The sequence below is a fragment of the Carettochelys insculpta genome, chromosome 5 (genome assembly GCF_033958435.1).
Source record: "Carettochelys insculpta isolate YL-2023 chromosome 5, ASM3395843v1, whole genome shotgun sequence".
Taxonomy (NCBI): domain Eukaryota; kingdom Metazoa; phylum Chordata; order Testudines; family Carettochelyidae; genus Carettochelys; species Carettochelys insculpta.
Window position 1 is genome coordinate 46249225 of NC_134141.1, and position 72089 is coordinate 46321313.

The 72089-nt window shown below is 45.3% G+C and overlaps 1 long non-coding RNA gene across 1 annotated transcript; it reads left to right on the forward strand.

Annotated features, from left to right (window-relative positions):
- The first annotated feature begins 6858 nt into the window (after positions 1 to 6858).
- On the forward strand, positions 6859 to 57158 carry LOC142013081 (uncharacterized). The gene is made up of 5 exons (XR_012645538.1): positions 6859 to 6934; positions 8994 to 9036; positions 40160 to 40280; positions 41245 to 41280; positions 56723 to 57158. It is a non-coding gene; the product is annotated as an uncharacterized LOC142013081 (long non-coding RNA).
- The last annotated feature ends 14931 nt before the right edge of the window (positions 57159 to 72089 follow it).

A 72089-nucleotide genomic window follows, 5' to 3' on the forward strand; every position in this document is an offset into this window, starting at 1 on the left:
TTCCGTACACTTATACCGTCAGCTCTGTGGGGCAGGGACTGCCTCTTTGTTCTGTTACTTTAGCACCTAGCATAGTGAGTGAGGTCCTGTTGTGCACTACTTCAATATAAAAATAACCCTAAAACTCAGACTAACTGGCTTCAAAAACAAGGAAAAGCTCAAGGGGCCAGAAACTACTGAACTTCAACAGCTGGTGAGTGACTTTCCTTTAGGTCACTAAACGATTTTGCCCCTTTCCTTTTCATATTTAACAAACCTGTGATATAAATCTGTGACTGTCAATAATGTTCCTCACATCAGGGCAGGCTGTGTTTCTACAAGCACAGCATCGGTGTCAGCAGTGGCCTGATGGCAGGATGGTGACCCTGGGAGGGGTGGAGCTTAGGGAAGTCAGCCCTTACCATCACCATTCCTCCCCTCATCAGAGCTGTGTGGCGCTGTGGAGCAGCACTCTGGCCACTGAAATGCCAGGCCCTGGGGAGCTCCTCCCTTTGCCCCCTTCCTGTGGGCAGAGCTGGGTGTCAGGTATTCTCAGGTTCATCGCCTCTAATATTCTTGCTTAGGTTGCAGGCAGCTTCCATTCGGCCGCTCTATATTTGCTCTTCTGTAACTCAGCCTGAAAATTGCCACTTAGGACAAATGAATTTTTTAGACATGAGGGTCTGGCAGCAGAGCAGCTCTGCTGGCAGGGGCATGTACACACAGCCTCTTTACTGCTGGCACCCTCCTCTGCCAAGACCAAGCTCTCATGCAGCTGTGTTAATGAGCCATGGGACTATGCTAAATGAGCAGCCATTTGCAATTTCAAGGCTGCTCACTAGCATGGACTTGCCAGGAAAGCGGTGCCGTGTAGACCCAGCCTCTATATATTAATGCATTTGTCAAGTGTGTAATTTATGGATATTCTACATGAAAAGGTGCCTGTCCCATTGGTGCCTTTGCAAGTCTACCTCTTTAAATCCATTAGATATAATGGATAACTTGACAACCTCAAATTATCAGATTTCATTCTGCTGTACACATTAGGGAGTGCTAGAGCTCAGTTACAATTGCCTTCCTTTCAGCATTATTTTGGGTGTTAGCAACAGGCAATAATGGTGGTGATGTCTTCACGTTATCACTGCCAAAACATGCAGTGGTAAGTAATTAAAATAAACTTCAGGAGAAAATTTGGTGTAAGTTTAAATGCAATAGTGTGCCAGAAAGATTTTGCATCTGTCAAAGCCAGCTATGACTAACCCATTTTTCACCTTCTGTAAGAATGTGAGAAATGTGTTGAGTTGATATACAGGAAACTTCTCAGCTATGCCAAGTCAAATTAAAAGGATAAGACCTCTTTTCTTTTTCTTTCTTTTTCTGTTTATTTTAGAATAGAGCTCAACAGAGCTGTTCGGCAATCTCACATCAGTGGAAGAGGGAGTCAGGAGGCTTTATTTGATTCTGGAGTTGTCTACTCAAGTTTCGCTGAAATATAAAAAGATAAAGCAACTGGAACAAGTTTTAGACCAGAGTGAAATAAAGATACAGCAGCTGATAGAACAACTTAAGTCCTAATCTATTTTGGCTGCTAAAACCCCCTCAAAAGTATTTAACAGAAGTACCAAAATAAATGCTGCTGAAAAACTGGAGAGAGTCTGTGACAAAGAAAGTTCACTATATGTTGAAAACTGTGGCTGAGGGAGACAGGCAGACTCAGTTGAGAAGTGAAAGAACACTAGAGAAAAAGCTGCAAAATAAAGAGGAAAAAATTACAGGCTTGTAACTAAGCAGCTGCATTTGAAAGAAGACATGTCAGAGACTGTGGGAATTCTAATCAGGGCATGCTAGCAGGTTACGTCAAAAGTCTGCAGAGCTTTTGTTAATAAATAAGCATAGGCCCTTTCTTTTGACGTTCTTAAGTTTCATTCTGGCATGCATTTTATTAATATTTAGTAAATATTTACAGCAATAAAAAAGGCAAACAATCTAAACAAGCCACTGTGGGATAGTTGCAGTCATATAAGAAAAATTCCCAATGGATTTTAAGACTGGAACTCCATGGAAAGGTCTTTACTTTTTCACAGCTAGGGATAAGTCAAAAAGGAAATGGAAAAACCAATTAGTACTCCATCTTGGACAGACAAAATGAAAATAATTGGATGAGGAAAGAGGAGTTGTACAAAAAAAATGAGAAATCGTTACATGTTTGGGGCCACATGGTTACAAATGTGGGGTCATTTTGTGGTTGCTCTTCACTGAAATTCATGCATATTGTGAGAATGTTGACGGGGTGTGGAAAACTGTGCTTGGTATTGTCATAGTTATCGCCTAAGCAGTGTCCTGGAGCACAAGCACTGTTTCTTGGGTGTGCGTGCCATGACAAACAGAGCACAGCAATAGTCATGATACCATTCCCATCAACCCACAGAGCTAGCCAGCTACAGAAAAATGTATGCCACTCTGTTCAAGGAGCACTTGCCCTAATGCTGAGGAGCTCTGAGTGAAGTTGTTCCTCTCATATGGTACAATGCCACTAGAACAATCTTGTGCCTTAATAGAATGACCTAGAACATACTCAAATACAATGCCACGCTCATATAATGGGGTCTATGAAGGTAAGTCATTTCTTCACAGGGAAGAATCCATTTTTCCTAGTACTTGAAGCAAGACCCCTTGTTCACAAGGCCACCAGATCTATCATTTGAACCACAGGGTAATCTATATAAATGGCAGCAAAGGACACACAAATCCACCTCCAGCCACTGGCTGATGACCTGTAACATATTCCCTCATTTTTCAAAGTATGTGACTACAGCAATGTGAATGTCAGCACCATGGCTCTTGCCAAGGCCTCCATTTTAGTGTGCATGTCTTGAGGCTACATCAGTAAACAGAGGGAATCAGTCCCAGAGGGCCCTCCTTATTCCCTGGGCTCAATCCTGTAAAATGTTGAGTGCTGAGTGAAGTGAAGTGAAGTGCTGAGTGTCTGCAGCTTTCACTGTCTTCTACAGGGTTTGAGGCTGCTTGCTACCTTGCAGTGTCCCTGCCATTGGGCATAATCTATAAGATCTGGCTGATCATTAGAATTACTTTAAAGTCTTGTAAAACTACAAGTTGCTGTATTTTTGTGACTCGTAGATGATATGTCAGCTGTTCATGCAGAAAGCAAGGACAGGGCCAGCAAGTTTAATGCTTTCCCCCTCTTGCCCACCCCATCTAGCAAGGTGCAGCTGGAGCACCTTCAAAGCCAGTGTCAAAGATTTTATTAGATACTGTATCACTTATATGCAAAGTTACATGCATAGGCTCTTACTAATGAATGATTGAATTGTGCTGGCCTTATTCAGTCAGAACTTCCATCAGTTTTTCAGAGAGTTCTGACAGAGGAAGGCAGCAGGATGGGGATCATTGTGAACAAAAAACCTTTCAGTAAGTCAATCTTAATGGTCTAAAAACACACCAGTAGAAAAATAAACAGAGTCAGTGTTAGTGATCTTCAAAAGAGGTACTCCTGAAAAGGAGAGTTTCAGTACTACTAAGAAGCAGTAACACTTTACGGCAGAGGCAAGTCTATTATTATTATAATTTATTATTAATTTCAGAGTGCAGATTTCTTGGTCAAGATATAGTCAAGGTCCAGACTAGAGAGAAGAATTCAAAAATAACGATGAATAAAAAGCTTTCATAGTCTATTCAAAAGCACCCAGCAGTTGGTGTTGGCCCATACATACCTTGTCAAAGCAGTGCAGATATCGAGGCCTCAATCCTGCTCCAGTGCACTTCAGTAGGAGTAGAACCAGTCCTTTAACTTAATAATGTCCACAGTCCGCCTCTTAGGCACAGAAGAAGGCGGCAACTTCTCCTCTTCACCTTCCGTCCTGTTTTCTTTTTCTTTAAATAAGAAAACATTTCTTAGTTTTCTCAACTGATGTAAAAATCTTTCCTCCCAAATGCACATATGGGCTGGAAGGATGCTCCACATCAAGTCTGGTTCTCAGATCAGGCATCCCAGGGACTCCAAGTGCTTTGCAAAGATTGTGCAGTAGTTGTATTCCAATTTTGCAGGTGCTGTTAAGAAGGGCTTACCCAAGTTGCACAGCAAGTCAATCACAAGGCCAGAAATAGCCCGCAGGTCACCTAATTTGCATTCAAATCTCTCCTGAAAACCCACTTCTGCCACAACATCTCCAAGAAATCAGCCAACTAACAATGATAAGCTTGAGCTGTCATTGAGGAGATGTAGTTTGTGTACATTTGTAGAAAACCTAAGTCTGTCATCTCAAACTATAAAACATACTGAATTATCAAGATAAGGCTAGTCAGCACCGAGTAGCCCTACTGACTGCAATGGGCTTTGGATCAGAAGTTTTTGGCGTGTGTGTGCTCTAGATGGGATTCTTGACAGGAAACAGGACAAGAGCTGGCTAGATCATCTACTTACATACTACATAGTCCAGTAGTGCATAACAGAAAGTATCTTGTGAGCACAGTGTTAGCCAGTAACACAGAGAAGCATGTCATTTACCCAAAGAGTTCAGAGTACAGAACTAAAACAGTACTCATAGCACAGTATTCATCAGTCAGAATCTCCTCCAAATAGTGCAGTGCACTTCATGATTTGGTCCTGCAAGAGGCAAAACACCTCAAATATCGGTCTTCATTTGGAGCTAAAGGACGTGAACTCTCCTCAGATGTTCAGCACTTAAAAGAATAAGGCCGGATACAAATACCCTACTTTTGAAAAATCTTGTACTTTACTATGAAATTTCTCATCATCAACAACAACCATAGGCTCAGTGCCCATTGGAGTCTGATGCCTCCTTCTCTGTCTCTTTCCCTCTTTCCCTGTCCAGTGCGCAGTGGCTTAGTTTCTGTAGACTAGCTCTGTACCAATCTACTATATCATCTATCCATCTACCCATTCAAGCCCTATTATAAATTAAAATTACAAGATTTTTTTTATAAAAGAAGGAGACTAATGGCTATCGAGGTGGAAACTAGTGCCATATTTTAGGACTGAGAAAAGTTTAACAGGATAAGCAAAATACTTAATCAAACATACACTATTTTAAAATAACACACATACAGTGCTGTACAGATATAATAAAAATATGATTACAAGCCAGAGCTGATGTGTAGCATGTCTAGAGAAAAATATTTACAGAGAAAGTGTATCCCTTCCAGCTAAGCTCAGCATTTCTTCCAGTCAAAAATATAACACCTCTTACTTCATTTACATAAACAGTTGAATAAGTGCCCCATATGTGCCTCTGTCTATATAGTTACGATAAATAAATGTGCTGATTTAATACCAACCTTTATCACTTAGTTCCATTTTTATTTGTTGTTGCCTCAGAAACTTATATTGTGAGATAAAGTAGGTGCAGACTTGCTAATAATTAGGTTCAACACTGGAGAAAAGGAAATCGGAGGTGACAACACAAAGAGGCTGGTGCATTTGTTTTTTAATTAGACCAATGTAACTAGGAATAGATTTCGGGGTGGGAGAGAGTTCTTGCTTTCCTGCTGCGCTTGGCTCATTACCAGAATGTTTCTTCACTTCTGTTTTATTACACTTTGGTTACAACTGGATGAGAATGAAAATGATGTTGGTTATGTCTATTAGTGAGTCAAGAAATAAATAAGAATGTCATTGATTAGCATTTCAGAGGTAGTAAAATAATAAGCTTCCTTTCTTAAAGAGGTAGGTAGGTAAACAAAATACTTAAGGTGTGTAGTGGAAAAAGCAGCAAAGACACAAAAACAAAGGGAGCATGAAATTTAAAATATGTTGGTCTACAACTCCTAGAAACGTAAGCTGTTATCGCAATTGAAAAATGAGCGTTAGAAGGAAGTATCAGGTATTTAAAGTAGTATAACAACGTGGCAGCTATATGGGCAGACTGTAGAGAAAGTAAATTATTAAGCTTGTAGTAAGCGGTGAATAAATAAATTTCTCTTTTGTGAACGCTATGTCATCGGATGGAGGTGTTTATATTAGGGCACTGGTGGCCTTGATCTAACTTAGCTGTATTTTAGTTCCTTTTAAAGAAATAAACATCATGACCTTAGGTCAACTGTAAGAAACAACACTCACAAAGGAAAACAAAGTGAATAATATCCTGGTTCGCCTCTCTGATCTGTGTAAAGTACTAAATTCAGGTTGGTGGGATTTATCAGTAACACCCTTTATTGAGTATCAGTTTCAAGTATTCAGATTGCAGAGTCAAGCACTCAGACGTTACGAAATGCCTGTATTACAGATACCTCTACAATCTTAACTCTGCTCCCCTGCATGCATTCACTGGTTTTTAAATTGCATGAAGACACACTGCTTTTCTTTTTCCAAGACCCCTCCTGCTTCACTCTGTCACCAGATGGATAGTGAGAAGGGTAGGCAGTTGTAAGAGGAACAAGGAGCTCTCTTGGGGCTGGGGCACTGAACTGGAACCCAGATGAATTTATTATATTCCTGGCAATTCCACAAACATCTTGTCATCTTGGGCTGGACTATTGTCTCACAACAATGGCTTGGCCTTTCATCTCTTGTCAGTTACTAGTTGTCCACTCACCATTGTCCTCCAGGGAAGACAAGACCTGAATTTCTAATGTAAGAAATGAGCAGTAAATCTTTATTTCTATCCTCTTCCAGTCTGCTGCTGTTGGAAAGAAGAGAAAAGGGACAGAAGCCCAACATTTCTTTCCCTTTAACACTTCACCTTTAACTCTCTCAGCCAGGCTATCCCTCCCATACACAGCCCCCAGGAAGACTGTTCCAGGGAATGCTGCCTCAGTTCTTCCAGTGCCATAAATAAACTCTCTACCTCAGCCAAGTTTCCCTGTACAAATAAAGCTCTTACTATCCAGTGAAGCTCTAGACAGAGACCTACCCACCAGGGTCCTCAACCTGCACATCACTTCTTCCCTCAAGGCTGTGCAATACACTGCATCACAGGTCAGTGCACACTGCCTTTTGTTGCATGCCAGATTACTGAATTCCTGTGAGAACCTACTGTCCTACCTGGTTAGGCTCCACCACCCTTCTGTCAAGATTTCCTTAGTGAAGAGAGGGCCCCAAGAAGAAGTATGTAATGGTGGGTGATTCATTCTGTCCTATGAGACACAGGCCCGGGGCTGTGACAGGCAGCATGACTGTGACAGGCAGCATGTTTAAAAAAATGCAGAGGAAATGCTTTTTCACACAATGCACAAGTGACCTGTGGAATTTGCTGCCAGAAGATATGGCTGAGAATGAGTGCTTAATGGGAGCTAAGAGGAATTAGGCACTGAGATGGATAAAGAGACTATCCAATTAAATGTAATATTTTTAAAACCCCTGTGGCTCTAACCTCTCCCTGTCTTAGGGAACGAAACAGCCTGTAGCTGCCAAGGCTGAGCTAAAGAATTTCCCTGGGTGGAGCTTAGCCCAATGCTGCCTGAACCATCCTTTTAAAGCAGCTGGGGCCTTATTTCTTTGACTCTTTTTGGACAGGGCATCTGGAGACTGCTTGGAGTTAGTTTGGCAGGTCCTTGTTAAACAGCCTTTGTGCAAAGGATAGGGTGTCACGTTTTCTAGGTGTGTGTGGCAGGTGCTTCAGTGTGGGAGTGCCCAGAACTAGCCAGCTCAGTTTTGGTAGCCTGTTAGGTGACCCTGGGCATGTCACCTTTATGTGCCTCTTTTTTTTTCCCCCCCATTTGAGGAAATGAGGATAATAAGTGTGACTTTGTAAAGCACTTTGAGCAAAATTGGTGAGAAGCGCTGAGAACAGGGTAGTCTTATTTTAAACTGATTTTGCTTATTTGTATTTAAGGAAACAGGCATTAATCCAACACCTGCTGAAGTCATTTTATAGGCGCTTTCCTTTTACTTCAGTGGATATTGGAGCCTGCTCGTAAGAGCTAGTAATGGTCAACTCATACCCTTTACAACTGTGTTTCCCAAACTTAAAATATTCATGTACCCCTTTCGGGACTTCAGCCTTATCGGAATATCTCCTCTCCCAATGCTGCCCCAGTACTTTATCTCCTGATTTTTTTAGTAATTTATTTTCTGCAGCATACTCCTTGCAATCCTTTTGCATACCACCAGTGGAACACATACCACACTTTGGGAAACTGCTTTAGAACCTTTTGCAGGTAAAGGTTACTTCCAATGAAAGAAAACCATAGATTAAAGTATTCCTTCAGTCTGTGTAAGTTATTGGAATGATCCCTGTTGTGAAAATGATGGTTTAGTGTGTGCCAAGCAAGGGACCAATAACAGAAAACATTTAGCCACACTGGATAGCATCTCTTTCCAAGTGTAGACCAGTGGTTGACTCATTACCATATGTTAAATGAGAACAAAATTTTTTCTATAGGTGACTGATCAAGGGTATAGGTCTTGGGTGCTTAGCTCTCATCTGATGATTGTACATAAATTTAACTTTCCAGTCAAATAGGAAACTAATAAAGACATGTGCCTTAGCCAAAAACTAAAATTTGTATACACTTCCAAAATGCAATCTGAACTTCCTACTCCATGGCCCCTGTGGAGTCTAATGCACTCCCATTGAACAAATTAGAATTCTGCATGCTTGTTCAGTTAATTTACTTCACTTTTAGTTCTGCCTCTTTACAGATGAAGAAAATGCAACAATGCAGCTGTAATAGGATGAAACATTTGATCTCGGTTTGTTTACATCAGAATGCATTAATATATGTTAACACAGAAGGGATTACACCTCAATTTTTTTTTTCAAGTTAACTTACTTGCTTATGAAAATTAGTGGATTTACATTAAAATGAACATGGACAGCCTGGGCAAAACAAAGCAATTTTCCACAATCAAACGTGGTGAATATGCCTCCATTCTCTTTAGCAGGTAACCTCTCTATGATGGGAGACAAGGCTAGTTAAGGGTGAAAATGGAAAGAAATCTAATTCTGGCACTCTTAATATGGCTTCATCCATTTCTGCCAAGTGTAGGTTCTTGTCTGATATGCAGTTAATCTGTAATCCTTCTGATTGCACAGGTAACCTGAATGTGAATCAGTGGAGTGCATTCTTCCCAGCTCTGTAAGTAGCAATAACAACACTTTTAAGAGGTGGGGCTTCCCTCTATTCAATAAAAGGTGGTGGTGAAACTGAAATCTAATGGTGACATTCCAGATGTCAGCATTCATTATGCATATATGCATGACTTGGCATTCTTAACTTTACTGTGATCATTACAGCAGAAACATCTATTGAGCTAATGTGCTTATCCACTGTGGTTGTATCATCCACTCTAGATGCCAATGATGGGATAGAAATATTAGATCATTTAGCCCACACTCTCCCACTACAGGATTATTCCCTATATCCTATTTTCTTACATGTAGTCTAGTGACATTTTAAACTATTTCACTTCTTGGCTTTCCATCATATCCTTTGATAATGTGGCAATGTGATAGGAGACATCAAACAAAGAAAGCACTGCTATATCAACATGTACGAACAAGATAAAGGTAAGAAATAAGTGCTCAAATATACCATGCACAAGGCTCAAATCTGGGAAATAAACTCCAGCTATATTTCAAGCACATCATTTACACTTCACCTCCCCACCACCCCAAGTAGTCATTTAACCCCATATTATCCCTAAGAACTGTCGGCTTTTTGACTAAACTTCCTGGTGTATGGTGGTACCATTTTATGAGTATTTCCCAGGATGCTCTCCTGCTATTTGTCCTTTTAAATCTGGGACAATCAGGCAGTTACTTCCTTTAAGTGAGTTCTGAGTTCTACAGGTTGCTGTTCCTTCTCTTCCAGTTTGCAAATGTCTACTTCTTTTTACACTCTTCTTCCATGTCCTTGTGGAGGTGACATACTACTCAGACCATTTCAGAGGTATCGTTACTGAAGCTCTTTTCCTGATTTTTTTTTTTCTCCACCCTGAATCTGTTTGTCACTCTCTTAATCGTAATCTGAGTCTGGACAAAGGCAGGCAGAGGAGGCAAGTGCTAGGAAGTGAGTGAAGTGAAAGCAGCACACTCAGAAACAGACATGGAGCAGCCATCAGCAAGGCCAGATTAATGCAGGGGCTTTAGAGGTTGCAGGCCCTTGGGCTAAGTGGAGTCTTGCAGGCCCGTGGTCCAAATGTGGCCTGCTGCTTCTTTTCATCTGGCCCCTGGCAAGTCTTGGCATTGCACGTATGCACCAACTTCTCATCTTGCCAGGGAGTGCTTGACCCCTCTGCTTTGCTCCAGGGCCCGGCCCACCCCACCCTCTACTTCTTCCTCCCAGGTTCCCAGCCTGCCTCTTGCGTTCCCTGCATCACCCCTGCCCTGCCTCTTCCCTGCTTACTCTCCCGAGTGTACCCTCTCCCCACTGAGCCTCCTTCCTCCCAGAGCTTGAATGCCATGAACCAGCTGTTTACAGGATTCCGAACGTGCTGGGAGTGAAAGGGAGGAGTTGGTAAGTATTGGAGTAGGGGTAGGTAGGGCTTGGCAGTGGTGGGTGCTTCTTGTTCACTGATTTTTTTCCAGTGGGTGCTCAAGCTTCATATCCAGAGGAACTGCAACAAGATCAAGAGAGAGGGCAGCGCTGTGGGGGTCACACCTAACTGTTGTACCAATTTTTCTCTGCCTCAGTCATTTGTACATGAACTTAAATGGGCGGTGAATGAATGATGCTCCATTCATCAGTTTGAGACTATAATCCATTCAGCCATCCTTTCATATTGCAGATTCAGGGAAGTTCATGCATGAAGGGGTAAATTACACCTCCCTAACCTGTGAGTCCCTCAAGATATAACTGAAGATTGACACTGGTGAAGGTTGCAGTGTTTCTCCTGTCACCGTTCCTCAGCAATTCTACTACAAGAAGAATACAATTCTCCCTCCTTCCAAAACACCACTATTGCAGTGTTCTCACCCTTTTTCCTTGGGGCCCCCCGCACCCAAACATGCTATTAAAAACTCCCCAGCCCACAAATGCAACAGTGACTGGTTTTCTGTATATAAAAGCCAGGCCCAGCATTAGGGAGTAGCAAGTAGGGCAAATGCCCAAGACATGATGCCTGTCACCACAAAGATAAGTTGCTCAAGCTTCAATGTCAGCCCCAGGTGTCTGGGCTGGGAGCCCTGATCTTCAGCCTGCATGGTGCTGCTTCAGTTTTCTGCCCTGGGCCTTAGCAAGTCTAACACTGGCCCTGCTTGGCAGCCCTCCTGAAACCTGTTCCTTCCATTCCCCCTTCAGAAGGCCCTGGACTCCAGTTGAGAAGCACTGCCCTAACAAAAGGGCTATGCTACCCACACCCCTTTTCCAGCTGCCACTCTCTCCTCTTCCGGGTTTCACTGGCCTCTTGCAACTTCAACATAAAGAAGAGTGTATCAGTTTTCTACGGCTGCATTCTGACCAGCACTGCTTTATCAGTGCTGGGGGCTTTTGCTAGGCCAACGTGGTAGCTAAAATAAAGTGTTTTTACTGTTAGTCACTTCATTCATCTGTCTCCCTTTCAGCCAACATTCAACCTACAAATTTTAGGGGCAGATTTCTTTCAGTTATTTAGGTATGTAAAGATGTAGAAAGGCATCTAGTGGGATTTTCGAAAGTGCCTAGGTGCCTATCTGTATCTCTAGGCACCTACATTCTTGAAAAAAATCTTAATCTTTACATTTGTAAGCCTATGTAAAGATCTCATTTAATTTACTGAGTATGTCTGTTTCTTCCATTACAGGCACATTCGTTACTGTAAGAACCACTCCACTTCATAGTGCATGATGATTTGCAGGCTGAGAGGAGAATGGGGAATTTGGTATAAATTCCATAAGCACTCGCAGAAAAAAATATATCAAAAGTTAGTAATTCAAAGTTTGATACAAATGAAGAAGCTTCACAGAAAATAGATAATTAGCTAATATTTCCATCCAACCGAAAAATATTTTCTTTAGTGAAGATTAGGAAACAAAATAACTAATAAAAATTGTTGTGTGAACAGGAAACTAACGTACACAGCGTTAGCAAAACAAGCACCATGTAAATTGCACACACTACTTTTATTCAGACAAGAAAAGTCTCAGAACTCTGGATCATATAATTACATTCAGACTTCTGAGGACTAAAACATCTGTAGTGATAAGATGATTTTAACCATGTATAGTATCTTCCCCCAACCCCATTTCAGAACAATGCAGCAATAGGTACAGAGTGAACAAAATCTCATTTAACTTCTGTTTTTTCTATTTGGCAAAAGAAAATGAAGTGGATCGTTTATATAGTTACCTGTAGTGAGCAATGTGAGGCCATGCAGGCAGTTAAAGACTGACGGACTGTGTTCTTTCCTATGGTTTTGGTGCCTTTCAGCTAAACATATTTACCCCAAGAATTCCCATTTCCCAAAAAATCCCCCCATACAGAGTTCAAAAGACTGCAGTGTTTTTAACTTCTTAGGATTAAAGTTGAATCTAGCCATTGTAAATAACCCCAGGCAACTTAGGTCATCTTTCACAGGCCTACTTCTCCCCCACCCCCACGCACATTGAACCAGTGCCATTCAGTCCTATCACGCACTGCAGTGTGAATCATAACTGGTTAGAACACTCCCGCACTGAGTCCCTTTGGAGGCAGTATGTCTATCCCTCCTCCCTTCCTTGACCAAAACATGGGAAATTCCACATAGCGTCTGGGGACCACCCATCCACAAGTCATGGCAACAATTAATACATAGCCATTGTGCGCTTCCCTATGAGGAATGGAGCCAAAAACTTTGACCTTCAGCTTCATTTCTCAAAATGTAATTTAAATTCCACAAACAAAGCAGTGCCCTGGGACAGCAACAGTGTCTGTGGAACTACTTTTAAAGGTGATTTTAAAATGGTTCAGGTCTACTCAGAATTGCCATTGCGATCGCGGACATCCAAATCCAGAAGTCCGCTCCCCTGCCTGCAAATCAAGAGATTTAAAAAAGAAATACGTGTAAGTTCTTGTTTGTTTTTTGTGCCATCATCTGAATGTACTTGCTCTGAGCAAGGCTAACCACTTTGGCACCATAGCAATGGCATTGGTGATGGGATATTACCAGTGTTGTCCCAAAGTCTTGGTCTAATGGCTGGAGCTCTGAATTTGACTGGCCTGGGATAAAATTTTTAGGATGTCCTCTACCTGTACAAAAAGGAATGCATGCAGTGTAAATCCCACCTGCATGGATTTCTTTTCCATTATTCTGTGTTTGAACTACCTGATTCTCAGCAATATGTCGCAAAGAATCCTTTTTATATCATGCTGCCAGCTAGTCCAAGGCAGATAGTTGGACAGTCATGGGTATCTGGGGAGACAAGGAAGTCTATTTACATCTAAGCTCTGTCTTTCAAACAGCCTGGTCCATGGTACATGTGATCTTTCATCTGAGCATCCTCATTTAGCTGCATGTACCTTGGAATTGATACAAGCATGAGGCTAGTTGCTAGCACAGTGCATTGATACTGGTCATTTGGGTGAGAGACACAGCGTTCCCGATCTCTGCCAATTGCAAGTTCAAGTGTCTGTTGAATAGCTTTGTAGGATAGTTTGACTTTGTTTGGCTAAATATTCCCAGGTGCATGCTGTAAGGGAAGTTTCAGGCCTATGTCAGTTCATGTGTCCGACTGGGCAGGGAATGAAGAAGGTAGGCAGCAGTGTATTTTTCCCAGTGTAGACTTGAATTGCAGAGCTTTGGGTCTGAAGGAGTTGAGTTTCGAGCACTAGGGCAGTGTTTCTTAAACAATGTTCCACAGAGCACTGGTGTTCTGAGAACAACTCGCAGGTGTGCCATGAGCGTTTGGAAAAATAATTTAAAGTTTCTGATACCATACATTGATGGTATATACTTTCTGTTATTGAAAGCAGATATAATGTTACTACTTTGTTGTTATGGTGCCTGATTAAATTACTTCATTTTGGTTTTTGCTGTATATGTTTGGTTTTGAAGAATTTTCGTAGGTGCTCTGCATAAAAAGATATTATTGTTTGATGTTCTGTGGTCTCAGAAAGTTTAGGAAACATTGCACTGGGGAGCTATTTGCTTTGATTCTGCAGAACGGCCAGTAAACGAACACCAGAGTGCCTGAAAAAGCATATAAGCCCTTTCCAATAGATGTACCTAAAAATATTTGTACAAATCACCATGGTTACCTGGTATCACTACGTCACCTGTTAGGGAATGTCTCACCAACAGAAGTGATCATAACAGATGGCCTGTTTGCAGAGTTAGAATGAATAACTGGAAGGTGCTTGTTCACACAGCAACTAGGTGAAGGGGCTGCTCTTAACTGGACAGTTAATATCTAACAGATGTTTAACACATCCTATATCAATGCCTTCTGACTTCCTGATAAAATATGTACAGAGAACAACAAGAAGTCCTGTGGTACCTCATAGACTAACAGATATTTTGGAGCATAAGCTTTCATGGGTAAAGACCCACATCTGACAAAGCGGGTCTTTACCCACAAAAGCTTATGCTCCAAAATATCTGTTAGTCTATGAGGTGCCACAGGACTTCTTGTTGTTCTCGAAGATAAAGACTAACACAGCTATGTCCCTGGTACTATGTACAGAGAGTGTAACAGCTTTGATAGACAGAACACAGCCAGAAGTTTATCTCCTCGCTTCCAGCCAGCAACTTCTCTGCTCCTCCAGTGGCAGGGGGATTCAGGCTATGGGTTTTTTTCACCTGTTTAGGCTTTATAGGACTACTGTGAAGCAGTGTGTACCACTATATATACACTTTTTCTTTTCTTCATGTGCATGCCACCCGCTGAGGAGGCAAATTGTTTTATCAGATCCTGTTTTTTTCCCTCATTCTTGAGTGCTTTCTGGATCTTCTGAGGGTATTCAATAGAGCCAAGTAGCTTAAACTGGAGAAGGGAACAATTTGTTGCACTCTCTAGGGCAGTGATGGGCAGCCTAGGTTAGTGAGTGTGCCGCATGCATGGCCCTCCTTCATCTCAGTGGGCTGCAAGATTGTAGTAATCAAGAAAGCCTTGCAGGAGCAGGTAGTTTTGCTAACTGTGCTTGCATACTTGCAATTTGTGGGGTATGTGATGGAACCATAGCTATGCTTTGGTTGGACACAGAGGGGCCGTGTCTACACTAGCCCCAAACTTCAAAATGGCCACGCAAATGGCCATTTTGAAGTTTACGATTGAAGTGCTGAAATGCATATTCAGCGCCTCATTAGCATGCGGGCGGCCGCGGAGCTTCGAAATTGACGCGGCTCGCCACCGCACGGCTCGTCCTGACGGGGCTCCTTTTTGAAAGGACCCCACCTACTTTGAACTCCCCTTATTCCTATGAGCAGATGGGAATAAGGGGACTTTGAAGTAGGTGGGGTCCTTTCGAAAAGGAGCCCCGTCGGGACGAGCCGTGTCAATTTCGAAGCGCCCCGGCCACCCGCAAGCTAATGAAGCGCTGAATATGCATTTCAGCGCTTCATTAGTAAACTTCGAAATGGTCATTTGCGTGGCCATTTCAAAGTTTGGGGCTAGTGTAGACACGGCCCATGTGTCCTTGCTTTACATTACATGCCACTTTAGTAATACCGGTAGGAGGAAAAATTATGTGGATAGAAGCCAGTGGAATCAGCCAACCCTGTGCATGGGCAATGGTGAACATGTTGCCCACCGCGGCTCTACAGGCAACCCCAGAAAAGCATTTCTGAGCATTTTATGAGGAGACTTATTTAAGCTTCGCAACGTCTGTGGGAGTGCAGTAAGTAGCATTATCCCTGTTGTACCCAAGAGAAAGTATAGAGAGAGGGACAGAGAGTTTCCTAAGACGTCACAGCAAGTCAGTAGCAAAACTAGGAACAAAACATAGGAGCCCTGACTCCCAGTTCTGTGCTCTGACCAACAGGAAATATGGGAAAGTTTTCAGTTATTCAGACTACCCTGCTTTCTGAGTATATAAATAAAGTGATGCAATTTCCTGATCCTAAAAATGGCTTTAACTATAACTTCCAAACTAAAGACCTTCCCTAGAGATGTGAGACAAACAAAATTCCTCAGGTCCCATCACAAAACTGCTTTTTTTGTGTTTGAGTAACCTTCTTTGACTGCAGAATATTTTCTCTCAGACTTGCTACATAAGTGAGCCACTCAATCATGGGAAACGGAGAGAAAATCCCTCACCCTAACTCATTGTGGGAAGTGCCCTTTATGTTGCTACCATGGCTACTGTATGAAAGCCAAGGTCATGTTTTGTTGTGAATGTGGATGTACTAAGCCTTTTTGTTTTAAACTGACAATTGCTGCTTATAAGAAAAATTAAATCATTTGTGGTGGACATGAAGCGTAGGCTTATACTAATTCAGGGGCTCCATACCATAAAGTGAAACTTAGCCTGGTACAGAAATATCTCAATCTTGTCTATGGGACAATCACTGATCTCCATTATTATTATGCTGGTGTAAATTCACAGTGATTCCTGTAATTCTTTCATGTCAGTTTAAGATGAGGGGGCGGGAACACATGACCTATGAGGAGAGGCTGAAGGACTTGGGCTTATTGGCTGTGTCTATACTTGCATTCCTCTTTTGAAAGAGGCATGCAAATGAGGTGCAGATTTACATACCTGGTGCCTCGTTTGCATATTATTCTTTCAAGAGAGCTTCTTTCAAAAAAATGAAAGCAGTGTAGATGCAGCTCTTTCAAAAGTAACCCCATCTTGGAAAGACCCTTCTTCCCATAAAAAAAGGGAAGAAGGATTCTTTCGAAGATGAGGTTTACTTTTGAAAGAGCTATATCTACACTGCTTTTCTTCTTTCAAAAGAAGCTCTTTTGACAGAATAGTATGCAAATGAGGCACCAGATATGTAAATCTGCACCTCATTTGCATTTTCAATTTTCCTCTTTTGCATGTCTCTTTTGAAAGAGGAATGCAAGTATAGACACAGACTGTTTGTGGCCACTCTAGCCCCCTCCTTTCAGAAGGAGCATGGTAATGAGCTACTTCAGCAGATGCTAATGAGGTGCTGCCATGAATATGCAGTGCCTCCTTAGCATAATAGAAGCGATGTGCGTTTTGAAAGTGCCACTTTAGAAATGCATGCCGCCCATATAGACAGGGGCCTTTTGAAAGGATCTCCCCAGACTTCGAAAACCCCTTCTTTTCAAAACCAAATGTCTACACGGGCAGCATGCATTCCACAAGCAGCGCTTTTGAAACCTGTGCAGCTGCCATTATGCTAATGAGGCACTGCATATTCATGGCAGCGCCTCATTAACATCTTACAAAGTGGCTCATTACCGTGGCCCTTCCAAAAGGCAGGGCTAGTGTTGCCACGGCCATTCAGTTTGCAAAAAAGAAGAATGAGGGGCGATTTGATAGTATTCGTCAACTTCCTAAAGAGGGGCTCTAGAGGCTTGAGAGAGGCTATTCTCAGTAGTGACAGATGGCAGAACAAGGAGCAATGGTATGAGGTTACAGAGCAGGAGGTCTAGGCTGGATCTTAGGAAAAATGATTTCACCAGAAGCATGGTGAAGCACTGGAACGTATTACCTTGAGAGGTGGTGGAATCTCCATCCCTAGAGGTTTTACGTCCCAGCTTGACAAAGTCCTGGCTGGGATGATTTAGTTGGGGTTGATCCTGCTTCAGGCAGGGGGTTGGACTAGATGACCTCCTGATGTCCCTTCCAGCTTTAGGATTCTATGATTCTATGATAAGCGGACCCAGTAAACCCTTGAAATGTGCAATTTCGAGTAACGCTCAACTCGCATTAATGTGAATTGAGCGTAACTCAAATTCCGGCTGCCCCAGTCCTGGCTCAACCCCCCTGCTTTGTTCAGCCCCAGTTCAAACCCCGCCCCCCAGCCCTCTCACCACCCGCACACGGCTCTAGCTCACCCCCCCCGACCCTAGCACCCGGCTCTGGCTCTGGCTCACTCCCTCCAGCCCTGGTTCAAGCCCCGCTGGCTCACCCTGGGCATGGCTCTGGCTGTGCCTCCCCTGCTCTGGTTCAAACCCCCCGCATGTGGCTCTGGCTCAACCCCCCTGGCCTTGGTTCAAACCCCCTGACAGCTCACCACCCGAGCAAGGCTCTGGTTCACCATCTCCGTCTGTGGCTCTAGCTCAACCCCCACTATCCTGGTTCAACTGCCTCCCCCGGCACATGGCTCTGGCTCAACTCTGCCCCCTGCAGCCCTAACCCACCCCAGACTTAACCTCACCACACCCCCGTCCCATGGCCCCAACCCACTGCCAGGCTTAACTCTCCCCAACTGCCCCCCAACCCCAGGACTTACCTTTCAAGAGGCACTCCAAGTGCTCCTGCTGTTTCCCCAGCTGCAGAACGTGCATTCCATCTGGGAACACTCCCCCCCCCGACTTACAAAAAATTCAAGTTACGTGAGGGTGCATGGTAACACAGCCCTTGCATAAATCGAGGCACTACTGTGTTAATAATGCGTAAATGAACTGATGGGTATGAGAATAATCTGCATGTGTGCAATTGCAAATTCTTTGCCTTGTTATAGAAAGACGTTTTCTAAAAATAAAGCCATTATTGCAGGCAATCTGCGCCTGTGATTTATATAAGTAATATCAATCTCTGAAATTATTAGGTTTATTTTGGACTGACTTTTTGTCAAACCTCATCTTACAGTTTCCAATGTAACATCAGCAGGAAGCATGTAGCATATGTAATTACTCTTCTCACCTAAATTATAGAATTTACTGAACTAATTTTGTACATAATTTCTGTTAAAATTTCCTAATAAGAACAGAAGGAGGCTCCCAAAGATGATGTGGCTCTGGATTACTAGAAAGTATTTGCTGTGTATTTTAAATGTAGCTTTTAAATTAAAGTCCAGATCCTTAGGTGTGGTTATGCCTTAGCACATGACCCAAAAGTGTAGCACTGATGGAATTATGCCATTTTCCTGCATTCCATGCCCAGTTCTGGGGAACTCTGGGATCAGTGATGCTGACAATGCAAGTAAAAGCAGCATCCATTTCTAATCTGTAGAAACTGTAAAAGCCCCCTACAGACATTGCTAGTCTAGAATATGCTAGTCTGGGATCACAGAAGCACAAAACACTCCATCTCCACCCTCACATTACCTCTTTCTCCATCTGTGACATGACAGCAATAACGTTTTACTAACCTTTCTTTGAACTTAGAACTTTATTTATTCATGTAGTTCAATGTAACTGCAAAATCTTTATTATGTATTTTATTTATAATCTAATTTCAGAAGCTGCTCGTCAGATGTAGCTTCCTGAAATGCATTATGATCACATACTGCTGCCAAACTGATCAGGTGTTCCTGAAAATAAGAAATATTACTGGCACGTGTGCAATCCACTTCAGAGAGATTTCAGTAATAATCCTACATTATGCCCTCCAGAGCCGTGTCTACACGTGCACGCTACTTGGAAGTAGTGGCACTAACTTCGAAATAGCGCCTGTCACGGCTACACGCGTTGGGCGCTATTTCGATGTTAACATCGACGTTAGGCGGCGAGACGTCGAAGCCGCTAACCCCATGAGGGGATGGGAATAGCGCCCTACTTCGACGTTCAACGTCGAAGTAGGGACCGTGTAGTCGTTGCATGTCCCGCAACTTCGAAATTGCGGGGTCCTCCATGGCGGCCATCAGCTGAGGGGTTGAGAGACGCTCTCTCCAGCCCCTCAGCTCAATGGTGGCTGCGTAGAGCGGCCCCTTAAAGGTCCCCACCCCCTCCCTTTCTGTGCAGGAAGCTGAGAGAGCATGCAGGCAGCAGCAATAACACGCGGCTCACCTGCATGCTCTTCTTCAGCCACCCACACCCCCAACCGACCTGATGGCCGCCCGGCAGCCCCCCCAGCACCCTCAGGGAACCCCCCCGAAGGGAAGCCAGGGTTCCCAGGGCAGGAGCCAGGCTGGGAAGCGGCAGCGGGGCCCCTCCTGGACGGAGGCCGAGCTTCGGGACCTGCTGGGGCTCTGGAGCGAGGAGGAGGTGCTCCAGGTAATGGGGAGCAAGAGGTGGAACGCGGATGCGTTCGCTCGGCTGGCTGAGGGCCTGGCCGCCTGGGGTCACCTTGCCCACACTCCGGACCATGTCCGCAGTAAAGTGAAGGAGCTGCAGCAGGGTTATGCCTGGGCCCGGAATGCAGCCGGCCGATCTGGGGCCGCCCCCGTCACTTGCCCCTTTTACAGGGAGCTCAGGGACATCCTGGGCCCCTGGCACACCTCCTCCCCTCTGGCCATGCTTGACACCTCGGCTGAGGAGCCCCAGCAGGCCCCGGAGCCGGAGTCCGCCCCGGAGGCAAGCCCCGCACCCCAGGGGCCCCCCCCAGGAGCCCACCCCCGGGGCACCGGAGGAGGAGGAGGAGGGGGACTCCTCCTCCACCGACACCGGCCTCCAAATCCTCCTCCTGCCATCCTGGAGCAGCAGCCGGGTGTCCGCCCCCCGGGTGTTCTCCGACCGTGAGAGTGGACTGTCAGGTATGTACCCCCCACTGGTGCACACCCGTGGGGTTGAGGGGCGGGGGTAATAGATATGGCCAGGGCCCTCCACATGCCCAGATGACCATGGCCCCAAGGACAGCAGTGGCATGTCCCTCCCAGGAGTGCATCAGCCCCTGCCCCCCCCAGCACGACAGTGCCATGCCCCATCCCCCGGGGCAGGGGAGAGCGGAACCTCTAGGGTCGCCCGGGGGGAGGGGGTGGGACACCCCACAGCAGCAGCAGCATGTGATGGAGTGGGGGGAGTGCAAATGCGAGACTCAGGCTAGATATGAGCAACAAGCTGAATAGCTCCCAGGGGCAAAGGATGATCCTGGGGCTACAACTGGCAGGTTACACCTCTGCCCTGAACAAAGAGGAGGGAGGAGCTGAGCTGGGTTTGAATCAGGGGCCGCAGTTAGAGGCTAGGGGAAGGGAGAGCTGGAAGGCAGCCAGCCTGAGGAGGGGGAAAGCTACACCCCAGAGGGGCACCCCTTGGGTCTTCTCCCCAGGACGGGTTGGAAGGACTGTCTCTGACTGCTGTACTGTCACTTCTGGGAGAAACTGGGCATCTGTTGCCTAAGAAACCTCTCCTGTCAGACCCTGCTGAGTGAAGTGAGACTCACTCCCGCCAGGGGACGGGGTGCAGTGGAGGGGGACCCTTGAACCCCATCACAGCAGCATCTCCTGGGGATGGGGATGGGTAACCTGCAGCACGGGGGCAGGGGGACAAGGGCCACGGCTCGGGGCCCACACTAACGTCTGTCTCCACTCTTCCTCCCCACCTCCTGTGTTCCGCAGCTGCACCATCGGAAGGACCGGAAGAGAGTGCCGGCGAGGCGTCAGTGGTCCCGGAATCCCCTCCGGGGCCATCGCTCCAGGCCAGCCCCTCAACGGAGGACCAACCGGCCCCACGGCGGGCAAGACGGCGGACCCAGCACCACCACCCGATGGCGACGGACCCCCAGCTGCTGGCCCTTCACCGCCAGCAGGTGGAGGTCGCGGAGCAGCGGCTGCGGGTGGAGCGACGCCGCCTCCACCTCCAGGAGCGGGCACTGGCCTGGCGCCAAGAGGCATGGGGGGCCTACATGGAGACTTTTAACCGCATAGCGGACTACCTGGCCCCCCATGCTGCGCCGGCCGCCACTGCACCCGCCCTGACTGCTCCGCCCACCCTGACTGCTCCACCCGCTGTGCCACCCGCTGCTCCTGTCGTCGCCGTGCCGTCCGCCGTCGCCCCGCCACCCGCCACCGAGGGCCGCTCCGCCGAGGGAGACCTGGGGCCAGCTGACACTCGCCGGCCGTATCTGCCGGTCCGCCCGGCCCCCAGCCAGCCCCGGACAGGGCTGCGCCAAGGCGGGGCTCCCGGCTGCCCACCCCCAGTGCTGGACTATAGGGGCATGGGGCCCAGGACGTGCCCCCCCCGTATATATTCCCCCCACTGTTTTGTTCTTTGTGTTGTATATAGTTTGTATTTATTTATTTGTGCCCCCCGTTTGCCCAGTCTGATCCTTCCCCCCCATGTAAATAGTTCTCCCCTTCCTTGTTATCCCTGTTTTTTTTGTTAATATAGACATACACTTTTCATATTTAAGTTAGTTAGAAGTTCCTGTATATAGTTAGTATTAGTTAGAACAGCGTTCAAAGTAAACAAGTTTGATTTCACAAACAAGTGTCTGCTTGTATTCGTCCAGGAAAAGTGGTGGGGGGTGTGCTGTTGGGTGCTCCGTGGTGTGGGCATAGGGGCAGGGAGTGTTGTGGAGGATGGGGTGGGGCCAGTGGGGGGCCTGCCAGCGTTCAGCCCTCGGCCTCATCGAAGTGGGCCTGCAGGGCCTCCCGGACGTGGGTCCCTTCGGGGTCCACCTGGCGACTGGGGGCAGCGGGTGGCTGCACGTCGGCCCTGCCGGCCTCCACAGCCCAGCCCTGAAAGAAGGCCTCCCCCTTGCTCTCCACCAGATTGTGTAGGGTGCTGCACGCACCCACAATCTGGGGGATGTTGGTGGGGCCCGCATCCAGGAGGGTCAGGAGACATCTCCAGTGCCCTTTGAGGTGGCCAAATGAGCTCTCCACCACCTGGTGCGCGTGGTTCAGGCGCTGGTTGAAGCGCTCCGGGCTGGCAGAGAGATGGCCCGTGTACGGGTGCATGAGCCAGGGCCGGAGGGGGTATGCCACATCTGCGATGACGCAGAGGGGCATGGTGGTGTCCCCCACAGGGATCTCCCGCTGAGGGATGTAGGTCCCCGCCTCCAGCCGGCGGCACAGGCCCGAGTTCCGGAATACCCGGGTGTCGTGGGTGCTGCCAGGCCAGCCCACATAAATGTCCTGGAAACGGCCCCGGCTGTCCACCAAGGCCTGGAGGACCACTGAGTGGTAGCCCTTCTGGTTTATGTAGCGTCCTCCACTGTGCACTGGGGTGCGGATGGGGATGTGAGTCCCATCCAGAGCCCCGAAGCAACTGGGGAAGCCCAGGGTGGCGAAGCCCGCGATGGTGGCATCTGGGTTCCCCAGCCTCACGAGCCTGTGGAGGAGCATGGTGTTGATGGTGCACACGACCTGCAGGGGAAGCACAGGGGAGAGCACCAATGAGGGGTGTGCGTGGCCCTGCCCTGCCCGGGCCCCCCTGCCCTCCCCTCCCCTGCCAGGGCTGCCTCCCCCCCTCCCCCTGTGGGTCCTCTTACCTCCATGAGGACAGCCCCGACGGTGGCCTTGCTGACGCCAAACTGCTGGCCCACAGATCGGTAGCTGTCTGGAGTGGCCAGCTTCCAGACAGCGAAGCCGACCCGTTTCTCCACTGTGAGGGCACGCCGCATGGTGGTGTCCTGGTGCCTGAGTGCGGGGGTGAGCCACTGGCATAGCTCCATAAATGTCTGCTGGCTCATTCTAAAGCTCCTGACCCAGCGGTCGTCGTCCCACTCCCCAAGCACCAGCCGCTCCCACCAGTCGGTGCTGGTGGGGTAGCTCCACAGCTGCCGGCGTGTGAGGCCGGGGGGGGTCGGGGTGCTGCAGGGTTGGGGGTTGAGTCCTCCTCCCCTGCGGGCCACTCCTCCTCCTGTGTGGCAAGGAGGTGCTCAGCTGCCTCCCGCATGGCATGGAGCAGGGCGAGCCCTGCTCCTGCAGGGGCGGCTGGGTGGACCTCTGGCGGCTGCTGCTGCTGCTGCTGCTGGGGGTCCATGACTGTGTCGCCCGAGGTCTGTGTGCCTATGGCTCTGCAGACCGCGTGCTGTGCAGGCTGTGTGTGTCTGGGAGGGGTCCTTTAAGGGAGCAGCTAGCTGTTGCCCCAGAAGCACTAGCCCGCCCTGTGACCCTGTCTGCAGCTGTGCCTGGCACCCCTATTTTGATGTGTGCTACTTTGGCGTGTAGACGTTCCCTCGCTGCGCCTATTTTGATGTGGTGCTGCGCAACGTCGATGTTGAACATCGACGTTGCCAGCCCTGGAGGACGTGTAGACGTTATTCATCGAAATAGCCTATTTTGATGTCTCCACATCGAAATAGGCTACTTCGATGTAGGCTTCACGTGTAGACGTAGCTCAGAGGTATTGAAAATTGTTCTTACATTGACAGTTCACAGTTATGTTAAGCGTCAGTGTCTATTTACTATCATTAAGCTCTAAATCGTCTCTTGTAAAAACAATTATGCATATATTAATAAAAACACATATATCCACCATATCATACAAAGAATCACTTCATAGGTGTTGAATGCTACCGTGACCTAAAGCAGGCACTTGTTTTATTCTCTGTAATTGGCTTTTTGTCTGCATTGACAGTCAGCCAAAAAACTTGAAGGAGAATCACCATCTTGATATAAAGTTGAGATGTTTATGTCGCATACCATTTTTCCAGGACTGTATTATCATGTTCATTTTGGAAATGAGTGACGTAGAATGCCCATAATTCCAAATGGTTTTCAGATCTGAATCTGTCATGACTCTGGGAGCCACATGGTTGCTCTTCAATAATATTGATCAGGCAGTGGGATGAGTAATTGTTCACAAATGTTTTGGAAAGAACACAGGAAGAAAGGAAATGAGTAAAAAAAATCTCAGAAAAATGCTATTCACCTTCCAGGCATCTGAACAATTCTCCCAGTTTTTTTCCATTTTCCAAGGCAGACAAAGAAACAGGAAACTTGTCAATAGGAGGGACAAGTAATAAAAATTATTTACTTCCCTCTTTCTATGTAGCAACCAATCTTTTTCTTATACTCAGTACCAGCTGCGCCAACAGCCACTGTGGACCCAAGAGCAAAGTAGTCGGGGGTTCAGATCCCTCCTTCCCCAGAAGGCGCAGGGCCGGGCGTGCAAGGTGGAGCATGGCTTAAGGCAGTCAGCCCTGACCCTCCCCTGCCACTCCCTGACAGCTGGGGCACAGCGCAACCCCAGTTTTTCAGAGGCCCGAGGCAGCTGCCCTCTTTGCCTCCCCGCAATGATGGGCCTTCTCAGTACTGAAGGAAAAAGCAGTGGCCACTGAATGTCTGTTTGGCTTTCCTCAATGAAGTAAAGATTTCTTGAGGACCAAGTGCTCAGTGGAACTTGAATCAACATTTTGCTCTTTCTCTGGTGTGAAACCTCAACAGCACTGGATTGTGCACCAATAGGAATGCTGAGCGCAGCTTTTCATACACTGGTACATCCAACAATGGTATTTTTACTAGCAAGGGGAGAACCAGAAAGATCCATAACAATAGCTTAATAGAATCATAGAACACTAAACTGGAAGGGATCTCGAGAGGTCATCAAGTCCAGTCTCCTACCCTCACAGCAGGATCAAGCACCATGTTGACCATGGGTCTGCAACTGAAATTGCGAGAAAAGCCATTTTTTTCAAATTCATTTATAAAATCAACCCTTCAAGGGCCATGATGCACGTGAATATGAGATAGTCCTTAATAAATAATTTCAAACTGTGCTTTTTATCACCCTATTTTAAGAGCAGTGCACAAACAATGATTAGTGCCAGTTAGAAAGTTGTTACTCCCATCTCCAGGCTGCACCTGCCTCAGCCCCCAAATCATTCCCCTATCCCCAGGCTTTACCCCACCCCCCGCATGCTGCAAACCTCCCCCCAGGCTTAATCCCTCCAAGCCCCAACTTCTCCCCCCACCACCTCCAGGATTAACTCCTCTGAGCCCTCCTCCTCCAGGCTTAACTCACCTCAGCACATAATTCTCCTGCGGCCGCTCCCTCCCCGCCCCGCCACTGTTTCCCACCACCTCAAGCTCCTTCTTGGCATGGCTTCGTGGCTCCAGCAGGGGCAGGCTCAGTTGCCCCTCCCTGCAGCTCTCACACTGGCTTAGACTTCTGCCCATGTGGGGTGGCTCCCTGCCAAGCTGGCTTTCCCTTCCCCAAATTCAGTTTGTTCAACGGCGCTGCATGCAGAGTCAGCAGCAGCTCTCAGACCCACAAGTGACCCCTCAAAGAGCCGCATGCATGTCTGGAGCCACAGATTGCTGACCCCTGGTCTAGACCATCCCCAATAGATGTTTATCTAACCTGCCCTTAATATCTCCGGTGATGGAGATGCCACATCCTCCCTAGGCAATTTATTCTAGTGTTTAACTAACCTGACAGTTAGGAAGTTTTTCCTAATGTTCAGCCTAAACCTCTCTTGCTTCAGTTTAAGCCCATTATTCCTTGTCCTATCTTCCAAGGCCAAGGAGAACAATTTTTCTCCCTTCTCCTTGTAATCCTGTTTTATGTACTTAAAAACCACTATCATGTCCCCTTTAAATCTTCTCTTTTTTCTAAACTAAACAAGCCCAGTTCCAGTCTTCCCTCATAGCTCATGTTCTTTAGACCTTTAATCATTCTTGTTGCTTTTTTCTGGATGTTCTGCGATTTCTCCACATTTTTTCTTGAAAAGTGGTGCCCAGAACTGGACACAGTACTCCAGCTGAGGCCTAATGAGTGCTGAGTAGAGTGGAAAACTGACTTCCTGTGTCTTGTTCTCAACACTCTTATTAATACATCCCAGAATCATGTTTGCTTTTTTTGCAACAGCATCACACTCTTGACTCATATTTAGCTTGTGGTCCACTATGACCCCTAAGTCCCTTTCTGCAGTATTCCTTCCTAGACAGTTCCTTCCCATTCTGTATGCATGAAGCTTATTGTTCCTTCCTAAGTAGCATAATTTGCATTTGTCCTTATTAAACTTCATCCTGTTTACCTCAGACCATTTCTCCAGTTTATCCAGATCATTTTGAATTCTGACCCTACCCTCCAAAGCAGTTGCAACCCCTCCCAGCTTGGTATCATCTGCAAACTTAATAAGTGCACTCTCTATGCCAAATCGTTGATGAAGATATTAAATGGAACCAGTCCCAGCACAGAATGCTGCAGAACCCCACTTGTTATGCCCTTCCAGCATGACTGTGAACTATTAATAACTACTCTCTGAGGATGGTTATCCAGCCAGTTATGCACCCACCTTATAGTGGCCTAATCTAAGTTGTATTTACCTAGTTTTTTGATAAGAAGATCATGCAAGACCTTATCAAATGCCTTACTAAAGTCTAGGAATACCACATCCACTGCTTATCTTATCTTATCCCTGTCAAAGACAGCCGTTACATTGGTCTGGCATGATTTGTTCTTCATAAATCCATGCTGGCTGTTACCTTACTTTCTTCCAGATGTTTGCAGATGAATTCCTTAATTACTTGCTCCAATATCTTTCCCAGCATAGAAGTTACACTAACTGGTTTGTAGTTTCCTGGATTGTTCCTTTTTCCCTTTTTATAGATAAGCACTGTGTTTGTCTTTTTCCAGTCTTGTGGAATCTCTCCCGACTTCCAGGACTATTTAAAGATGATAGCTAAAGGTTCCAATACCTCCTCGATCAGCTCTTTGAGTATTCTAGGATGCATTTCATCAGGCCCAGTGTCTGCAGGTGGTGGGGGGGCAGCAGTGGCCACCAGGTGGTGCAGGGTGGCCACCTTCCTTGGCCCCAGGAGTCTATGCAGTTCCCTGTAGTGGGGGCAGTGGGCAGGCCATGCCCCCAACCAGCTGGCAGCCTCATGGGCTTTGCAGTAAGCCTGCCTCAGTTCTTTCACCTTCATACATATGCTCAGTACAGCCTGGGTGGCCTTGGGTGGCAAGCCCTGGCCAGCCTGTTTTAGGCTTCCGCATTTCACTGCCAGGTGCCAGTTTGCCAAAGGGCCTCTCCCCTGCCCCTGCCCCTGCCCCTGCCCCTGCCCCACAGAGCGAGGAGATCCTTCAGCTCCCCCTCGGTCCAGGAAGGGCCCCTCTTTGCATGTGCCTTACCCAGGTGCTGTGAGCCCTCGGTGGTATTGTCTGGGGCCTCTGGGGCGGCAGGGTGTCCCCTGTGCTGCCGTGGCAGCCAGGGGGTGCAGACACTGGCTGGGGCATTAAGCAGGGGCACTCTGACGGGGAGCTTGTGCTGCCCGTTTGTGGCACGCTCTTAGCTTCCTGCCTGGGGTTGCCGGGAAGCTGCTTCCTGTCAGCTGGCTGGCAGGGACCATAGAGCCCTGCCTGAGCTGGCCAGAGTCTCTGTGCTCTGGGGAGCTGGGGGGGACCTCCACCATGGCGCACTCCTTACTTCGAAAGAGTGAGTGCAGAGCATCTGCACACACGCTACTTCAAAGTTAAACTTTGAAGTAGGGTGCTACTCCATTCCCGGGAATGGAGTAAGGACTTTGAAGTTAGCCTCCCTTACTTCGAAGTTAACTTCAAAGTAAAGGAAAGCATGTGTAGATGCTCTGCAGGCTACTTCGAAGTAGCCCCTTTGAAGTTTACTTTGACATAAGATCCTAGTGCAGATGCAGCCAAAGTGCACAGCACATTAATGCTAAAGTTTCATATTTGCAGAAAGCCTCCTTGCCTTGTGCTCCAGTAATTCATTTTCATTGTAGTTTGGGTGTGCAAAGGTCAGCAGTAAAAGCAGTCTAAAGGCTATTGTAAAGAACTGTGTGCTTGGATACCAAAAAGACAAACATGATCATGCCTAATAAGGCATTTTGTGATGCACGTCAATGTTGAACTTTAATCATGTGCATCCCCAAAACCAAAGTCAGTAACTGGATTCCAAACATATGTAAGGATATAGCTCTTTTCTTAAACTGAAGCAAGATGATAATATGCTTCAAATACCATATTTCTTCTATGAGATTATTTCAGTGGATATTCAAATTATCAAATAAAAATTAACTTCATGATAAATATTCTGGGTTACATTTCTATTCATATTTTACTCCTCTTTTTAAAAAAATTATAATGCATCTCCATGTGGAATATGTGTAACAATTTTAACAGTTTAAAGCATACACACACATGCTTAAAAAGCACAGTCCATGAATGTTACGTTTCAGAGTTAAACACTCAAATTAAGAAAAGCTAGGAATAATATATCGCATGCAACTTTAATGCAACCCCTTAGTGGTTGCGCATAATGATGTAGTCTATAATTATCTGATTACATATACTTCTTCCTGCCCTTCCCCCCCATCCCCCAGCTGACTCCTGCCTTATTCAGTGCTCAGGATGAAAGATGTGCTTTAAATGAGTTGCTTTTCAATGTTTTTTTTATCCTTACTATTTAATGTGTTCTCCTGCCATGCTTATAAGACACACGGGGTATCTGTTGCAGGGGAAAAGGCAAATATGCCACATTTGTTGAAAATACATGAAAAACAGCATGTTTATACATGCACCTGCGTGTGCGCACGCACACACACACACACCCTGCATAACTTTTTATAGTTACCAGTCTGTCGTGGCTCAAATCAATCTAGGGGCCAGTTACACTGAATGCAAGTGAGGAGCTGGGCTCTGTCAGTTGTAATTCAGTGCTCCAAGGTTCTGAGAACCGAACCAAGAAGAACCGTTGCAAAACACCCCATTTTTATGTTTGTAAATCCCCATTTGAATCTGTTGGTTTTGCAGTGTCATGCTGCAACCATGAATCCTTACATGGTGTTAATCTCAGGGTTTTCCACAGTTATCCTTTGATGGTTATTATCAGACTTCCCATCATTATCCCTTGGTTGTCGTCTTGGGAGGCTGGTAGGGAAGGGAGTGTTTGCCTGTCTCCAAGGTTTTGTCAATTCTTCTACTTCATTTTTAGCATCGGCACAATGGATGCTTCCTGGTTGTCTCTAACTTTCTTGCTTCTTCTTGACCACCTGGACATTCATGATGGCTGTCACATTTCTCCTTAACTACGCACACATCCTCCGCTCTCCCCCAAACAATCTTACAGAGAATTTCAGACACGATTATGTTTCAGAAAGGATTACGTAATGACTAAAGAACTAACAAAAGAACCTGACACAATTTCGTCTGCAATGCAGACAAGAAGCACAACTTAATGCTAAGAAGCAGCAAACTGTATAGTAAACATTGAATTCACTTACATCATTATAATTATATTCTTATATCCACACTAAAATACTATATTTTGGCTAAAGTCCCCTGCACTATTTACTGTGCATCCATCCAAACCCTGCACAGAATACAGAATTATTCATTTCCTGAAGGGTGTGGCTGTTGTTGTCACCCCACCCCACCCCAGCAAATTGACCAAGCGTTGCTCAGGTATTTAAATGAAATAAGGGTTTTTTTCTGTTTGGAAAATAAAAGGGAGGAGAATATGGTGTATACAACCAATAGGGGGCTTATTGTGTGGGCAGGGTTGCAGGGAGACAGCATGGTTCTCCTTGCCTGGCATTGTAACCAAGTGGCAGAGGTGAGGGTTGGAGCAGAGGGGCACTTAGCTGTCCCAGAGAGCTCTGCCTCTGTGTGGCCACTGTTTTTTTTTTTTCCTGCTGTGACTGTCCCCAGTGTCACTTTGCTGCGTCGCTGTTCCCAGCGCTCTCTGCCCCCACCTAGTTAGTCAGAGATATGTCATCCCTCCCTGTGTCTCTCCCTTTCCATGTACTGGGAAACCCTTGGATTTCAGGCATTTCCCACTTTCCAGGCACAGCCAAACCCTGACCTTGGTTTAAGTTAAGGTAAGAGGCAGCTGCATACCAAATTTCATGGTCTACCTCTCACAGTTTAAGGGGAATTCTTGAACAAACATAGAACCATTAGAGAGACACTAAAATATATAGTAGATTTAGTCACCTAAAGATGCAGATAGGAGCCCAGTGGGATTTTCTACATCTATCTACATTGATAGGTACCCAAATATCTTTAAAAGCTTGACCTTTGGTTCTTTACAAACATTAATGACTTTATCTTCACAACAGCCCATCAGATGTGGTGCTATTACTATCTCCAGTGTACACATCAGGAACTGAGGCAGAGATTAAAGCCAGAATTATCAAGTCTCAAATAATTTTGGGTCTCTAACTTGAGATGCCTGTGACTTGATTTTTGAAAGTGTTTTGCAGTTATAGCACTTTATGGCCGTGTCTACACTAGCCCCAAACTTCGAAATGGCCATGCAAATGGCCATTTTGAAGTTTACTAATGAAGCGCTGAAATACATATTCAGCACTTCATTAGCTTGCGGGCGGCCGTGGCACTTCAAAATTGACGCGCCTCGCTGCCGCGTGGCTCGTCCCAGTGGGGCTCCTTTTCGAAAGGACCCCGCCTACTTCGAAGTCCCCTTATTCCTATGAGCAGATGGGAATAAGGGGACTTCAAAGTACGCGGGGTCCTTTTGAAAAGCAGCCCCATTGGGACGAGCCGCGCAGCGGCGAGGCATGTCAATTTCAAAGTGCCGTGGCCGCCCGCATGCTAATGAAGCTCTGAATATGTATTTCAGCGCTTCATTAGTAAACTTCGAAATGGCCATTTCGAAGTTTGGGGCTAGTGTAGACACGGCCTATATGTTCAAAGCAGAGTTTCCAGTGACCTCATTTGGAGCTGTGAGTTCTCACATCTTAATCTATCAGACCCAAGTTGTCTCAGGTTAGACACCCAGAAAATAAGAAATATGTAGTGGACACCTGGAAAAAGGAAATCTGTAACCTATGCAGGGATAAATTCCAGATAGGCAGGGTGGCTTTCAACTTCCTTGACTATGAGACTATCAGTTTTCTTCCTTCCTGCTTCATTCATTCACTACATACATTCAATTGCTGAATTACAATAGTTTCAATGACGGATTCAGTCCCCATGCATTGAATGAGGCAAAGATCTTGTGATAAAATACAGTACGTAATCATGTAATATATATATTAGCATGTATTAAAAGTAGTATTTGATGAATGAATAATTTGGCACGTTTTGACATCTTTTGGCATTTAGCAACATTCACAAATCAGTCCCAATATTTTGTTAACTTTTTAATTATTGGACTGTAACAAGCAAATAAATGCCTACAGATTATTGGCAAAGCATATGATGTTGATGTTTGCTATTTGAGCCAGAATGTAATGTTTGATATCTTAATTCAAAAATTCTACAAGTTCTACAGCTAATACTAAAATAACATATGTTGCTTTCAGCCAGATGGCTACTTGTAGTTGGCCCAGCAAAGCTAGTTTTAATTTTAAAAACAACATTTAAAAATAGGAAGTCTCTTTATTTACAGATGTATTTCAATTTAATCACAGTAAGAAGTGCTTATCCCCATGTGAACTTTCAGACTACTAGGCAGAGCACAATGGATACAGCTTTCATTTTAAGAGTGGGTTGCTGTTATAACTCCTATTCTTCAAAGGTTATTTTGCCCTCTGAATTCACATCAGCCTGAAACTTGTCAGGTTGTGGTCCAATGCATGTGTTCCTTAAAAATGGTTAGATATCTACATCTTTTTCAATTTTAAAACAAAGAGATGGAGCTTACTAGTTACTTTTTTATACTCTTGTATCTTAAAGTTCTTCTAAAATATGAGATGTTACAACTGCAATGATAGTGCCACCTCATTTTTATAATCCTCATGCTTCCCTTATCCTTTCATTTGATTTGTCATTCTTTATTCTATATTATGACTAATTTAGGGGCCACTCCTGAAATACTTGTTCCCATATGAATAGTACATAGGCATGCTAACAATATCATTGATTTCGGCATGTAAGGACTGACTACTCATAGAGAGAGAGTTGTTCAGTCTTGAGCCCATTATGTCATCATTTTCATTATTTATATACAACAAGAAGTCCTGTGGCACCTTATAGACTAACAGATATTTTGGCGCATAAGCTTTTGTAGGCAAAGACCCACTTCATCAGATGCAGTGGGGTGGAGGGGGGGTTTCACAGGAGGATTTAAAGAGGGAGTCTCAGTCAAGGGGAGGACCAGAGCTGGCAAGGCCTGTTCAGTCATGGAGGATGTTGCCCGTTAACTGCTGAGAAAGTGGAGTTGTGAACGTCAATAGAGGAGAAATGAAGTCAGTTCAATCGGGGGGATGTGGCCCGTTATCAGTAGCTAATGTGGAGGTGTGAACATCAGGAGTGGAGAAACTGCTTTTGTAATGGACCAACCACTCCCTGTCTCTGTGCAACCCTTGGCTGATGGGGTCAAATTTTCAAATAAATTGCAGCGCTGAAATTTGCCTTTGCAGTTTATTTTTGAAGTTTTTTGTTGAACTGCTACTTTTAAATCTGTTACTGAGTGTCTGGGGAGACTGAAGTGTTCTCCTACAGATTTTTGTATGTTATTGTTCCTGATGTCTGATTTATGTCCATTTATTCTTTTACGTAGAGACTGTCCAGTTTGGCCAATGTAAATTGCAGTGGGGGCATTGCTGGCACATGATGGTATATATATTAGTAGATGTGCAAGTGAAAGAGCCGCTGATGGTGTGGTTGATGTTAGGTCCTGTGATGATATGGCTGATGTAAATAAGTGAGCAGAGCAGAGACTGAGAGTGGTTGGCTGATTACAAAAGCAGTTTCTCCACTCTTGATGTTCACACCTCCACATCAGTTACTGATGATGGGCCACACACACCCTGACTGAACTGACTTGATTTCTCCTCTCTTGATGTTCGCAGTTCCACATGATCAGCAGTTAATGGGCCACATCCTCCATGACTGAATAGATCTTGCCAATTCTGGCCCTCCTCTTGACTGAAACTCCCTCTTTAAATCTTCCTCTGAAACCCACCCACTCACGCATCTGGCAAAGTGGGTCTTTGCCCTCAAAAGCTTATGCTCCAAAATATCTGTTCATCTATAAGATGGCACAGGATTTCTTGTTGTTTTTTGAAGATACAGACTCACACGGCTACCTCTCTGATTATTTCTATAGGGGAACCAGCAAAGACTCCAGTCATAAACTAGGGCCCATTGTGCTAGGCATTGTTCTAATGCGGACTAAAAAGATGGTCCATTCCCCAAGAGATAAGTCAAGAGAGAATAGGTAGTCTTCTATTACAAAGAATAATAAAAAACAAAAATAGTTTTGATAAAGAACAGAAATGGTATTCATGAGGTCTGAATTTTGTTCCTAGCTTTTCCATAGATTTCTTATGTCATCCAGAACTAGATCACTTAGTTTTTCTGTGCCTTCTGTTCCCCACCTGTAAAATGGAAGTTATAATAATTCCTTTATCTGCCTTTAATCTGTGTTGCCTCTTTAATTTGTAAAGTCTTGTAAGCAAGGGCAGTCTTTTTACGATATGGTTGAACAATGCAATCTTGATTTGTGTCCCTATGCACTTCTGTGCATCTGATGAAGAGGGTTTTATCCACAAAAGCAATAAGTCTATGATTCTTTAAGATGCCAGAGGACTCTTCATTGCTTCTGCAGATACAGACTAACACAGGCACCCCTCTGAAACCTAGGCATCTCTTTAATACATTTCTTTAATAACAACTATAATAATAAGATCCTCTGGTTGCACTTAGTTTAGACTGCTTCTTTCTCTAATTTTTAGAAAGTATCTGTACTTTTTTACATAATTGAAATTCACAATAAGAGACAGCCAGTTCATTGGTTTATTCCTAAAGGATATTTTATTTTACTTTTATTAGGGAGCCACTAATCCTTTACTAACTCGTTACAAAAAAATCTTCCTCTCTACTGCTAATGTCACAGAGAAACATCTTGCTTTTTCCTGTAAAGAGCATTGCTATGGAAGTAATGAGGAAGACAGTACTTGCCTGAAGGATGCAGATTCATGCAGCTAGAAAGTCCCAAGGGCTCATGACTGTAAGATGGGAAGCAATGTTGATCCTTCCAAAAGAGCAGCAGCCATTGACAAGGAGCAGTCATGGGAAAATCAACAGCTTGATTTCACTACAAAGACTATAAGCATTTAATATCCATGTCTCAAAACTGCACATTAACCCTGTCATGCCCTGCTCCCGTCATGCTGCTGTCAGTGTTGAGTGACAAAGGAACATCTTAATATATTTCTCTAAAGTAAAAGACACAAAGCCTTGGCAGATAGCTAACAGGGTTATATTAAGGGCTGTTATAATTTATGTCAAGGTAGACACATTTACTTTTGGTCCATTTCATCTCTTACACACCAATGTACGAAGGAGTGATACTTCATCTAAGTTAATATCTTTCCTAAAGTGGATCAAAGGTTTCCAAAAATAAACAAAACTTAAGTAGTTAGTTCCATATAACTGCAGCAGCTCAGTCTCAGGACGGCAGCTATTTTCCTCATTCCAAATGGTCTAGAGAAAAATCTGTGCATTTTGTAAAATTATAAAGATACAGAATTTGACTGCACCAACCCATCCTTCTCTGGTTCATACTCCATTTCAGGACAAAAGAAATCTGGTTATATGGATTTACCAGAAAATGAGGGCACCAAAATAAATAAAATACACTTACATCATTCCTGAAAGTCTGCTGCTTCGTGCTTTGTTGTGCCTTTTTCAACTCCCAGGAGCACAGATTCCACGCAGAGAGATGACATTGCCCTTTTGCATTTAAGATGTTCTTGACGTGAAAGAGAAAATGTTTGATTCCTTCTGACCCCCTGCAAAGGAAGTTATTAGGAAAACATTTTATTTCAGTGCTTGTGCACTGAGATAAACCTGCCCTAGGTCAATTGAGCATATCATCTGATCAGCTTGAATCAATGACTTTGCTATTCTGCCATATCAGCTTTTTAAATATCAGTGCTAAGACTTTCATTACAGGGAACATAACAGAGTACACATGGCAGAACAAATTATACCCAGGAAGCTATTCACCTAAAACCAGAGGTTTTTTTTTTTGGCAGAATGCACCAGAACAAAATTCCAGCATCTTTTTTCCTGTGAATCTGGCCTACAGAGCCTGCAGCACCACCATTTTGGAAGCCAGCTGGGAGGCGCTGAGATGCATATGGCTCTTTAGGAGCCATTTGCAGCTCCTGCCACTGTTACCGCTAATTCCACCAGCTCTCTGCCTGCTGCACTGTAAGAGTAGGACTTGATTTAATTGCTTTAACAGCCAACAGCAGGGAGCTGGCTGTTACACCAACTAAAATGAGTCCTGTTATTTCAGCACAGCAGAGCGCTGGGAGCTGCTCCTACCAAGCTGTACATGTGGGGTGTAGGAGGGCTGGCAGGGAGCCACACAGCCATGGTGAAGAGAAGACGGCAGCCTGGTGAAGGAGCAGTGGGGAGCAGTATGTTAATTCTGGGTTGCGGGGGCAGTCTGAGGCTGTGAGGGGTCAAGCCTGGGGATAGGAGGGGGGTGGTTTAGGGATGAAGGATTTAAGCCTGGGGACAGATGGGGGGCAGCTTGAAACTGCAAGGGGTTTAAGCCTGGTGTTGGAGGATGTGGTTTGGGGCTGAGAGGTGTTTAAGCTAGGGGGTGTGGGGCGGGGAGATGAGAAGAATTATCAGACTTGAGTTCTGGCACCTTTTTCTAGGAAAAAAACAACACTACCTAAAACAAATATATAATCCTTCAAAGAGAAGTTGGTCTTTTAGTAGACTGACTTCAGAAGAGGTGAGGACACACTCATGGGTCCTGATTGTTAACTGACCCTCATTCTGACATTGAAGCTCTACTTAACCGGGGTGCAAAACAGAGACTGCGGCACGACAGGCCACTGTGGTGTTTTGTTGGTATTATGAGTGTAATGAGACAGAGAACTGTGCTCCAAAGAAACACAAAAGCGAGGAAATATATACAAAGCAGGTCAAAATGTTTGTTTACCGCTTTTCTTCAACAAAACATGGCCTGTTTGTGAAACAGAAAATTTCTGCAAAAAGGGGCCATTTTTACCAGAACCAGAAATCTGTTTGGTTTGGGTTTTTCTTTTTTCTTTTTCTTTTTTTTTTAATATTTCCGTCTTTTTTTTTCCTACTTTTTCTTTTCTCACCAAAGCCACATCAACACTAGCTGCTATTTTCGAAAATCCAGGCCCTCTTTCGAAAGACAGCACAGCACATCTACATACACTGCACACTCTTTCAAAAACGAAATTGAAGGAATGTGGCCCAGCATTCGAAATCACTCATCCAAATGTGAAATAGGCAAAGGCCCCACTTTCGAAAGGCTCTTTCCGAAGAGGATGTGCTGAAACGCTCTGCAACCTGCTTTTTGGGAAGGATGGGGTCCTCCATGGCAGTGATCAGCTGGGAGGCAGAAACGAGCTGCCCAGAGCCTGCGGGGCTCTATGGTCTGTGTGTGCAGCAGCTCTTAAAGCTGCACAGACCCAGAAACTCCGTTGCAGGAAGCTGAGAGCATGCAGGCAGCAGCCATCACACGTGCTGCCCCTGCACACCCCAGCACGACCCCCAGCAGTGAACAGAGCAAAGTGGCCAGCTCCCAGCCAGGTCAGGAGCCCGAGGGCCCCCCCTCCGAAGGAGGCCAGGGCTTGCAGGGGTCCAGCCAGGGGAGCAAAAAGTGAGCCCCCTCCAGGACAGAGCCTGAGCTCCAGGACCTGCTGGGCCTATGGCAGGACAAGGAGGTGCTCCGGGAGATGGGCACAAAACGGAGGAACATGGCTGCTTTTGTCCATCTGGCCGAGGGCCTGAGTTCCCCTGGCCACCCTGCCCGCACTCCTGACCAGGTCAGGAGCAAGATGAAGGAGTTGCAGCAGGGGTACACTGGGGTCAGAACTCAGCCACATGGTTGGGGGCCACTCGCACCTCGTGCCCCTTCTACCAGGAGCTCCAGAGCCTCCTGGGCCCATGAGACACCACCTCCCTGCCCGCTGTCCTGGACACCTCAGCTGAGGAGCCCCAGTTTGGGGATGCTGAGGTGCCAGGGCCATTTGCCAGCCCCACAACACCTGGGCCTGAGCCAGAGCCAGCTGCTGCTGTGGAGTGGTCCAGTGAGGAGGGGGCCATGTAACTGACCTCCCCGCCTCCAGCTAGGCCTCAGCCAGCCGGGCATCCCTCAACCTTGGCAGTGGACCCTCAGGTATGTACCTGACAGGGCATACACCCTGGATCCCAGGGTGGGGGCTCTGTACCTGCCCAAGGGCCCTCCACACCCCCAGCAGACCCTGGGCTGTGGTTCTCCAGACAGCATCACATCTGCCAGGTTCCTTCAGCACAGGGCTGTTGCCCATCCTTTTGGGGTGGGGGAGCTGCACCTCACAAGGGGGCTGCCCCCAAGTGGCCGGGAACCCCCACCACCAACATTGGCCTCTAGGGCCACCGCACCGTTGGATAAGGTATGGGGGACAGGGATCTGCCACCCACGGGGGGACAAGGGTGTGGGCCACAGGCCAGAGGTTGGGACTCATGGCCTGTCGCTCTCTCTTCCCTCCTGCTTCTGCAGCTGCGCCATTTGAGAGCCTTATTCCACCACAGGGCATCCCCACTCCCAGAGGGGCCAACAGTAGGCAGCAGAGGACATAAGAACATAAGAATGGCCATACTGGGTCAGACCAAAGGTCCATCCAGCCCAGTATTCTGTCTGCTGACAGTGGCCAGTGCCAGGTGCCCCAGAGGTTATCTGAAGACAGTGCCTCCACCTGGAGATGGGTGAGGCCATCTGGCACCAGGCACCCTTGGGGAAGCTCATGGGGACCCTCTGGGATGGGGTGGGCACACTCCATGAGCTGCTGGCCTGGATGCTCCCGCCTGCCGCCCCTCCTGCCGTGGCTCCACATGCCAGCCCCCAGCAGAGGCCCCTGCTGAGGCCGATTGCCCAGCTTGGGCTGACCCCACAGCCCCTGCCTCCCAGCCCAGCCAGGGACCTCAGACCGTGGGGGTCACAGATCCCAGGGCCAGCTTGGGTCAAGGTCCTCCACCCCTGCCCCACTGTAAGGGCCCCCCAGGTGGGCCACTTGTGTTCCCCTCCCCTTGTAAATAGTTGGCCCCCCACCTCCCATGAATAAGTCACTGCCCCCCATAAGTAGTTATTTGTGGTTATGTTATGCATATAAAGCATTAAGAACACATTTTTGAATGTTTATTTTGTCCACATCCCTGCATGCTGTGTGCTTGTTGCAGGGGCAGCGTGTGGGAGGCGGCAATGGGAGGTGCACAGGGTGGAGGGGAGTGTGTGGCGGACCCACTGGGAGTGACCGGGGCAGCACTCACTGGGACCCCTGTGTATAGTATTCACACAGGGCTTCCCGGATGCGAACCCCATCATGGTGCACCTGTTGGGTAGGGGCAGCAGCCAGCTGTGGGTAGCCCATCTCAGACTCTGCCACCCATCCCTGAATGAAGGCCTCCCCCTTGCCCTCTACAATATTATGTAGAGTGCAGCAGGCACCCACAACCTGGGGCCGTTGATGACACCCGCCTCCAGGCAGGCCAATACGCAGCACCACCAGCCTTTGAGATGGCTGAAGGTGTGCTCCGCCACATTGTGGAGGTGGTTTAGCTGCATGTTGAATCGCTCCTGGCTGGGGGCAGGGTGGCCCACATAGGGCCACATGAGTCGGGGCTGGAATGGATATGCTGCACTGCCCACCAGGTGCACGGGCATCATGGTGTCCCCGAGCTAGTGCAGACGTAGCTCAAATGTAAAAAGAGGAAATTATATGAGAAGTATATTTTTAACTTTGCTTTTTTTGTTCACTTTTCTCCCTTTGTAATTTTTCAGAAGGCAAGGAAGTTTTGAAAAACTGGCCAAAAGAAAGATGATAAATAGCAAAAATTAAATCCAGCCTGAACATCATTTATTCTGGTGAATTCCTTGACAGGAGAAAAAGGGGGAAGAAAAAGGATAGAAATGCTTTCAAAGTTTAATGACGGACATTAAAACAATGAGAAACAGTTGTGGAAATCAGTTAAAATTTTGAAAATTTTCCCAACTCTTTTTTTTTTCCCCCAATCAGCTCTAGTGACTCCAACACGTGAAGCTGAGCAGAGTACAAGTCTCCGGTAATGGGCAAGAGTTTTATCACAGCCTTTCTGCACTTTTTCCTTACGTCTTGTGAGATAGAATTGCTTTTCTAATGTAAAAAAAGCACTGGCGGTTTGCTCCCAATGTATTGAAAAGAACCAGAGAGACTAAGTGAGTAATTCACATACTCTGACTGTGTCAGAAAAGGCATAGTCCTGCTCAGCAAGAGACAAGGATCGTAAGAACCCACACAGGGCATGCGTACAAGTGAGATGGGCTTTGCAGGGTCTCAGTGTGTCCTAGTGCACATAGGATTGGGAAGAAGCCTGCAACTCTAAAATAATCTAACTTCATCAGTTGTTTATCCCTGATCCTGTTCCCAGTGGACAGGACAGAGCAGATTCAGGGGTCACTACAGCAGCTTTGAAGCATCAGTGTCCCTCCAAAGCTGTAACCTGTAGGGGCAAGTATCCTCAGCAGAGTCTCCATGGAAAAAAATCCTGAGTGCTCAGCAGATTTACTGAACTATGTGCTAAGAGAATTATTTGGGCCTTTGGGGGTAGGCATAATTCTCTACATTCAGAGGATGGGACAAATTCCTTTTTCTTTTTTTCCCTGTTGTATTACACAGACCTTTTCTTAAGGAAAACCCTGAAGATATTGGTTCCCTTTGAAATTGTTTGGTGACTTCAGATGGATAACCTTGTTCCCATATAGCTCATGCTTAAATGAACAGTAGAACTGTTATTTGGGTAAGTAAACTGTAGTTTTAAAAGAAAAAAGCACTGCATTATTACATTATTACTACTACAACTACTGGAGCTACTACTATACTACTTCAGATTCCTGGAATGGAAAAAAAATGGATACAAGGTTCTTTTATTTCTTTTTAAAGTCACTCTGTGAAAGGATCTGCATGGAAATTATTTATCTAAATTACAAAGAAGTCTTGCAAAATTCTATCACATGCTTACTCATGAAGTGAAAGGCATGTCACATACACCTGCTTGTTGAAATATCACCTCAGTAGCTTGTCAACGGACAAGTTACATTACCGTGCATTTGCCACTGCCTGTTAGGTATAGCAAAACTGAAACCAAAGTTTCAGGCCATTAACTTAATTACTGTACTTACCACAAAATATTAGTCACTAAGGTTTTGCTTTTTGAACTTACGAATCAAAGGAAGAGGGATTGGAAAATAAAAGTGGGGGCAGGGGTGGAAACCTGCATGCATACATTCCAAGTACAACCTACACTTTCCTTCCAGCCTACAGAGTATACCAGAAAACCCCAACTTTGAAACAAAGGACGAATAGAGGAAAGAAGGGCGAGGTTGATTTTTGTGCTTTAAAAATATCTTAACTCAGCTGTTTTTTTATAACTTAGAGGGGCATTGTACATTGTGGTATGGGTTATAAGAGAGGTTGTTACTATCTACTGAAGCAAATTCGAACTTTTTATTTTTTTATAGCTAAGCTGAGGAATTTTGCGTTATAAAAATTAATGGTTATAGTCCATTTAAGGGTCTGTCTATATTATTTAAATGGTCCAGTTTGGGATCTTGTGATCATTAAAGGGGCCAATTTTCAGTCTTAGGCGCCCCATGTAGGATTTTCAAAAGCAGTTATGGGAACTGGTTATCTAGCTATGTTAGCAGGTTTTTAAAAATCCCACTTCTAAATTTTAAATCAAATAACCCTATTTCCTATTGTAGGCATTGATGGCTGAAAACTGGGCTCATGGTGAAAAGGTGAGAAGAAAGATTCACAACTTTATTATGTCTCAGAGGTAGCCATGGGGGGAAAAAAAAGTCTAATAAATATGTTAGTCTTTAAGGTGCCACAGGAGTCCTCAGTATCCTTGCTATGGTTATTATTCATCTGGAGAGAATTATCAGCAAGACAAGAAAAGGGAAGCAGCTGTCATGTAGGCTACCTTGTGGTGGAAAAGGCTAGGAACTGTTTTTAACAAAAAATCAATTTCTGATGAAAAGGTCAATTTTGTGGAGACTGGAAGCACATTATGGGATCTACTTTTCTCTTCACACCCCTCACCACTCAAGTTTTGAATGGGATAGACAATAACACAAATACAATTTTAGCCGGCATAGTTTCATATTCTTTGGGGCACTTAATACTGCTTGCTCTGTTTTGCGAGCGCACAGAAAGCACAATAAGGACTTGCCAGACACCCACCACATCTGCAAGAGATGCAGCAAGGACTGTCACTCTCGTGTGGATCTTTATAGTCACAATAGACACTGTAAATGAAGTCCTCAATTGAAACTTTAAAGGGCACGATCCATAGTCTATGCAGACTGAAGGATGCCTACTGTTTTCTTGGGTAGCAAAGGGCATGCTTGAGACTGACACGCTTTTATTTTTTTATCGGATATTGATCACTTTTGGTCTGAGCACCTCCAAAAATTGCAGCTGAATTTGGAAAAATCTGTATACAAAAAAGTTCAGACAAGAAACACACGTTTTAATTATCTAAGTCATTGTTGCTGCGTCAATACATAAGACACACTAACTGAAGGAGAGTCTTATTGATAAGTTATTTAAATAGCAATAGAATAAAATTAATTTTCTCCAGAACATATGTATAATTTGGGTCAAAGTAACATCAAGGGTTACAAGGAACAGCGAAAGGCTCAAGAGAAGATTTGTTACTATTGTAATTTCATATTTATGTCACTTAATTTGCCGCTAGCTCGCAAAAGCCAGACGAGCTGCATCATCCTGGATAACAGCCAGAATCTCCCACACACAAGCTGAAAAAGATCATCTCTTATGGAATATACATATATCATAACCTCCACCTTTTATTCACTTTCCCAAAAGTTATTTTTGACCTCCCAATGCTTTCATGCTACATGAGCCCAATTATGCAAGGTAAATAATATACAAATTCCTAGTTTTATAGTATGAGCCTTGAAACATTATTTCCCTACATGCCTTGAAATATGTAGTAGTCATGTAATTTACAGTATATAAGTGGCCCAATATATTCAAGATCTAGAGAAAACTGTTGGGTTGCCAAATTGATTTAACAGCATCATACAAGATTTTTGTCAACCAATCCAAATAATTTTATTTATTTTAGTGTTAAATTAATGTTGGACAGCCACAATAGACTCTATTTTATAAATTGGCCTGGCATCACTGTACTCATCAACACATTTATAGAAAGCTCAGAGTTTTATTACATAATACACTAATACATAATACAGTACTATATCTGTAGATTTCAGTTCAAATTATAATTTTAATCTGAGGTGAACAAGAGTTTAATGATCTCACATTTGTCTCCAGCTATTTACATCACAGACCCACTGTTCAGATACAACTGGGAGTGCTTAACAATGTCCTGTCAGTGATTCCCAAAACTTTATGTAATTCCTGAGTGTAGATGCACTAGCTTAGCTGAGTGCAGAATCCTATATGGTGCCAACTCACTTCCATGCTAAATTCATTCAACTTATCTGTAGAAAGCAAAGTAAATCTATAGTTGAACCACATATCCTAGTGTAAGTGAGAGAGGTAAAATGGCCTAGCTGACTCAGCATAGGACTGGAAGCCAGCCAAACACTCTGTGTGGCTCTGGGCAGGTAGTTTTGAACTCAGTTCTCCATTTACTTCAGTGGGACCTGGAAAATGTGCTTACCTTATCAATAGCTTGGTATCTTCCTGTGCAAAAAGTGAAAAATATCTTTGTAAATTGTATTTTAAGGGTTAATTAGCTTGTACAGTGTTTTAAAAGGTAAACCTCTAACTATTAATCTTTCATTAAAGAAAACTTGAAGGATTTCCAACTGCTGTCAATTGCACAATGCAGTCTATCACCAAAATTATCAGAACGTTTTTAAAAGTGGTTTCACTGGTAATTAGCACCAGTAATGTGTTTAAGTCATATATCCGGGGCTTGGTAAAATGTTTTTCAGATTAGCAACAAAAGCTTTAGTTTCCTTATTGTCTGCAGTATGCACCAAGTTCTGTATTTCAGGTTCTGAATAAGCAGGGCGATATGGGGTTTAACTGACCATAGAGCATCTCAGTGGAAAGAGCTTATGAACTGGTACATTCTTTTAGCGATTATACTCTATTGGCAAATATTTAAGTATGTAAAGTGCCCTTTCATCAACATGCTGGCAAAAAGGTTTCTAGAATCCCATAATCTCTTTTTTTAATTACAGTATATTTATTGGATTTTTCACACTGAACTGCAAAACATATCTCTAATAAACTGAATATAATCAAACACATCTACAGAGAACATGAAAATAGCCACACTGGTTCAACTCAATGGTCCAGGTAGCCTAGTATCCTCTCATCCAATAGTGGTCAATGCCATATGCAGAATGAACAGAGTAGTACTGGGTTCTAACAGTCAAAAGCTTCAGGAGATCCAGAACATGAGGTTGTATACCTGAATATCTTGACTCAGCTATAAATAGCCCTATCCAGGAATTTACCTAATTCTTTTCTGAACACAGTTAGTCCGTTTCTGCCCATGCACAATCTTCCGGAAGAGTGGCTCCTCCTTCTGGAAGATCAGTGGAGCATCTACACATGCAAGGCGCTCTTCCAAAAGGAATCTAGAAGAAGGTGTCACATCTTCCGGAGTCTGTACTCCTCTGCAAAACCAAGAAGAGCACCTTCTTCCAGAAGATTCTTCTGGAAGCAAGCACATGTGGATGCTCGCAGACTGCTTCTTCTGGAAGAAGTGGTCCCCCATGGCATTTGCCTGCCGAAGAGCGGAGACGCTCCAGATGGCTCCAGCCGTGCTCTATGGTCTCTGGGTCCTGTGGCCCTTAAAGCTGCAAGGACCCAGAGACCCTGCGGCAGGAAGCTGAGACTGTGAAAGCAGGCAGCACATGCAGCCACACTCCAACAAGGCCCTGCAGCAGAGACTGAGCCCTGAGCCTGAGATACAGCCAGCAGGCCAGCACCCTGCATCCCCCAGGGCAGCCTCAGGAACCTGAATGAGGGCAGCCAGGACATGACCGGGCTCCCAAATGGTGGGCCCCCACCTGGACAGAGCCAGGGCACTAGTGGCTTGCCCAGAACGTGTCTGCCCAAAGCCACTCCTCCCAGACACCCAAGCAGGTGCAATGAAAAGTAAAGGAACTGTGCCCAAGGCACATGCAGGCCCAGGACAGCGCCTGCAGGTCCAGCCATGGCCCAGCCAGCTGCCTCTACTTCTGGGAGCTGCAGGACCTCCTGGCAGCAGATGATTCATCACTGCCCCAGGTCACCCTTGAGACAGCCACACCAGAGTCCCCTGACATACCGGAGGGGGAAGAGGGCCCTGCCACCGTGAATGTCCTGTCCAGTGGGGAGTCCTCCAATGGCTCCCTGGCAATAGAGCTGCCCTCCACCACCAGCAGCCAGGCCACCTCAAGTTGGCTATCACCTGACCTATTCAAGGCCACCTCAGGTAGGAACACACTATGGCACATCCCCGTGGGGGGCATACCTGGGCCCCAATGAGATGCCCCAACCCCAGATGGCCCATTCCAGAATGGGACCCAAGGCTACCACCATGCCTGCGGGTGACGTCCGACACCCTCTCCCATGGAGAGCCCCACAAGCGTGCTGGGGGCCCCTTGGGTGGCTCGGCTGTGCCCAGCCCATCTGTTCCCTGTGCAGGGACCCCCCCATGGCCATGCCTCCCATGGCCTGCCAGCTTGTTCCCAAGAGGGCCACCATGGAAAGCACCACCACCCTGACATTGTGCCCAAGGGGCCAGTGTGGCAAGCCCATGGGAGCCCACAGGGTGGCATCCCTGGGACACAGCCATAGCCACCCAGTGGGGCCAGGGTTATGGTACCTGGGGTCCAGATGTGGCACTGACCCCCCACCTCTCCTTCCCACCCCCATCTTACAGCGGCATCATCCAAGGGCCGGGAGAGCCAGACAAGGAGACCAGGGCCTGTCGACCCCATCCAGGCCAGAGGACCCAGCAGCCCAGGCCAGCCCCCGCTTCCATGGCACAGTGGCCACCAGTCTGGAGGGCTCAACACCAGGGCCATGAGGATGAGGCCATGGCCCACATGGCTGCCCTCCACCACCAGAGCACCCTGGCGGAGAGGCATCTGGCCCATGATGAGGCCAAACTAAACTAGCAGTGAGACACGTCGGGGGGAGGTGGTGGGGATGCTCAGCACCATGTGTGGAGACCTGGCCGACCAGCCACCTCTGCTCCCCGAGGCTCCTGCCCACCTGCTGATTCCCTCAAGGTCCCCACCCCCCTGCTGCTCTCACTCCCCAACCCATGACCCTGAGGCCCTGGCTACCCTCTTGCCCCCAGGCCTTCCTGCAGCTGCCCTCAGGGGCCTCATGACCTGGCTTGTGGCCACAGCAGGCCCTGTGGAGGGTCCCCTGAGGCGTAAACCATCCCCCTCGCCTCCCTGCTGAGCCCAGGCCTGTGGCAGACCACGCTTACTTCCCAGTGCTTCTGGCCCCATCAGCACCCCAAAGGGGACTGTGCACCCAGGGCAGCAGGGGCACCCACAAGCACCAGGGCTCAAAACCCTTCAACCTGTCCCTGGAGTAGGGCCCCAACCATCTCTGTCCCAGGTCCCATCCAAGTTCACATGCCCTCATGCCCTGGCCCCCATGTACCGAGTTATGTGGGTAACGGTTTATACACATTTGTTTATTGGTTCCTAACAACTATTTACAAATGTTTCCTATGTTTATAAGTTTTGTGTGTATGCAGATTTACATTTCACATCCCCGTGTCCCTGATTATTGTGGAGCAAAGTGGGGGGACCTGTGGGAGAGTACGGGAGGGGTTAATACTCTCCTCGGGCAAATGCCTCCTGAGCGCCTCCTGGATGGGACCCCATCACAGCTGAGCCACCTGTCGGGGGCTACGGCAGGCTGCTGGTACCTGGGAGCTGCCTCTACCATCCAGCCCTAGGGGGAGGGTCCCCTCACGTGCCTTGATGAGATTGTGGAGGGTGCAGCAGGCGGTCACGACCTGTGGGATGGTCTCCACCTCCACATTGAGGCACATGAGGAGACATTGGAACCGTGCCTTCAGATGGCCAAATGCACACTCAGCTGGGTACCAGGGCCATGTGAGCCAGGCATTGAACAGATCTTGGGTGGGTGTGAGGTGGCCTGTGTATGGGCACATCAAGCAGGGCTGCAGGGGGTAGGCCGGGTTACCCATGAGGCAGAGGGGCATGGCAACCTCCCCGATGGCATGCTGCCACTGGGGCACAAATGCTCCAGCCTTCATCCTGCGCAATAGAACAGAGAGAGAATTCTGGGATTAGAAAACTGTGTCACTCCCCACATGACAACTTGAAAACTTATTCTTTCTTCCCGTGTTCCAGCACTGCCCCTGTTGTGACATAACTGCTCAGGCAGTGAACACTGTGAGTTACGCTTAAGGGTTAAGAATGTTAACAAGGACCTATGATCTATGTGCAGTCTCCAGGGAGAGTAAACAGACTACTCCATGCCAAAACACTCCTAAATTGTCCTGCCAATGAACAGCATTCAAGGAAAATTACCGGTGTTGGAAATGGAGGAGGAGCACAGAACAGTAGAGGAATTGGGCAATGCTTCCCGTATTACACCTACTACATATGTTTTTTACTCTCTTATTGAAATATCTCCTCCCCTTTACAATATAGACACATGAGGAAAGTTGTCTTAATTTAAATTATTATTAGGTGTAGTGTGTCTCTTGTGCTGCATGCAGAAGCCTTCCCTTAACTGGGAATTTGGCAACATTCTAATATCTTTTCTGTTTCTTTAGTATACACTAACCATGAGGAATATAGGTCTGAACTCATTTTCATAAATACCGTGTTTGTTGTTGCCCTGAAACCGATAAACAGACAGTTTTGGTCATCTTAAGGCTTACCTGCAGAATTGTGCTTGCCAGGCTGTAATTAAATCTGTCCATGTGTGAAGGTCTGTGAAAACAAGTTTGTTCTATTTGCAAGGGTGGCAATCCAAAAAGATAGACCTCCTAGATGTTTTTTGTACAACCAGGTGTAGCTTGTGATGAAGATGGGCAGGTTTATGAAGATTTACACAATTACAAATTAATTCAATCTAGATTCTCACAATCATTTAGATTAGCTCTTTAGAAGTTATTAATCAGCCATATCTGCTGCACATTAGTGTATGGAATGTATGGCAATAGGGGTCAACGCAACCTTGAACTTGAAGTGGGTATTGTTTTTCATTGTACAGATCTTTGCCATAAGCAGTGAAATGGCATTAACTTGCCAACCTGAGGAACAGAGGAAAATAATTTAGAGGGAGTGGGGGGGGGTTTGACTGAATTTGACTAGGGAAGGGCCATGATGATTCTATGGAACAGCCGTTTCAAACACAGCAGTACAAGTCCTCACTTGTGTAGCAAATGTTTGCAGAAGGTGTGTGAATGAGACACACATTTGAGAGACAGGAGCATTTCTGAAATGTTATGTAATAATGTCATTCATATGCTCCTCTGCATGCATAAATTCAAGCAAAGCAGAACTGAATGTGAAGCTCAGAATTGAAGATGAGGGAGGATGGAAAGTGCTTAAAACTCATCTATGATCAATAAATTTCATAGTTGAAAATCTGCTTTCTAATATAACACTGGACACTTCTGGTGTGACACTTCCCCATCCTGAACTTCTGTGTGTTTTCCAAAAATATATTAATTAAGCTGCTCAAGAGAAACATTATAATCCCCATTTTACAGCTAAGGCAGAGAGATGTTGAGTGACCTGTCCAAAGTCAAATAGGAAATCCACAGTGAAATCAGTCCTGTATTTCCTGACTCCCTGTAGCTTATCCACAAATATAAACTTTCCCTCTCTGAAAAATACAACTGTTCACTTCTCTATACTTATGGCAACTAAAAGGAGATGCTAATAAGAAGACAGACTAAAAATAAAAGCTGCTACTGCTACTGCTTTAAGCACTGGGCCCTTTTAACACCCACGGTCTATAAACGCTAAGAATTATATTTCTAACCAAATGGTGCAGATTGAAAGGATATAAACATACAAATATTTAAGTGATTATCTGAAATGGTCCATAACTGGCACAATCATGGCTTAGAATCCTTATCACTAAACTTGGTTAATTCTTCCTGCCTATCTTTTAGTGCAGCACAGTATGTAATAACTAGATTAAGCCACGACACTTAAGATAAAGTATGTCATCATCTACTGAACCCTGTTGTTTCATACCAGTTCAAATGCACAATTATTTAATGTACTCTAGGTGTTGCTGTAATGGTGACACGCTGGGAAAATTCAAGGTTGAATGCTCCTTTGACTCTCTTTTCTAGCTATATGGTTTAGTAATAGTGAGTCCAGAAACTCTTTGAGCTCAAAATCTGATAAGGGTTTCTGTCTTAGATTGTGAGCACTTATTAAGCAAGGTGTGAGACCTTGTTTTTACAGTTTAAAAAATATCATGTTTTAAAAAGAGGCAAAATTAGTGATTTTATTGTTTGAAATCAGGAAATAAAGGAACATGGTTTATTGCTAACAAAGTTACATGCTTATTACATGGTTAGGTAAGACTGTGACTTGAATGCCAGGATGTAGCTACAAATGTATGTAGGCCTGAATGTTGCTCATTGTATTAACTATATTGATTCAAAGCTACACCTGTCATCTACTTCTGGGTGTGTTAGGTAGGTGACCATCCATGTCTAACAAATCTTTAAATCAGAAAAATTAATAAGTGACTGACACATATCAGGGCAAAGAATAGTAGTAGAGATATGCTTATGGGGAATTTTGCCTATGCTAAAGACCATTATATGCTACCTTCTGTTTGGACTACCTGTATGTCTGCAATACGATTGGACAGGAAAAAAAAAGGTGAATAATTTAGAGGCTTCAACATTTGTTTTTTTGGGAGCAAAACCTAGACCTTTTGAAAGAGATGAAAAACCAGTACCTGATCCATCCCAATGATTATGGCACTCCCTTTAAATGTGTGGCCTTACTTTGCCTGATTTGGAATAAAGACAGAGAGGTAGCCATGTTAGTTTGTATTCTAACAAGACAAAACAGCAGTAACATAACACTTTAAAGACGAATAAAATTATTTATTCGGTGATGAGCTTTTGTGGAATAGACACACTTCATCAGATCAACAGCATTTCCAGTACATACTGACATCTATTTGTCAGTTTTTATTACAATTTTTTTGGGAACCTCTGTACTTACAGATGTCAGGCTATACTGGAAATGCGATTGATCCGATGAAGTGGGTCTGTCCCATGAAAGCCCATCACTGAATAAATCATTTGGTTAGTCTTTAAAGTGCTACATTACTGCTGTTTTGTTTTGTTGGAATAAGGAGATAACCTGGATGTTCCATCTTCCATAACAACAGGTTTTATTGGCTGTGTGTCTCTCACAAAATTCCGTTCTGGCCCTGAGACCCCTTTGATTTAAAAAAAAAAAAAAAATTCCAAACAGCTCTAATCTGAGCTGCATGAAGTGCCCACACACAATATGGGCCCTAGTGGTACTCAAATGTGCACTCCACCTTTGGACTGTACTTATGCCATGTGAGGTTAACCACCCCATCATCTACCTCCAACAGGATGGTATTGAGGCAGACACAAAGTGTTTGTGGAAGAGCTCGGTAGTTCAATTCATGCTATCCCCACAATGCACTTTCTACCAAAGCGCAAGTACAGTCTGTTTAAGGGACTTATCTGGTTAGTTTTTATACTCCGTACTGGATACCCAAGGTCACACTTTCCTTAACCCCTTTATTTGTACCAGTAGCTGAGATCTTACTTTGCACTATTTCTCACTGGTATCCACGTGTGTGATCATTAGCAAAAGCACTTCTTCAGTATGACTCAGAAGAAGCTGTTGTATGGGCATGCTGCCAGCTGCATCTTGGCAGATGTGGGCAGTTGTGACTATCTGGAGCAGAGATGACTCAGTCTAAGATGAATGTTTTCATTTGAAATGAGGTGTCCAAATGTGTTGCCAAACAGGCTGTGGTTCACTTGGAAAATCAATGCTGGGAGAGAGAGAATGGTTTGTAGATGCACCATAAAAAAATCCATTGTGCCCATACCCTCTCCAGGGCAAGTGGTTGCAGTCTTTTGGACAGAACCTAAATATGGTTGAACAGCACCACCACATCTGGCACCAGACTGCTGAGGAGCTAGCAGAAAGGAGGTAGACCCCACCTCAGTTGCCTTGTACAAGCCAGAGATGATAACCTGGAAGTTCTGTCAGGATCCCAGAACCTCTGCAGCAAATCTCTAGGTCTAGAATCAGCAGCTGAAATAATGGTTTAGTATTCTCAGATGCTGAGGGAAAAGCCTTCTGGATTTTTATGATCATGACTATTTTGATTGCAAAATGAGAAGGTGTCCCATCACATGAGGACAGAGGTTCAGTTTCCCCTCCGGCTCTGTCATCACAGCACCAGTGGCTGCTTTCCAACCATTCTTTGGTCCTCAACACTGCAAAGTTTGTCAGCCCTCTCCACACCCCTCTTCTGGCACCGTTCTTCCATAGTGAGCTATGTGGACCATTGTCCCAAGTGAGGCAGAAGTTCAGAGCAAAATGTTCACAGCTGCTGAGTGACTTGCTTAAAAAGGTAGCCAAGACTGGGATAAAAGTGTAATGACCAAATATACTAAAAATCTCCTAGCAAACTGTCTTCCAGCAAACCCAGGCAGAGGCAAGAGAAAACAGGGTGTTCAGTCATGGCTCTCTCCAACACCTTGCCGCCAGTCAGCAAATGTGGGGCAGCAATCTAGCAAAGAAAACAATAGCTGAGACTTAGTTGTCCTCCAGTCTTCTGAAGTAGTTTCAGAAAATCTTTGAGGGAGCCTTTGCTTTAGTTTGGTAGTCCCATTATTAGGTGATGCTACACCCTGGCTGAAGCCTACTCTATTTTTCCTGTTCTGGAGTTTGTCATCTCATATTATCTGTGATAGTAATTTAAATAAAATTAATCAGCCCTGCCTCTCACTCACTTGAAAGGGGCCTCCTGTTTTCTAGATGGAGTACTACATCGGCAATTGTTCTAAAAGTTCAGTACATGAATGCACCCCTCACTGGGTATTTGGAGCCAAGCTGTTCCTCCATGGTTTCTTTGTATTCTTGTTGCTTGAAAAACAAAAGACACAACTTACTCATATATTCAGAGGCTATATCATCTACATAAAAAACCCAAAATATAATATTTAATAAAACTAGCACAGACTGCCATCTTCATATAAGAAATAGGGCATAGAAAGTATATTCCTCCACTACAGAATCTAGAAATACATGAAGCTATTTAAAAGGACGATTATATTTCAGAGTGTAAAATAAATTCCATGGTTACTTAAGAAAGGGCTCAGTATTGGGAGCGTGCAAGCTATAATAAGCTAATTGTTCACATCTGGATCACAGCGATAGGTCTAAACAGATGCCTGGTTCAGAAACCAGCAGAAGTTTAAAATACTGAAATTTCCGCCTGAAAGAGCTATTTGGAGCTAACTTTTTCTGCATTTGTTATGGTTTGTCTTACTCCTTACATGTGAAAAACCCAGAGGGTACAAATACAAGACTGCAAATTTAAAGGTGTTTATTTACAGGCATAAGTGTGGGAAGGGGAGCATGATGCTCATGATGGTAGTTGTGGGAAGAGATATTGCACTATTTAGACATTTGAAACTTGATTCAGCAAAGCAATTAAGCACAGTTAATCCAGTTTCTTGACTTAACTCTGAATTTTAACACCTCTGAATGGAAACAGCATCTTTTACAATGAATTTGGCTTCTTATTTCACCATTCTAGTTTTATTAATAGATCATTGTAGCACTATTTATTTTTAAATGCCTTACACTTCAGTGATTAGGGACCCATTCTGCTTTCATTGGAGTCAATAGCATTGACAGACAGTGGAAGAAGAAATTAGATCCTCAATCCAAATTTGTAATAGAGCTCAAGCTGTGTGCACCTCTTTGACTTTAAAAGTAATTTTCAAGCAGCTTACTAAAATTGCTAAACACTCACAAATATTGCACTATGGCTAAAGAGTAAATATTCCATATGAAGCTTGGGTAAATTAGGTGCAGATCTCAAAATTTTAACACTGTAATATAATTTATAGGACATTCCTAAAAATGTAGTCCTTTCTGTCAGGAAATCCTGTACCCAGAGTGCTAAGAATTAAAGTGTTTCAGTACCAGAGAAATACTCCTTTAGCTGTATTAGCCTATAAAGCAAATGACATCTACTGGTTACTTATGCTAATCATAGTTCTGAATTGCCTATGGGTACACCAGTGAATGTATTCTGACTTCTTTTTATAGCTGGCTATCACAGATTATTTCAAAACCCTGACCTGTTCAGTACTTCTATTTGGTATGATAGTAAGCCTGGCTCTTTTGATCTGCAAATCTAACTACGCTATCATGGGCAAATTATAAATTAAGATGAGATATTTTTCTAAAGGACACAATCTAGTTCAAATAGGAATTAATTTAGAGAAGTCATATGGCCCGTGTTATACAAGTCAGTCTAGATGATCATAGTGGTTCCTTCTGGCCTTACACACTCTGAATCTCTGAAAATTGGCTCCTTCTGTTTGCATATTTGAGATACTAATATTACTCATAGTCACTCATACTAATAGTCACCTATCTAAATCTTTTGTCAAGGCATTCCTGAGTGTGAAAGATATATGCTAAATATTCAGGTCATCGTTCTAGATGAGCACTATATTTTACTCTTCTCCTAGAGTCTCCTGTTCAATGGTGCTTCATAAATATTTTAGCATAGTTCTTGTCCAAGCTAAATAAAAGTTTTTAAATGTGTATTTCTTGTGCTTTCTAGGCAAAACAAATTCTACCAGTACCTATATATGCTAAGGTCTCACTAATATTATCAATAAATAGTTATGCTGAAAAAAAATGAAGGCAGAATTTGGACCTTGGAAATGGCTACTTTCATATTTGTAACTGTTTAAAAAATATTAGGCAGTTCCATTGATAATCTAACACCATACCATATGTAAATTCCAATTTGGTACTTACCAGGGGACTTGTTATTTCATTTATGTGGTTCCAGGAGCATCACTGAAGGGATTTTTTTTAAATTCCCAAGAGGAAGGAGTGAGTTGACTTTAAGATGTACCAATTCTGTTGAAGAATATGAAGAGAAGCTAGCGAAAATGGTGCGGTTGCTAAACAAGGAAAAGAAGTGGTACAGACTGATTATGAACATTTATAAAACAAAAACAAAAACAATGGTATTTGGAGATAAGGAAATAGGAAGAAACATCAGTGTTGACAGGTTCGAACTAGAGAATGTAGAGAAGTTCAAGTATCTGAGGAGTCTCATAATGTACGATCTGGACTGTAAGAAGGAAATAGCAACTAGAATATCAAAAGCAAGAGCAAGTTTGAAGGTGATGGATAAGATCTGGAAAAGCAAAGCGATTAGCTTAGGGATGAAGATGAGTGTCTTGAAAATATGTGTATTCAGCAGTGTGTTGTATGGATGTGAGACATGGTTGATAATGAATGATTCAAGGAGAAGGATATTGGCAATTGAAAGTACTAGTTATAGAAAGATCCTGAGAATAGGATGGATGCAGGTGGTCACCAATGAGGAATTATATAGGGAGATACAGCTGAAACAGAACCTACTGCAGAAGTGAGAGAGGTTAGTCTGTATGCTAACAAAACAAACCAGCAGTCATGTAGCACTTTAGAGACTAAGAAAATAATTTCTGTTATATATTATTTGTTGTTATTTTTGTTAATTACTTTGTTGGTCTTTAAAGTGCTACATGACTGCTGGTTTGTTTTCTACTGCAGAAGGTTATACAAATGAAGTCATAGGTATGCAGGCATATTTGCAGAATGAACAACAAACAAGAAAAATCAAGACCCTGCTATTCAGCAAAATGGATGGCTCAAATAGGAGAGGCAGACACCACAGAGAATGGGTAGATGGTATAGTAGATTGGTGTGGAGCTAGTCTACAGAAACTAAGCCACTCCACCCTGGACTGGGAGAGATGGAAGGATATAGGGAGGGAGGGAGGCTATAGTGTGCCCTGAGAATAATTAAGCATCTGAATAATGATTTTATTGGTGAAAAGGTTATTTAGAGTGAAAGGAACCTTGAATTAGTGATAGTAGTATCTCAAAGAGTGCTGTTCCAACTGGAAACCAAGAGACGTTTATCTGAATTAGCATAACTTCTTAAGTTTAGAAGACAAGACATTAGATATCATAACAAGGATGCTTGCAAGATTTCTACATATTTCTGGCTCTGGGAAGTCAAAAAATACCCTAGCCAATATCTGATTCAGAGCCTGAATGTGCAATCATGAAAACTCAAACTGTTTTTCATCTCAGATATGGTACTTGATGACAGTTCAGCTTAGCTTCTATTTTACTCCTATTAATTCACCCAACTGATTTAAGCTGAGGAAGGAGCACTGGAATGGGTTACCTGAGGTCATGGTAGAATCTCCATCCTTAGAGGTTTTAAGGCCAGGCTTGACAAAGCCCTGGGTAGAATGATTTACTTGGAGTTTGTCCTGCTTTGAGTCGGGGGTTGGACTAGATGACTTCCTGAGTCTCTTCCACTCCTAATCTTCTGTGATTCTAGGTCTGGAAGAGATTCTGCCTACACACTGAAGATGAAACTGGATACACTAGTTTGTAGTGTGCTAACAGAGAGAAGCCATGCTAGTCTATACACTATCAAAACAAAAAGCAGTCAAGTAGCACTTGAAAGACTAGCAAAATAGTTTATTAGGTGAGCTTTCGTCTGAAGCAGTGGGTCTGTCCCACGAAAGCTCACCTAATAAACTATTTTGCTAGTCTTTAAAGTGCTACTTGACTGCTTTTTGTTTTGATAGTTTGCAGTGATGTGAGAGGCTGGAAAACAAAGAAATGTGTGTAAAAGTGACCACCCTGACACAAATGGACAAGTGTTTTGATGCTGTGCATCAGAATGCCTAACTTTTAGGTACCTAGAAAATCACAAGAACAACCATGGGATTCACAAAGCCTGAGGCTCCTCTACAGTGAGTGCAGGTGGTACGGGGGAGAGGTGCTAAGATCATAAAAGTCAACACAGTAGGCAGGAAGCCACTTTGACTAACCAGTGGGAAGTACCACAGACATGAGGGCAGATGTCTTGTGGAGATAGGCACCTAATCTCTGCTAGCACTCCAGAGTAAGGAGCCCCTCTTTTGGAGTCAGATGGCTGTTGGTACAGCTGCACTGCTAAGAAAGTAAAGATGTGTGGTCTAAGAATCCAGAGCAATTGACCTTAGCCTTTGTAGAACTAACCCTCTGAGGAGATTCAGGCTCAGCTATCGCCCAGGATCAGAAACAGGAGGGAGTCCAAGCTCTTGCCTAAGCCTTCATGTTTACATACTAGTTTTATTCCTGAAGTGGAAATCCTGCAAACCAAGTGAGTTGACCCAGGTTCCAGTGTTCACTTTCAGAGGTCTTTGTTGCAACATATACCTGTAATTCCTGTGTCTCTGTCAGGGGATTAAGTGCCTTAATGCAGGTGCCTGTCTCATTCCACACAAAGTGGCTTGAGGAGGAGAAGGAGGTGATAGTCCCTAGCTTGTAACTGGAACAGCTTTAATGCCTAGCAGGACAGATTCAAGGAGAGAATACCACATAGTTTGGGGATTAAAACATTCTTGTGAGAGACGGGAGATTCCTATTCAAACTGTTTTTCCTTTCAGGAAAAGGGACAATTTGAACCTGAGTTTTCCCCATCTCAGCTCAGTTCTCTAACCAGTGGATAAGGTGGACATCAACTCCACCATCATCTCCTCCTTTCCAGAGAGATTTTGAATGGGACTGAGTCTGGTAGGCAGCCTGTAAGGATGCCTACCAGACTGGGCCCTGAAAGGTGAAGGTATATGAGAAAGGTGTGTGAACATCTGTTTTCCCCGGTTCCTGTATTGCTCTGGGTTTAGATAGGAAGATAGATATCTAGATGCTTAGAGGGCACAACAGTGCGCATGCCCAGAGGCACAAACTTCAGTGCCTAAGTATCAGAGAGGTAGCCATGTTAGTCTGTAGCTTTGAGCTTTTCAGTGCCTAAGTAACTTGTACCCTAGAGACTCAGGCAGCAGTTTTGTGGATCACAGTGGAGCCTGAAACAGGGACTTGCACTTGATGGACAAAACTTTTCTCATTCACAGGTATTTCAACTCTCCACCCAGAATGACAAAGATTTACCAGGGCAAGTGAAAGTGTGAATGCTGCTTTGTCTGCAGGAACACTCTGCTGTCAACAAAGCGAAACCCACTCCTAGTGGGTGGAAATACTTCGTCTACAAAAAGGGCCGAAAGAGCATTCTACAAAACGGCTGAAAGAGCAGTCACATACACTGACTTTTAGCAACAGGGCACACAACACAGCCTTGTTCCCAAAAGACACTTAACTCTTACACCTGGGTACTTCAGCACTTTCATATATGTAGACCAACATCACTCTCACTTGATACAAGATTTGATTAAGGGGATAAATTCTGTGTAAAGAGTCTGAAGTACTTATTCCTATCAGGATCTCAACGTGGAATATGGATGATTGCTTAATAAGCTAAATCAACATGTAAGCTGTTTGTTGTTTTTACAGTATGCCTTCTCTTTTTGTTCAGAAAACATAAATCTTTGCTTTTATGAAGACTCCTCAGTCACTAGCTAACCCTGTCTTTGCTTCTGTGAGAACATAACTGCAGGTAATAAACTAAAGTCAGACTTGCTACTGTGATCACAGTGAATTGCAAGGGGAATTGTAGACTAAATACCCAATCCTAGAAAGAGAAATCTCAGACTCTGCCCCAAGAAAGAGGGTGACAACAAGACAGATATCCAGCTGGGATACCCTCAAGGAAGCCACAAAAGGAGCAGTTACCTCAAGAACTGTGGAATAATCTGTGCTATTGGATAACTCTTTAAGAGATGTATTCCCATGAAAAATTAAGAAATATGACAGAAAGGGAACAACAAGAAGTCCTGGGGCACCTTGGCCGTGTCTACACATGCCCCAAATTTCGAAATGGCCACGCAAATGGCCATTTCGAAGTTTACTAATGAAGCGCTGAAATGTATATTGAGCACTTCATTAGCATGCGGGCGGCCGCGGCGCTTCAAAATTGACGCGGCTTGCCGCCGCGCATCTCGTCGAGACGGAGCTCCTTTTTGAAAGGACCCCACCTACTTTGAAGTCCCCTTATTCCCATGAGCTGATGGGAATAAGGGGACTTCGAAGTAGGCGGCGTCCTTTCGAAAAGTAGCCCCATCTGGACGAGACGCGCAGCGGCAAGCCGCGTCAATTTCGAAGCGCCGCGGCCGCCTGCATGCTAATGAAGCACTGAATATGCATTTCAGCGCTTCATTAGTAAACTTCGAAATGGCCATTTGCATGGCCATTTTGAAGTTTGGTGCACATGTAGACGTAGCCCTTATGCCTCAAATATCTGTTAGTCTATAAGGTGCCCCAGGACTTCTTGTTGTTTTGGATATATAAAACAGTGAAGGAGTGGAGAAGATAAAATGGGAAGCTCCTGTTTATCCTTTCAGTAATAGAAGAATGAGAAATTTGATGGAACCGAAAGGCAGAAAACTTAAATGGATTTAAAAATATTTTCAAATCATGCATTAATCTCTGGATCTCATTATCATAAGATCAAGCAAAAAAGTATTAGACATTTAATGGATAATGAAATTACATTAGAATAAAAATTGTAAGGCTTATATAAATCTTTATGCTTCAGGATATTAGCCAATCTCTAAGTAACATGGCTTAGAAAAAAATGTTTTATTTCAAATTGCTACGTTGAAGTGTTTTGTACCTTCCACTGAAGCATCTCGCACTGGCCACTGTTAGAGACTAGGTTTTCACACAATGCCTGTAATATTAATGGGTCTCAATTCTGCTGGAAAGGTATAACAAGTGGGGTTCTGCAGGGGTCTGTATTGGGACCAATTCTGTTCAATATCTTCATCAATGGTTTAAATATTGGCATAGACAATATGCTTATTAAGTTTGCAGATGATATCAAGCTAGGAGGGGTTGCAACTGCTTTGGAGGATAGGGTCAAAATTCACAATGATCTGGACAAATTGGAGAAATGGTGTGAAGTAAACAGGATTAAATTTAATAAAGACAAATGCAAAGTGCTCCACTTAGGAAGGAACAATCAGTTTCACACATACAGGCCGTGTCTACACTAGCCAAAAACTTCGAAATGGCCACGCAAATGGCCATTTCGAAGTTTACTAATGAAGCAATGAAATACATATTCAGTGCCTCATTAGCATGCGGGCGGCCGTGGCACTTCGAAATTGACGCGGCTTGCCACCGTGTGGCTCATCCAGACAGGGCTCCTTTTCAAAAGGACCCCAGCTACTTCGAAGTCCCCTTATTCCTATCTGCTCATGGGAATAAGGGGACTTCGAAGTAGCTGGGGTCCTTTTGATAAGGAGCCCTGTCGGGACGAGCTGCGCAGCGGCGAGCCGCATCAATTTCGAAGTGCTGCGGCCGCCCGCATGCTAATGAGGCGCTGAATATGTATTTCAGCACTTCATTAGTAAACTTCAAAATGGCCATTTACATGGCCATTTCGAAGTTTGGGGCTAGTGTAGACATAGCCACAGAATGGGAAGCGACTGTCTAGGAAGGAGTATGGCAGAAAGGGATCTAGGGATATAGTGGACCACAGGTTAAATATGAGTCAACAGAGTGATGCTGTTGCAAAAAAAAAAAAAAAAAAGAAAAGCAAACATGGCTCTGGGATGCATTAACAGGTGTGTTGTGAACAAGACACGAGAAGTCATTCTTCCGCTCCACTCCGCACTGGTTAGGCCTCAGCTGGAGTATTGTGTCGAGTTCTGGGCACTGCATTTCAAGAAGGATGTGGAGAAATTGGAAAGGGTCCAAAAAAGAGCAACAAGAATGATCAAAGGTCTCGAGAACCTGACATATGAAGAAAGGCTGAAAGAACTGGGCTTGTTTAGTTTGGAAAAAAGAAGATTAAGGGGAGACATGATAGCAGTTTTCAAGTATCTAAAAGGGTGTCATAAGGAGGAGGGAAAAAACTTGTTCTTGGCCTCTGAGAATAGAACAAGAGGCAACGGGCTTAAACTGCAGCAAGGGAGGTTTAGGATGGACATTAGGAAAAAGTTCCTAACTGTCAGGGTGGTCAACCACTGGAATAAATTGCCTGTGGAGGCTGTGGAATCTCCATCTCTGGAGATATTTAAGAACAGGTTAGATAAATGTCTATCAGGGTTGGTCCAGACAGTACTTGGTCCTGCCATGAGGGCAGGGGGCTGGACTCGATGACCTCTCAAGGTCCCTTCCAGTCCTAGCATTCTATGATTCTATCTCTTACTTTTACATGATCTTTTAATATGCCACCCTTTACTCACATGGGAACATGCCCAAGCAAAAAGGACATATAACCATAGGCTATGTCTACACATGCCCCAAACTTCGAAATGGCCATGCAAATGGCCATTTCGAAGTTTACTAATGAAGCGCTGAAATGCATATTCAGTGCTTCATTAGCATGCGGGCGGCAGCGGCGCTTCGAAATTGACGAGCCTTGCAGCTGCGCGGCGCGTCCAGACGGGGCTCCTTTTCAAAAGGACGCCACCTTCTTCGAAGTCCCCTTATTCCCATGAGCTCACGGGAATAAGGGGACTTCGAAGTAGGTGGCGTGCTTTCGAAAAGGAGCCCCGTCTGGACGCGCCGCGCGGCGGCAAGGCTCGTCAATTTCGAAGCGCCGCTGCCGCCCGCATGCTAATGAAGCGCTGAATATGCATTTCAGCGCTTCATTAGTAAACTTCGAAATGGCCATTTGCATGGCCATTTCGAAGTTTGGGGCACGTGTAGACACAGCCATAGAGTCACAACCTGCTCATCTCTTGGAATGGTTGATGCAGCCAGACCTAAGTTAAACAGGCAGTCCTAAAACTCTGCTATCTCATGTCACATTGGCTCAACATCCAGAAACCATGGGACAATGTAAATATGGGCCAGGGTACCAGATGAAGTTTTATAATGGGGAAGCTGATGATGGAAACCATACAAATCATGTATTTGGTGTTTGTTATTACTACTTCACGCTGGTGGTGCATGTCAGGGATTTTTACCATCCCCTGGGCATAATCGTCCACGTGGGCCAGGGGATACAAGCCTTTGGCTATATAAAATCAGTGCAGGCACATGAGAAATCTAAAGTGTCATAGGCTGCCATTTGGCTGCAGCACCAACGGTCACTTTGGGTCAGTTGGTTTCCCCAGTGACCTGAATCCATGAATAAGTCATAAGCATGTATTTGAATAAAGGCTCCTGATTGGGTGGGGTTCCAGTTTTCTGGAAGCTTCCAGACCCGGTCGGACCTAATTGAAAACTTTACCTGAGAATCATGAATATTTAAATTAGCTCATAAATAATACATGAGAACTGTCTATAAAAGCAGGGCCCGCAGAGCATTCTGTGGCTCTGGGAGCTCGCTGACATAACAGCGATGACCATATAGGGGAGCGTGGCTGCCTCAGCAGTGTCCGCTGGACTCTTAGGCTCGCCCGCTGCACGACGACTTTGTGAAGAGCTCCCGCTAAAATCACTCGTGTCCTCACGTGCCGCCGCGGCACCAGCAGAGCCAGCGCCATCACCGCGCTTGCATCTAGGAGCAGCAAGCGGACCCTGTGGCCAAGCAGCCAGGTAGTGAACTGGCCCTGCCTTACGGCAGGGTACTGCGTACCAGGCTGTGCAACCCAGGGTCCTCCATCTTGCGGCACCAGCACTCCCGCCGCCTTCGCGGCTGCTTACCTGATTTGACCACTCACCGTTTGGGACTCAGCTCACTGGACGTGACTACTGTACAAATCTTCAAGACACGTAACAAACCAAGCCAGACAAACACAGACGCTATTGTCTGGGTTTCGGGGCCCCCAGTGGGGGAGCAGGGGGTCGTGCCCCTTGCACTGCGGAGCTGCCTGACGAGGCCCCGCAAGACCCGAGGGCCTGACCCTTCCAGGCCGGGCCTTTGCCCAGGCAGTTAGCACATTTAATTATAATAGTTATATGATAATGGTAGCAGTTAGTTATTAGTATCATTAGTTTATTGTTCATTAGTTAGTAGTAGCAGGCCTGATATTAGATTATTATAAACTATACCTAAGGAAACACTTTAGCAAGGTGAAGGCTAACACCTCCCTAGTCCTGTAGTACCTTCATCCCTCATCCCCTTATCTCTTCATTAAGAGGGAGCTCCTATTGGGCCCTCGCTTATTAACCCTCATTACCGAGGTGCCTCTCACTACGAGGTTTCCTCGCTGCTGTCGACTTGTGAAAAGACCACAAGCGGCAGCACATATCCTCCCTATCCGGTAGTGCCGGCAAAAGATCCGGACACCGGGTGTTGTCTTTTCCCCTACAGCCTCAGATTCCTTACCCAAGTACATTCCACTAATTAACCACTTTGCCTTGCGGTAAAATAAAACATACATTCGTTCAAGAGGAGTTTATAACGAAGCACTATGAGTACAGAATACGCAATTGTAAGTCAAACATAGATACAATGTTACATGTTATATAAGACGTCTTTGTTTCTGTTACTACTGCTAATACTCATTTTCTTAACTGTGTTTTTATGTTTAGTAAAGTTGCTAGGTAGTTTCTAACTTACTTGGGTTTCATTCTTCTCTGCTGGCTCCCTCCTGCCAGGTGGGTTCAGGGGGGTTACAGCCCCAATAGTACTCCCAGCGGTAAGCACGCTCTCAACTCATTGGGCTTGGGGCAGTCTGCAACTGGGTCCTTGGGACTGGGAGGCACTCGGCCCCTCCCTGGTGTGGCACAGACCTTTGGGTCGAGGCGGGGGAACCTGTCCTGTTGTCCTTAAACAATGACTTGTCGCAGCAGTGCAGCAGTACCCCCAGCACTTCTAGTTCTAGCACCCCGAACATGGCTTAAAGCAAGCTATCAAGAGCTGTCCAGATGCAGCATAAGCAGTGCTCAGGATCCATAGATTCTTTAGTTAACAGGGCCAGCATATGTTCTACATTCTTAATTTTCTCTTTTAGAAAGCTGGGTAAATACATGCCAATTTGCTCTTGTTTCCTGGTGGCCCTTCTTTCATCTATTAGCTACTTCATGTGAATCATATTTCAAGGATAGCTTCACAACATATCCTGTTAATAGTTTGTTTAGACCACAAGGTAGACAGTTACTATAACTGTAGCTCTTTTTTATCTGATCTACCAAGCCATAAATCTTAGGTGTTATCCAGTTTTACATAAAGCCACCTCAGCTGTGTCTGAAAAACTGTATATCAAATGTCTCCCCCTCACTTTGCTGTCTGTCTATTGTTATCAGCTATCTAAGCAAAAGGAACACATGTTAGTGTTGCCTAGCTCTCTCAGACATGGGCTGGAAGGAAATGTGCAAGAAATACTTCCCTCCAGCTGGCTCTAGATATCCTCTGATTGTTAATCCCGGTTATCCATCTCAGCTAACACATCCAAATTAGACAACCTAAGAAACCCCCCCTGCACCCCCAACCAATTATTTTCTTGCAGCTCTCTCTATGTTCAGATGTCAACAGTGTCTGCCAACAAGCAATAAGTTTCCTCTTGTCTGTGTAGTTATCCCTGGGAAGAGTATCTGAAGATTCCACCCGCCCCCTCCACGGGAATGACAGTTGATTTTAACTAGTATGCCACTGTTAATTAACGTCATAGCTGTGTCTACACGTGCACGCTACTTTGAAGTAGCAGCACTAACTTCGAAATAGCGCCCGTCGCGGCTACACGCGTCGGGCGCTATTTCGAAGTTATCTTCGACGTTAGGCGGCGAGACGTTGAAGTCGCTAACCTCATGAGGGGATCGGAATAGCGCCCTACTTCAACGTTCAACGTCGAAGTAGGGACCGTGTAGACGATCCGCGTCCCGCAACGTCGAAATTGCCGGGTCCTCCATGGCGGCCATCAGCTGGGGGGTTGAGAGACGCTGTCTCTCCAGCCCCTGCGGGGCTCTATGGTCACCGTGGGCAGCAGCCCTTAGCCCAGGGCTTCTGGCTGCTGCTGCGGCAGCTGGGGATCCATGCTGCAGGCACAGGGTCTGCAACCAGTTGTAGGCTCTGTGTATCTTGTGTTGTATAGTGCAACTGTGTCTGGGAGGGGCCCTTTAAGGGAGCGGCTTGCTGTTGAGTCCGCCCTGTGACCCTGTCTGCAGCTGTGCCTGGCACCCTTATTTCGATGTGTGCTACTTTGGCGTGTAGACGTTCCCTCGCAGCGCCTATTTCGATGTGGTGCCGCGCAACGTCGAAGTTGAACATCGACATTGCCAGCCCTGCAGGACGTGTAGACGTTATTCATCGAAATAGCCTATTTCGATGTTGCTACATCGAAATAAGCTATTTCGATGTAGGCTTCACATGTAGACGTAGCCTATAAGGACAAGTGTTACAGTATATCATTCTTTGTCTATCCTACTGTCTCACATTAAAAGGATGTAGCCTTCCTTTTAGAACCTCATTTACTACCATTCCATTCTAGGTATCTCATTTGCATGAGAAACTCTGAATCCCAGACTTCGGTGATGGTGATAATAGGTTTATTTCTCCTAAAGCACTGAGGAAATATTATGTTCTTGATGGATTGAAAAGTCGTGAATCTCACAATATGGTCCTCAGTTTTCCTGCAGATTACTTGGTCAAGAACCGATTTAATGCTCAGAGTTGGGTGAAATCTTACAGCAGCTAGTGAGCATAACTTCATTCAGCATAAATAAGGGAAAAAAATTGATCTCCTTTATGGGCTAGATAGCTAAAATTATAGGAGCTATGTCCCAAAATGCTGGCAACATGATGAAATATGAACTATGTAGCTGTGCCTATATGGGCAGCCTCTGTCAATAGATGAGCTCCACAGTTGACAGAACACCCCAGCAAGGGGGCACCACAATGTCCCCATCCAACATGGCCCACTGTCCACGGGGCACAGGTGCACAAGCCCTGGACGAATCCACCCATAGCCCGGTGGAGGCTGCTGTCCGGAGGAGTTGGCCGCAGGGGCTGTGCAGAATATGACCCCAGTGTTCCCTGCCTTCTGACCGTACAGCCGCCCCATCTGGGGGCCAGGCCAGACCTGCTGCACAGCCAGGCAGCCCCGGCAATGAGTCTGACCCAGTGGGACCAAGACAAGTGTCGTATAGGGAGGACACACCACCGCCCCCCTGTGGTCACCCGTGGCCCAAGCATTCATTGCCGCCCAGCAGACAACAGCTACCCTGTGTTGGCAGCTGCCATCCGGGAGCAGAATGCATTGCCCACAAGCAGCTGCAAGTGGACCAGGAATGGCTGCAGGCAGAGTGGGAACAGCTGCAGGCCCGGGTGCAGTCTTCGGAACTGTGGCTGGCCTGCTCGGACCATGCCCTGGATCTGGTCGAGGCCTGGATGGCCTGGCACCCGGTATCCTGGGGCCCTGCCACCCCCACAACTCCCACTCTCAATGTCCCCCCTGCCACCCCGAGCCCACACTCCAGGTGCTCCTGCAGGTCCTGCGGTGGGCAGCAGCAGTCACCCACACCAATGTCCACCAGATCTCTCCTCCTCCCCGCATCTCCCTGGCTGAGCCTGACCCCGTGCCTGTCTCCCACACCCCTACCTCCCCATGCTCCCGACCCCCAACCAGCCTCAAGGTGGGTCCAGGACCCAAGGTGGATGGGGAACCTGTGGCCAGCTTGGACCAAGGCCATCCACCCCCTCCCTAGGATAGTGTCCCCCTCCCAGTTCACAGCCCCTCTTCTCACAGAATCACAGAATCATGGGGCTGGAAAGGACCTCAGGAGGTCATCTAGTCCAGCCCCCTGCTTCAAGCAGGATCAACCCCTACTAAGTCATCCCAGCCAGGACCTTGTCCAGCCGGGACTTAAAAACTTCCAGGGATGGAGAATCCAGCACCTCGCTAGGCAACGCATTCCAATGCTTCACCACCCGCCTGGTGAAGAAGTTTTTCCTAATATCTAACCTACACCTTTCCCTCTTCAACTTCCGACCATTACTCCTTGTTCTGCCATCTGACACCACTGAGAACAGTTTCTCACCCTCCTTTTTAGAGCTCCCCTTCAGGAAGTTGAAAACTGCTATTAAATCACCCCTAAGTCTTCTCTTCTATAAATTAAACTAGCCCAAATCCCTCAGCCTATCCTCATAGGTCTTGTGCTCCAGACCCTTAATCATTTTTGTTGCCCTTCACTGAACCTGCTCCAGCAAATCCACATCCTTTTTATACTGGGGGGCCCAAAACTGGACACAATATTCCAGATGTGGCCTCACCAGTGCCGAATAAAGAGGAATAACTACTTCCCTAGATCTGCTCCAAATGCTCCTCCTAATGCACCCTAGTATGCCGTTAGCTTTCTTGGCTACAAGGGCACACTGTTCACTCATATCCAGCCTTTCATCCACCATAACCCCTAGGTCCCTTTCCATCGTACTGCTGCTGTGCCAGTCGGTCCCCAGCCTGTAACAATGTTTGGGATTTTTCCGCCCCAGGTGCAGGACTCTACACTTCTCCTTATTGAACTGCATCAGATTTCTTTTGGCCCAGTCCTCCAATTTATCCAGGTCCCTCTGGATTCTCTCTCTACCCTCCAACGTATGTACCTCTCCCCCTAGTTTTGTGTCATCCGCAAACTTGCTGAGGGTGCAATCCAGTCCCTCATCCAGGTCATTAATAATGATGTTGAATAACAACGGCCCCAGAACTGAGCCTTGCAGCACTCCGCTTGAAACAGACCACCATCTAGATATCGAGCCATTGACCGCTACCCATTGGGCCCGACCATCAAGCCAGCTTTCTATCCATCTTACAGTCCAAGGATCCAATCCATATTTCCTTAACTTATGGACAAGAATGTTGTGGGAGCCTGTATCGAAAGCCTGGCTGAAGTCAAGGTATATCACGTCCACTGACTTCCCCATGTCCACAGAGCTTGTTACCTCATCATAGAAGCTAATCAGATTGGTCAGGCAGGACTTGCCCCTGGTGAATCCATGTTGGCTACTTTTGATCACCTTCCCCTCTTCCAAGTGCTTCAAAATGGATTCCTTGAAGGTTCCCTCCATTATTTTCCCAGGGATTGAGGTAAGGCTGACGGGTCTATAGTTCCCTGGATTGTCCTTCTTTCCTTTTTTAAAGATGGGTACTACGTTTGCCTTCTTCCAGTCATCCAGTATCTCCCCCGATCTCCAAGAGTCTTCAAGGATAATGGCCAAAGGTTCAGCAATGACCTCTGCCAATTCCCTTAGTACCCTGGGGTGCATTAAATCCAGACCCATGGACTTGTGCACATCTAGTTTTTCTAGATAGCTCAGAACTTATTCCTTTCCCACAGATGGCTGCCCTCCACCTTCCCATACTGCATCATCTAGGACCGTCATTGGGAAGTTGACTTTGTGCGTGAAGACTGAGGCAAAAAAAGCATTGAGTACTTCAGCTTTTCCTGCATCATCTGTCACTAGGTTACCTTCCTCATCCAGTAATGGCCCCACACCTTCTCTGATAATCCGTTTATTGTTCACATGCCTGTAGAAACCCTTCTTGTTTCTCTTCACATCCCTTGCCAGCTGCAGTTCCAATTGTGCTTTCGCTTTCCTGATTACTGCCTGGCATTCTCCAGCCGTATGTTTATACTCCTCCTTAGTCAACTGTCCACGTTTCCATTTCTTGTATGCATCCTTTTTGAATTTAAGCTGACTAAGGATTTCCCTATTAAGCCAAGCTGGTTGCCTACCATGTTTGCATTTCTTACTATGCAGCAGGATTGTTTGTTTCTGTGCCTTCAGTAAGATTTCTTCAAAATACTTCCAGTTCTCTTCAACTCTTTTTTCCTTCATCTTCATTTCCCAAGGGATCCTGTTCATCCAGTCTCTTAGGGAGTCAAAGTCTGCTCTTCTGAAATCAAGGGTCTGTATGTTACTGCTCACCCTTCTTCCTTTCATCCGGATCCTGAAATCTCATGGTCGCTGCAGCCCAGGTTCCCTCCCACTTCTATTTCTCCTACTAGTTCTTCCCTGTTTGTGATCAACAGGTCAAGTTGCGCACGGCCCCTAGTCGGTTCCTTCAGCACTTGTACCAAGAAGTTATCCCCAATAGTTTCCAAAAACTTCCTGGATTGTCTGTGTGCTGATGTATTGGTCTCCCAACAAATGTCTGGATGATTAAAGTCTCCCATGAGAACCAGGGCCTGTGATGTGGAAGCTTCACTAAGCTGCCTGAAGAAAGCCTAATCTATTTCCTCTCCCTGATCTGGCAGCCTATAACAGACACCAACTACATCACCTCTGTTACTTCCACCTCTAAGCTTAACCCAAAGACACTCAACTGGATTTTCTCCTTCCTCATACTGGAGCTCTGAGCAATCATACTGCTCCCTCACATAGAGTGCAACTCCTCTTCCTTTTCTCCCTGTCTCAATTCACAACCCCCCATTTCAACTCCCCACCATAGTTATGTATATAGTTCATAGGTATACAGAGTCCACATAGAAGTTTTTATTACTGTACAAGTACTTGCTTTAGGTCTTTCTCAGTTACCTATAGTTTGGCAAATGATTCTGTTTTTTGTTGTAAAGCTTTGGTTGTTTTAAGACCACCCCACGTTTCCTTTGGGTGTGGGAAGGGGAGTGATGTGGGGGGACAGTAGGGGAAATGATGGAGGGTTGGAAGGGCTGTAGGCACAGAACAGCCCCTTGAGGTGACCTGGGGAGGCCGGGGTGAGGTGCTCCCACAGTTCCTCCCAGATACGGACCCCCTCTGCATGTGCCTGAAATTTTCCGTCCATTGCTGGTCATCCCATTGCCCTAGGACCAGCCAGTCCCACCACTCAGAGCTGGAAGGGTGCCTCCAGGTCATGCAAGGGAGTGCTCTGCCATGGTCACAGTAGGGGTGGGGTGGGCTGGGTGAGGAATGGGGTATTGGGTCGGAGAGGGTGTGGAGTTGGGGGGGTTGGGTGTCAGGAAGGGTGGGATGTCAGAAAAGGAAGACAGCAGTTTGGAAAGAGCAGTGTCTCTCACAAAGAGCTAAGAGCCCTGCAACAGCTTAGCATTCCTTGCAAGAGGTAGGCTAGCGTCGGCGGGGAGAGGAAGCATGGGTTGGTGGGGGGGCCTTAAAGGGCACGTGTGGAGGCTATGTTCCTGGAAGGGCTTTCCCTCCATACATACCTGGCTTCCTTGGTTATGGGGCTGCTTCTGTCGACTGAGGGGCCAGAGTGTGTAGACGCCCTCTGTCGACAGAGGAGCTCGCTATCGTGAGCCACTTTGGTGTGTGGATGGAATCTGTTGATGGAGGCATTGTCGCAGTTTCTGTGTCGACAATGACCTCTGTCAACAGAGGCTGCCTGTGTAGATGTAGCCTGTTGGGGGAGACGTTCTTCTGGGGACTAGGTATTGCTGGATAATCTGCCTGTGTGAGTGGGACAGAAGCAGCAGTAACATCAGAGAGCCTGAAAAAGAAGGGAACAAAAAGCCTAGGACAGAAGGACTTCTGGCCTGATTGTGGACAAAAAGCTAAGGGAGAGAGCTTTTAGGTAAAATGTTGAGGCTTGGAGCTCTGAGCAAAGAAATAATGTATTCTGCCAGGGAAACAGGACTTTATGTATATTTATAAATAAACTAGATTGTATCAAAGAAATACCTGAATCTGTCATCCTTTTTTCCTCCAAATGGAAACAATCCTCGGGACTCCAAATTTTGGATATATCCTAAAGTCGAAAAGGGGTAACAGTATTCAAATGCATTGGTACACTTCTGAATGCGGTGCAAGAGAAGAAGGTACTAAATGAGCAGCTATAGGTTGTGTTATGTCACATAAAAGACATTTTAGAGGTTAGCAAACAATGCTTCCATTGGAATTGTATTTTTATGTAAATATGCATTAAATTCAACCAGAAATTTGCAATCAGCAATTTGCAATATACTAGGTAACATTCCCTGGATATTTAGGTCCAGGGGGATGGGCTCAGAATGGTCCAGTGTTGATGGTTCAGCACTGGAGTTCACTTTTCCTCTTGGTCTGACGCAGTTTGCTAACCCTGAGGTACTTTACAAAACTGATTTCCCCCCCACACTCAAGTTGTTCCAGAGTGACTAGATTAAGAGGTAGATCTGAGGGACTCTTTAACTGGGATTTTTTAAACCATTAGTTATGGCCATTCAATTAACACATGTATGTGATTTTAGAATTATTTTCTAGTGGCCATGAAAGACATAGTATAACGTTTTTGTAAATTGAAAAAGAAATCAATAGACTGCATTTTGCTATGCTACTGGACAATTTAATTTAGTACTGGAGTTGTATTTTATTGATGGAGTTCTGCTACCAATAATAGGGCTTTAGGCTATATTTGGTGTGTACTGTTTTTATTTGTTTAAATATTAAAAACCTTATTTTAAAAGAACAGGAGCTCAGGGATGTATGAAACTGCATTCCCCATTGCCAGGCTATGCCAAAAGAGAGGAGACATTTGATAGGGTTTAATCAGGCCGTGACTACCAGACAGATAACATGGACAGTGAAGATAATGCTCCCTTGTCGTCATCCCCCATCCCTCCCACTGCAATTAACTGGGAAGGGAGTGCCTTCACTATCCCTGCCTTCTTTTCCACCCAGGTTCCCTCAGTAGATCCATTGCCAGGACTTTACAATCCCTAGGGGTATGTTTCAATCAACTCGCCCTTCACCCATCCAGATTCCTCCAGCAAATCCATTGTCAGGAGCTTACCAACCACCACCCTTGTAGGAGGGGTGGAGGGGGAAGTGGTTCCCTGCCATATCAGTCATAGGAGTTCCCAATTAGCCCCAGCATGCTCAATTACAAATCACTTCTCTTGAAATTCTTTTCCCAAGACATTTACCGATTACTATGTGCCTTTTTATGGCATACTTACACTGAACATCCACGCTACACTTAATGATTAGTTATGACGTATGGCCTAACAACCATCATGTTCTGCACGAACAGGGCCCACCTGAACCTGCTGTGAGGAAGGGAAAAAAAAAAACAAAAAAACAAACTATACCTGTATCAGAGAGGTAGCTGTGTTAGTCTGTAGCTTCGAGAACAACAAGAAGTCTTGTGGCACCTTATAGACTAACAGATATTTTGGAGCATAAACTTTCCTGGGCAAAGACCCGCTTCATCAGATGCACGAGTGGGGGGATGGTTTCAGAGGGGTATTTAACGAGTGGCATCCCAGTAAAAGGGAGGGCCAGAGCTGGCCCAGTCTGGTGGAAAGGGAAAAATTCCTTCCCAACCCGCCTTCACAGGATGGCTAGTGTAATGTCCTCATTAGATATAGCCAACAACTTGGTCTATTTACCACCAAAATGGGGAGACAGAGTGGGTGCTACCTATGCTATTCCCTAAATTAGAAAGGAGGGTCCTGATGCCAGGTGACCTTTTAAAACTCCTCACTCCTAGGTGCTGAGTCAGCTACCACACTGGCCCCTTCTCCAGCAGTTTTATGTCTTTCTCTCTTCCCCTCGGGCCATCAGGAATTACTCTCTTCTTGCAGCCAGCCTGACAAACAATGACCTGCCCCAGCCCCAGCTTAGGGTGGTGATTTGCACATACTATTACCATGATTGCCCACAAGTCAGAAATGATAAACAAGGTCCTTCATTTTTGGTTTTCATTTTTGTGTGAGACTTCCTGGGGAATCTGTCAGTGTTTATTAAAAATAAAAAAATAGGTGCAAAAATTAACACAACAGTTTTCTAGAACATCGATAAAAGTTGACTTTTAATGACCGCTACTGTATATGACTAGACAATGGTGAGTTACAGATATGAATACATATCCAAGATTGCCTTTTCAGTAAAAATATAATTTTGCACAATGTAGCAAAAAATAAAGCAAGCAAGCAAAAAATAAAAATAGAAATTTAAAAATGTCATGTTTGCTATGAGATTCACCATTCTTCCTCAGTTTGCAATTTTTTTTTACTTACGTACAATATTGATATGCCAACGTCTGTGTTACAAAATAACAGGCTTTTTCTTTTCTTACACTATCCCACGAGTTAATGCATCTGTTAACCATGTTTGGAAGGTAGCACGTACCACACCATTCTTTCTTTGGCACTATGTCAGTAGCTTGATGAAGTGACAAGTCTGGCATTTGTCAACCATGTAATTAGTGGTCTTCTCAGTTTATGAAAGGTTACATACACTGTCATCTTCACAAATGGAATAAGACCACAGGCAGCAAACGTTGGAGGCATAAGGGACTGGCGACAGAAGTGGGGTTAGCCAGCAGAGGCACATCCACACAGGCTCTGCAGTGCTGGCACTCACTTCTGCCAGCACCGAACTCTCACATGGTTATGGTAATGAGCTTCAGGTTTGCAATCCCAAGAAGCTCACTTTGCACAGCTCTGCCGGCAGCCGCGCTGGGCAAAGCACCTTATAGGCATAGCCCTAGTGAAATCAAGTAAAGCTTTTCAAGCTGTTTTGCATTTTAATAATGCCAAATTTTACAACTATTTTAACAA